The sequence below is a fragment of the Homo sapiens genome, chromosome 6 (genome assembly GCF_000001405.40).
Source record: "Homo sapiens chromosome 6, GRCh38.p14 Primary Assembly".
Lineage (NCBI taxonomy): Eukaryota > Metazoa > Chordata > Mammalia > Primates > Hominidae > Homo > Homo sapiens.
Genome location: NC_000006.12, coordinates 66,024,849 through 66,096,937, shown reverse-complemented (window position 1 = coordinate 66,096,937; position 72,089 = coordinate 66,024,849). Strand labels below are relative to the sequence as shown.

The following is a 72,089-nucleotide window of genomic DNA, read 5'->3' as shown; positions in this document are numbered from 1 at the left end:
AAGTGAGGAGCCCCTCCGCCCGGCAGCCTCACCGTCTGGGAAGTGAGGAGCGTCTCTGCCCGGCAGCCGCCCCATCCGGGAGGTGGAGGGCAGCTCCCGCCCAGCCAGCCGCCCCGTCCGGGAGGGAGGTGGGGGCCAGCCCCCCCGTCCGGGAGGTGGGGGGCACCTCCGCCCAGCCGCTGCCCCGTCCGGGAGGTTGGGGGGGCGCCTCTTCCAGGCCGCCCCTTCTGGGAAGTGAGGAGCCCCTCTGCCTGGCGGCCATCCCATCTGGGAGGTGTGCCCAACAGCTCATTGAGAATGGGCCATGATGACGATGGCGGTTTTGTCAAATAGAAAAGGGGGAAATGTGGGGAAAAGATACAGAAATCAGATTGTTGCTGTGTCTGTGTAGAAAGAAGTAGCCATAGGAGACTCCATTTTGTTCTGTACTAAGAAAAATTCTTCTGCCTTGGGATGCTGTTGATCTATGACCTTACCCCCAACCTGGTGCTCTCTGAAACATGTGCTGTGTCCACTCAGGGTTAAATGGATTAAGGGCGGTGCAAGATGTGCTTTGTTAAACAGATGCTTTAAGGCAGCATGCTCCTTGAGTCATCACCACTGCCTAATCTCAAGTACCCAGGGACACAAACACTGCGGAAGGCCGCAGGGTCCTCTGCCTAGGAAAACCAGAGACCTGTGTTCACTTGTTTATCTGCTGACCCTCCCTCCACTATTGTCCTATGACTCTGCCAAATCCCCCTCTGCGAGAAACACCTAAGAATGATCAATAAAAAAATAAAATAAAATAAAATAAAAGAGATTAACCAGTTTCTAGCAAAAAAAAAAAAGTATTAAGATGAACTTCAATTATAAAATCTTAAAAAAAAAAAAGAAAAAGAAATTGGGTATATGTACCATACTTAAGAGAGTAACTCCATTATTCTTTGGCTGTGACTTTGTGCTAGCAATATGCCTATTGCTATTCTCTCCATCAGCTGTCACTGTCAACATGCTTCTCTGTCCTTCCTTTCCCTCTGTTTTATGAATTATTTCTCTAATGCCTTCTGATATGACATAATATGACAAAATACAATGTGACATGGTAGTATATAAGATAATCTTTATTTAATTAAAATGTTCAATTAGGTCTGATTCTTATTTGAAATATTCCAATGACTTCTCATTGCCTGAATTATAAATTCCAAACCATCTATTCCATTATAGAAGACCCAAATATACCGTTAGTCAGAATTGTTTATTCTTTTTTGATACTCTCAGCAAAAAAGATCAACTGTAGTTTGATCTTTGTAGATCAACTGTAATTTGAGGCTACATGTTATTGAAGCTGAAAGTTAGGGCTTTGAAAGCTCATGTTTTGCCTCCAAACCCCATTGTTATTCCTTTTTAGGTGTGTAAACATTTCCTAGTAATGTCACTTTTATGAGTCTAATTTTGTTCATCTACAAAATGGAATAAATCATACTACTTTGACAAGATTATTAAAAAGGTTTAATGAGATAATGCATTTATTTAGCAAAGAATGAGTGACATAAGATGCTAATATCTGGTAGGAGCACATTTATAATTGGTAAGTACTAATATTAGTAACTCAATATTGTCATTCTTATCATACAATGTTGATGATGAAATTTCAAGTAGCATTCAATACTTTGTGATATATGCACGTCTCCCTTTCTATACTGTGAGTTGAGAGAAAACATGTACCATTCCCAGGAAATGTACCATTCCCAGGAAATGCTTATTTATATCAATTAGAATAGTAGTGCCTGGGGCAGATGATGTGCTCAGCAAATAAAAGTTGAATAAATGGATAAGATTAGTATCTACTTATTTCAGTGTATACACACGTATTTTACGAAAATATTTGAGGTATTTAAAACAATATAAACAACTCATCAATAACTGAACCTCTTGAATATATTTATTTGAGCTTATAAATTATCCAGATTTCATTTTGATAAGTTATCCTTTCTAAAATATTAAGACTAGACAGTTGCGTGCTAGACTCCGGACCCGGCCGGTGGTATGGCTGAGCCGACTAGTGATTTCGCGACTCCTATCGGGTGGCCTGCATCTCCCGGGCTGACTCCCACGTTAGGGCCCCTGACCGACACTGCCCCGCCGCGGGACAGCTGGATGTTCTGGGCAATTCTGCCGCCACCGCCACCACCGCTTACGTCCTCGCTTCCCGCAGCCGGGTCAAAGCCTTCCTCTGAGTCGCAGCCCCCCATAGAGGCCCAGTCTCTCCCCAGGGCTCCGCCCCTCTTTGACGCCCAGCTTCTTCCCGGGGCGCAACCCCCCTTCCACGCACAGTCCCCCCTTGATTCTCAGCCTCAACCCAGCGGCCAGCCTTGGAATTTCCATGCTTCCACATCGTGGTATTGGAGACAGTCTTCTGATAGGTTTCCTCGGCATCAGAAGTCCTTCAACCCTTCAGTTAAAAATTCTTATTATCCACGAAAGTATGATGCAAAATTCACAGACTTCAGCTTACCTCCCAGTAGAAAACAGAAAAAAAAGAAAAGAAAGGAACCAGTTTTTCACTTTTTTTGTGATACCTGTGATCGTGGTTTTAAAAATCGAGAAAAGTATGACAAACACATGTCTGAACATACAAAATGCCCTGAAGTAGATTGCTCTTTTACTGCACACAAGAAGATTGTCCAGTTCCATTGGAGAAATATGCATGCTCCTGGCATGAAGAAGATCAAGTTAGACACTCCAGAGGAAATTGCACGGTGGAGGGGAGAAAGAAGGAAAAACTAGCCAACTCTGGCCAATATTGAAAGGAAGAAGAAGTTAAAACTTGAAAAGGAGAAGAGATGAGCAGTACTGACAACAACACAATATGGCAAGATGAAGGGGATGTCCAGACATTCACAAATGGCAAATATCAGAAGTCCTGGCGAGAATCAGAAATGAAAAAACAATTATAGACAGAGAGCAGTCACTGGATCAGGCAATCACTTGTGTGATTTGAAGCCAGAAGGTCCACCTGAGGCAAATGCAGATCCTCTTGGTGTTTTGATAAACAGTGATTCTGAGTCTGATAAGGAGGCACAACATTCTGTGATACCCAAGGAAGTGACACCAGCCCTATGCTCACTAATGAGTAGCTATGGCAGTCTTTCGGGGTCAGAGAGTGAGCCAGAAGAAACTCCCATCAAGACTGAAGCAGACGTTTTGGCAGAAAACCAGGTTCTTGATAGCAGTGCTTCTAAGAGTCCAAGTCAAGATGTTAAAGCAACTGTTAGAAATTTTTCAGAAGCCAAGAGTGAGAACCGAAAGAAAAGTTTTGAAAAGACAAACCCTAAGAGGAAAAAAGATTATCACAACTATCAAACGTTATTCGAACCAAGAACACACCATCTATATCTCTTGGAAATGCTTCTAGCTCCGGACATTCGACATGAAAGAAATGTGATTTTGCAGTGTGTTCGGTACATCATCAAAGAAGACTTTTTTGGACTGGATACTAATTCTGCGAAAAGTAAAGATGTATAGGCGTCTGGTGTTTCAGCATACATAACTGAAGCATGTGAAACAGTATCATCCTCATTAGTAGAGGAAAACCAAAACCCTTTTTTCCCTCAAAACTGGATTTGTAATTAAATTGTAAGCCTCGTAGGATGTATGTTGGAATTTTAAGTCTTTCCTTTGGTTCTATGCAAATAAATACATAACTGATTTTTTAAGACTGTGTCTGTATTGTTGGGATTGAATCTAGTATTTGCTGGGAGAATTTTTTCTTTGTATTTATTTTAATGTATTGTTCTCATGTAAAAATGACTGATGTTGTGTCAGTTAAGAATTGAAGATAGGTTTAGCAGTAAAGAAAGCTTTTAAAAGGATTGATTCAGCTAAGCAAAGTTGGGCAGAGAAATACAGCCATTTTGTTTTTAATGCAGAAAAGGAAGATGTTCTGTAGCAGGGGGGAATATTTTAAAAATAAACCAGATCAAATTAATACAATCAGAAGGTTTCGAAATGTAAATATTCCTTATTTAAGACATGTTTATATTCACCTACTAGCACGAGTTACATAGCTCAAATATTGAATGTTTAAAATATTAATACAGATGGGGCCTCTGTTTTATGTTTAGATATAATTGAAGTACTTAATTGAAGCTTTTTAAAAATTGTAAAGAAAATGAAAGCTACTGAGATCTTCTTGTCTCCTATAATACCAGGGAATTTGAGCTTGTGTTCTAGTCATTGTACTAGCTGTAGCTATTGGTCTGCCCTTTTGACATACAGCTAAAAGGGACTAAATTTTTAAAAAATTAGTCTGTTATAGTTGAAGATTAACTTTTCTTAACATTGTGATTATTGAAGTTCATGAATCTTGCTGTCAAGGAAGAAAGGTAAGAAAGCTGAGAGCTCCTCCATGTTGGTAAAATCCTCTCCAGAATCTTGGAACACCTGGCATGTGACCCTAGTGACGTCACAGACCTGAGATGAAGATTCATGTTTAGCCAGTGTTTTCCAGCCTTGTACCCACCATACAGATCTGTTTATTCTGTTTCACCCTACTCCTCCAGTGAGCCCCATATTTTGGGAAATTATCTGCCTCATACATTAACTAATTCAATTCATATAACACTGTTGAGTGCTTACTCTGTGTACCTCTATTGTGCCTATATTAAAGGTATACAAATAAATAAGGCCATGTCTGACTTCAAGGAACTCAGTTTAATTTTGATATATTCAAAGATGTGATTCCCAACCAACTCAGGATGAAGTAACTAGTGTTACAACTGAGTTGATATTCTAAAATATAACACAGTTTGTACTTTTATTACTAGTTAGCATACACATTTTATAGGCTTATGGTTAATAAATGAATTCACGGACTCCTGGACTACTTTCATTGATGACCATATCTCCAGGGATGTTGTTGATCCCCACACTGCCTTAAGGTATATTATATAAACAGTTTTATTTTCCGTTTTTCTTGTTTCCTGATAATCAATGTATTTAGGACTGAAAATACTTCTGAGTACTCCCTTGGCAGTATGTCTGACAGTCTTTAGCTATGGTGACTATTGTTTATTTTTAACGGGTATTTCAGATTCCAAGTGTATTTAAAATTTCTAAGGAGATATAATATAGCCTGTATGGTTTCTATTTTATGGAATTATATGGTCAATATTTGTAAATATTCTATGAGTTTTGGGTGGGTAGAGGGGTGCTTTGCCTGTTTTGGGTACAGGTTTTTTTGGATTTAGCTTGTTAATTGTTCAAACTTTCTGCCTTCTACATTCCTATCTTATTGTTCATTTAATCAGTTCCTGAAATGTAAGCATTACATGACTATTGTTGAGTTCTGCCTTTTATAACTGAAATACTTTACTTTTTCTCATATCCTCTATAATTGACTTCTATTTTCCTTAATCAAACCAGCTCTGGGAAATTTAATACATTTATTTTAATTGAGATTATTAAAACATTTGGACTATTCAAAAAAATAAAATATTAAGACTAAATCTATAAAATGCAAATATAATTATTTAAATTATTCACTCAGGTTTAAAATCAATTCTGTGTATTGTTTTAATAAAGTGGGAATTGTATTAGTCTGTTTTCACACTGCTATAAAGTACTACCTGAGACTGGGTAATTTATAAAGAAAAGAGGTTTAGTTGACTCAGAGTTCTGCATGGTTGGGGAGGCCTCAGGAAACACAATCATAGCAGAAGGTGAAGAAGCAGCAAACACCTTCTTCACAAGGCATCAGGAGAGAGAGCAAAGGCGGAAGTACTACACGTCTTAAACCATCATGTCTTGTGATAATTCACTCACTATCATGAGAACAGCATAGGGAGAACCCACTCCCATGATCCAATTACCTCCCACCTGGTCCCTCTCCTGACGTGGGGATTACAATTTGACATGAGATTTGGACTCAAAGCCAAACCATATGAGGAATTTAGTCAAAGCAATAAACCCGTTTCAATAAGTTGTCTAACAAATGTTAAACAAATAAGCTGATTAAAGTAGATATATTATAACTTTCTTGACATTTGATCAAAGTCAAATGAAGTAATATTATGTTTTGGATCAAAAACTAATGCTTTTATTCTTCCATAAGAAATATACTCTGACAGTCTAAAATTTCTTTTTGGAGACATAATCAGTTCTATTTAATAAATTATAGTTAAGTGTTATCACTGAGAATATACATAATAAACTTACATCATAATTTCGTTTCATTACAGCCTCTTAAAAATAAAGAATCTGCTCAAGAATGAGGAGGGTAGGCATCTGTTACAGAGAGACTACAACAAATGTCTCTGTTGACCCTAATAACACAACAGGATTAAAATTACATGCACGTTACAGGATTTGCCAATTATGAAAATATTTTAGATTCAGACCCAGTGATTTATAAAATCAAAATGGAATATTATATTAGTTCCCTATTGCTCTGAATAAATTCAGAGGCTTGAAGCAATGTGAGTTTAGGTCAGAAGTCTAAAGTCTAGGTGCCAGAAGTGCTGCACTCCTTCTGGAGCTTTCAAGAGAGAATCAGTTTCCTTTCCTGTTTCATTATTTAAGATTTTAAAAATTCCTTAAAATTATAGAATGATACTTCCTCTAATCATGGCAACCAAAGGCCATAATACAGAACTTCCACAAAATACCAATAGGCCTTTCTCTGTTTTTTTTTTTTTTTTTTTTCATTTAATTTGCCCCTAAGGAAATAGAATGATTCATTTGATTTGTAAGCACAGGGAAACAACTAGGCACAAACATCTTTTGTCTTACTCTTCACCCTCTTGGGAGCAAGTCTGCCTATTAAAAGCCCAAGCTCTCTTCAGCTATTCCATGACATCTAAGCAAATGTGTAGAATTCCATTTGCAATGCTCATTATTAAAAATTTACACCCTAAAGAGAATGTCAGATTTACAAATGACGAACATAAAATGAACCAGGGAAATGGAAATATCTTTGGATGAGATACAAATAATTGATTACCCCATAGTTGCACACTATGGCTTTAGAGATGATGGCTAAAGTAAATCCATTACACATATGTTGTGATGAATAATATTAGGTGTCAACTTGATTGAATTGAGGGATACCTAGATGGCTGGTAAAGTATTGCTTCTGTGTGAGTCTATGAGGGCATTGCCTGAGATTGATAGTTGAGTTGGCAGACTGGGAGAGGAAGACCCACCCTCAATGTAGGTGGGCACCATCTAATCGGCCGCCAGTGCAGCTAGAACAAGGCAAGTGGAAGAAGGTGAGATACATTTACTTGGTGAGTATTCTGGCTCTCTTTCTTCTTTCCATGCCAGATGCTTGCTTCCACTCCTCTTGCCCTTAGACATCAGATTCCAGGCTCTTCGATCTTTGGACTCTGGGACTTGCACCAGTGACTTCTTGCGGGTTCTTGGGCCTTTGGCAGCAGACAAAGGGCTGCACTGTTAGCTTACTTGATTTTGAGGCTTTTGGACTTGGACTTAGGCACTATGGGTTTCTCTCCTTCCCCAGCTTGCAGATAGTCTATTGTGGGACTTTACCTTGTAATCTTGTGAGCCAATTCTAATAAAATACCTTTAATATATATACATATAACTTATTGGTTCTGTCCCTCTGGAGACCTCTTGCTAATACTGATTTCTAACATGAATTAATTCAACAAATATTATCAAGCATTTATTATTTTCTAGGTAATACGCCAGGTGCTAATATATGTTGGCAAATAATTTGTTACGTCAAAAATCTATTAATTTATTTAACAGCTTTTTACTAAGAGTTTAATATATAGCAAGCACTTGAGGGATTAAGGAATTATTAACTCAGTTTTGGTACAGAATTTAAAGTACCAGGTTTGTTGTAATTTTAATTAAAATGGCTGTATAATAAGAAATATGCATAATAGAAGCTTCGATGTTGCTTATATTTTCTATTTCTTCATCTTGGTCAAACATCTACAGCCATTAATTTTATTTGCACTCTATCACATCACTTGAAACAGACTGTTAAATCAGTATGATTAAAGCAAACGTATGGTTCCCAAAGACATCCCTCTTACAAAACACATATTTTGATTCATGAACAGAATTTGATTTTGAGACATTTTCTTTATTCAGAAATGCCCAATACCCATCATTTATTCCTTCCTTCCCTCCTTATTTTCTTTTTCTTCCTACCTTCATTCTTCTCTTTCTTTTTATACTGATGGATAACATTGTATGTGTTTTCCATATACATGATGTTTTGAGGATTTATTCATTGCAGAATGACTAATTATAGTTATTAACATATGAATTACCTCACACAGTTATTCTTTCATGTGATGAGGACCCTTTACAACCATTGTTTTAACATTTTTCAGTAACACATTATGACTTACAGTCACCATGCTGTGCAATATACTTTTTCAACTTATTCCTTATATTTAACTAAAATGTTGTATCCTTTGATCATCATCTCCCCAGTATTTCCCCACTCCAGCCATCCTAGCCCGTTTACCACCATTGTACTCTCTGCTTCTATGAGTTCAACATTTTTAGATTTCACATATGAGTGAGATAATGCAGTATTGTCTGTTTATGACTTTTTTCATTTAACAAAATATCCTCCAGGTTAATTCAAGCCATTACAAATAACAGAATTTCCTGCTTTTCTATGGTTGAATAGTATTTAATTATGTATATGTCTTCTGTAGGCATCTTGGTTTTCTGCCTATAATCTGTCTTGTCTTTTTGCAAACTCTTCCTTTGCCAGTTTTTCACTGGGAGTGTTTCCTGTGGCCATCCTCAGTCCCTTTTTTTCATGGTACATTCCTCCCCTCAACCTCTATATCTTCAGTTCTGCTGATAATTCTTGAATCTAACTCCCAAGTGGAGATACCTCTATGGAGGTATAAACCTGTGCAATCAAATAACTAATTTTGTGGTAATAGGTCATAAAATACTCTAGAACCTCTGCATAAAATATAGAGCTCTCCCAAATCCTATTTCTTTTTCTATCACCTCTGTCTCATTAAATGTTACCAAAGTCCACACAATTAGCAAAAGAAAAGTATAAAAGTAACTTTTACTAAAATTCCTGGGCCTAATGTTAAAGTAGGCGCACAGGAGGCTTCTCAGAATCAGGAAAATAAAGACAACATATCAGAAGTGTAAATGATCTAAGCTTTGAGAAAGCAAAGAAGTCTAGCAAATAAGTAGAAAAATACTTTTGAAAACATAGAGGAAGATGTTTAAATAAAAAGTTAAAATTGGTGAACGCTAGCATATATCTTGGCATAGGCCTATTTTAAGTTATATGGAAAGTAATAGGAACTTTAATCTCTAGTCAGGCATTTTTAATCTATTTTTCATTGGTAAGAGGGCAGAGCAAATGGAAAAATAGGACAATCCCATGATTGTTCTTCTACAGTAACATAAATTTGAACAGTTATCCACATGCAAAAGTATCTTCAGAAGAGCTAAGGAAGTGAGGGGGAAGATCATAGGCATTGTTTCGGCATAATAATAAGAAAAGATGCATTGAATAGGGGAGAAAAAATGGATTACCTTATCCACATCACTCCTCTCTCAACTTCAGGAAGCATAATGTGAAAAATATACTGTCTTATTGGAAAAAAGAGAAGAAAGTGAGCATAGGACTTTGTCTTGGTATACTGAGGCCATCATACTAAAACCCAGTACCAGGAAAAACCCTAAATCCCCTCAATCCATGCCAGTACTGTGGACTGAGCCTCCTGATCTGCCCCAGTGCCAGGCAAGAACCTGTAGCCCCCTTAAAACAAATTTGGTCTCTGGCTCAAATCACTGCTGGCTGACTACAGAAGGCTTGACTTCCGGAAAAACTTTACAGGAGGCAGCCCTCGGATGCTACTGACTTCATGTGTGCCCCATTATTGCACTAGCCTCAGTGGCTGTGGACTTCGGATGCACCCCAGCACAGCACCAGCCTTGATGTCCACAGGATTACAGCCTAACACTGCACTAACCATGGAAATCTTATGCTTAATTCATCTCTAGCATTGCAACTGCTGCAGTTGTTACAGGCTTAGTGATCACATTAGCTGACCAGCTCAGTATCTCTGGACAGACTTAATGTTGAAGAATATTTTTAGATAAATCTAGACAGCAAAGACTGGAATTTTTTCAATGTGCAGACATCAATGAATAAGCACAAGGATCAGAAACAATCAGAGAAATATGATGTCATCAAATAAACAACACAAATTGTCAGTGGCCAACCCTAAGGTGATGGAGATGTATGAACTGCCCCCCAAAATGTCAAAATAGCCATTTAAGGAAGTTCAGAAAACTTTAAGAAAACAAAGAGAAATAATACAAAAAAATGAGGAAAACCATAAAGGAACAGAATAAAGAATTTAATAGACAGAATAAAATAAAAATTAAAAGTGAAATAAAACAAATCTTAAAACTAAAAAATATAATGAATGAAGTAAGAAATTTAATAGAGATCATCATCAGCAGAATTGATCAAGCAGAAAAATGAATCTGTAAACTCAAAGATAGGTGATATGAAAATATACAGTCATGGGGAAAAAGAAAAAAATGAAGAAATCCTGCAAGATTTACAGGACAGCATGAAAAGAGCAAATTTTTGATTCATTGAAGTTTAAGAGGGAGTAGAAAAAGACAAAGGGGTAGAAAGCTTATAGTAAGAAACTTTTCAGCCCTAAAGAAAGGCATACATATTCCAGTAAAGGAAGATCAAAGGTGAACATCAGATTTGATACAATTAAGAGTACAGGAAGACATATTATTATGCAACTATCAAAGATCAAAAACAAAGAATCATAAAAGCACCAAGATAAAAATAAGCAAATAAGGAAGTTCCAATATATCTGGCAGCAGACTTTCTTTTTATAGGTTAGGAGGAGTGGGATGATGTATTCAAAGAGCTGAAGAAAAAATAAGCAAAAATCTGTCAGCAAAGAATACTGTGCCCAGTAAAACTGTTCTTCAGAAATGAGGGAAAGATACTTTCCCAGGCAAACAAAGCTGAATAAATTTATCACCAGCAGCCCTGTATTATAAGAGATAATAAAAGGAGTTATTCAAGCTAAAAGAAAAGGATGCTGATGAGTAACACAAAAACATTTGGAAGTAGAAAACTCACGGTAAAAGTAAATACAGTCAAAATTAGAATATGCCAATACCGTAATGGCAGTAGGTAAATCATTCATACCTTTAGTATGAAAGTTAAAAAGCAAAGCTATTAAAAATAATAACTCTATTTATAAAACAATATGAAATATAAAACGATGTTAATGTTGACATCAAAAATTCAACCTCTCGGGGACGAGAACTCCAGCTGGTGCAGAGCCCCTAGAGTTTGATGTGGAAGTATCTATAGTGGAGCATGGCCAGGGGCACCAATCCCCCAAGTTTCACCTTGCTCCTCTAGGAGACCTTAGCCTTAGGGAAACTACTGGGCATGAACAGAGCAGGGTGATCTTGCCCATGAGACAGGGTCAGTCTTATCTGAGAATGCTCCTGTGTGTTGGCCTTTCCTGGTGCCCTACCCTGGCAATATCTGCTTGTAGTGCAGCATTGTATGGCTAGCCAGAGTGTCTTCCAGGGGCTTGCATCATAGCTCCTGTGCTGGCAGACCATGCCTGACTGTCAGAGAGCTCCAGCAGAGCAGCTCACATTGACACACACTAGCCCACCTTTCCATACCACAGCACCCCCATGCCACTTTGCCAGCATGCACTTTCCCATGGCCACCCCAACATTGCTATGCCAGCATGTGTGCACATGGAAAAAACTTACCTCCCCTTCCCTGCCAGTGTATATGTATGTCTGCATCCCAATGCGCAACTACTGCTGTAAGAACACCCCCCCCCCCAACTGTGCCACCATTGCCAATGCAAACACAGAGAAGGAGACAAGCAGCCCCACCCTGCACTGCCATTGCAACCAATGCTTCATGGCATGGAGCCCACAAGATCCATGCCCACCTGCATCTCACTCCCATGCTGACACTGTAGCCAGACCAAACCTGCACACAAAGACTGGCAGCCCCACCCCCACACAGCACTACCAATGCCACTATCACAAAGGAATGCACAGAAAGTGCCAACCCTGTTCCTGCCAGTGCCCTGCCCCTGCACCAACAGTGTCACTGACATGAATGTGCCCACAGTCACCAATGGTCTCACCCCCAGCACATGCTATGCTATGACCACCAACACTGCAAACATGCACATGGAGACTGGCACATCTGTGCCAACCAGAACCTCACCTCAGCCAACGAGTATGCACCCCACTGTGCTGCTGCTCCTGCTGGCACATGTGAACAAGCATGGATCCTACTGCTACTGCCCAGCAAAGCACTTTGGCTGGCACCACTTATTGGAGTGTTATTATAAGCAGTCCAGGAACACTTTGGTCCCTGCAGGGCAGTAAATTCATAACCTCAAGAGGCAAGAGAACAAAGCTCAGGGCCCAATACCAGCCCCCCAGAGTTAAAGCACGCAACTCAGGAGTCTTGAGTTGAGCCTTGAGCCCCTAAAATATTTCAGGAATAAATTCAGTTGACTGAAACCACCCTATACCACAATCAAACCCCAAAAGACATCAAAGAAGATAAAAAAGAAAACATCCAAAGGACAGAAACTTCAAAAATTGAAGGAGTATCAGCCCACAAAAATGAGAAAGAACCAGTGTAAGAACTATGGCAACTCAAAAGGCCAGTGTTTTTTCTTCCAACTGGCCACAATAGTTCCATAATAGTGGTTCTTAAACAGGCTAAAATGACAGAAATAGAATTCAGAATATAGATAAAAATGAAAATCATCTAGATTCAGGAGAAAGTCCAATCCCCATCCAAGACATCTAAAAAATACAATAAAAGCATACAGAAGATGAGAGGTGAAATGCCCATTTTAATAAAGAAGCAAAGTGATCTGAAAGAGCTGAAAAACTCACTTCAAGAAGTTCAGAATGTAAACTGCAAGTATTAACAGCAGAATCAACAAAGGTGAGGAAAAATCCCAAAGCTTGAACTTGAAGACTGGATCTTTGAAATAACTCAGCCAGATAAATAAATAAATAAATAAATAAATAAATAAATAAATAAATAAAATAAAGAAGAAAATAAAGAAGAATGAATAATACCTGAAATAAATATGGGATTATGTAAAGAGATCAAGATGGCATCAAGAGGGAGAGAAAGCAAGCAACCCCATCGGGCTAACTCTAGATCTTTCATCAGAAACCTTACAAGCCAGAAGATGTTGGGTGCCTATATTTAGCATTCTTAAAGGAAAGAATTTTTAACCAAGAAACTTATGTCCTGTCAAACAAAGCTTCATAAGCAAAGGAGAAATAAGATCCTTTTCAGACAAGCAAATGCTAAGGAAATTTGTTACCACTAGACCTGCCTTACAAAAGGTCTTGAAGAAAGTGTTAAATATAGGAAGGAAAGATCATTACTAGCCACTACAAAAACACTCTTAAGTACAGGAACCAGTGACACTATGAAGCAACCACACAAAAAAAGTCTGCATAATAACCAGCTAACAAGATAAAAGGATCAAATTTACCCATATCAATACTAACCTTGAATGTAAATGAGTTAAATGCCCCAATTAAAAGGCACAGAGTGCCAAGTGGATAAAGAAGCAAGACAACTGTATGCTGTCTTCAAGAGACTCATCACATATGTAATTACACATAGAAGCTCAAAGTAAGGTGATGAAGAAAAATCTACCAAGCAAACAAAAACAGAAAAGAAAAGCAATTGTTGTTACTCTACTCTGAGGGAAAAAAATTAAAAAACACAAATGAACTTTAAACCAACAAAAGTTAAAAAACATAGGCATTGCGTAATGGTTAAGGACTCAATTCAACAAGAAGACCTAGCTATTCTAAATATAAATACTGCCAGATGCATACTGCCAGTCCTTAGAGACCTATGAAGGGACTTAGAAAACCCCAAAACAGTGGGCAATTTCAACACTCCACTTATAGTATTAAAAAAAATTATTGAGGCAGAAAACTAACAAAGATATTCAGAACCAGATCTTGACGCCTGACAAAATGGGCCTAATGTAAATCTACAGAACTTTCCACCAAAAACAACAGAATATACATTCTTCTCACCTTCATATTGTACATGCTTTAAAATCAACCACATAGTCAGGCATAAAACAATCCCCAACAATTAAATTAAAAAGGGATTATATCAACCACACTCTTGGACCACAGTGCAATAAAAATAAAAATCAATGCCAAGAAAAGTGCTCAAAACCATAAAATTACATGAAAATTAAACAACCTACTCCTATATGATTTCTGGGAAAATAATGACGTAAATCCACAAATTCTGTGAAACTAATGAGAACAAGAATAAAACATACCAGAATCTCTGGAACACAGATAAAGGAACGCTGAGAGGGAAGTTTATTGCAATAATCACCCACATCAAAAAGTTAGAAAGATCTCCATTTAACAGTCTAACATCACAACTATAGGAACTAGAGAAAGAAGAGCAAATCAACCCCAAGGCTAGCAGAAGACAAAAAATAATGAAAATCAAAGCTGAACTGAATGAAATAGAGACACAAAAACCATACAAAAGATCAACAAATGCAGGATTTTTTTTTGTTGGAAAGAACTAATAGGATAGATAGACCGTTAGCTAGATCAATTTAAAAAAGGAGAGCAAGTCCTAATAAACATAATCAGAAATGACAAAGGAGTCATTACCATTGACCCCACAGAAATACAATGAAACTTTCAAAGACTACTATGAACACCTCTTTGCACACAATCTAGAAAACCTAGGAGTTGATAAAATCCTGGAAACATACAACTTCCTAAGATTGATCCAGGAAGAAACTGAATCCTTGAACAGACTAATAATGAGTTCTAAAATTGAACCAGTAATGAAAAGTCTACCTAACAATAAAATTCCAGGACCAGATAGATTCACAGCCAAATTCTGCCAAATGTACAATGAAGACCTGGTACCATTCCCATTGAAACTATTCCACAAAATGAAGAGGAGTGACACCTACCTAACTCATTCTGTGAGGCCAGTATCATCCTAATACCCAAAACTGGCAGAGACATAACAACAACATGAAAAACTTCAGGCCAATATCCTTGATGAACATTGGTGGAAAAAATCCCCAGCAAAATACTAGCAAACAAAATCCAGCAGCACATCAAAAAGCTAGTCTACTATGTTCAAGTAGGCTTTATCCTTGGGATGCATATTTGATCAACATACACAAATCAATAAATGTGATTCATCACATAAACAGAAGTAAAAACAAAACCACATAATCATCTCAGTAAATGCATAAAAGGCTTTAGATAAAATTCAATATCACTTCATGTCAAAAATCCTCAACTAAGTAGTCAGTGAAGGAACATACTTCAAAGTAATAAGAGCCATCTATGCAAAACTCACAGCCAACATCATACTGAATGGGTGAAAGCTGGAAAGCTTTCTCTTGAAAAATCATAAGACAAGGCTGCCCTCTCTCACTACTCCTATTCAACATAGTCCTGGAAGTCCTAGCCAGAGCAATTAAGCAACAGAAAGAAACAAAAGGCATCCAAAAAGGAAGAATCAATATTATTAAAATGGCCGTATGGCCCAAGGCAAAAATAGAGTCAATGCTATTCTTATCAAAATACCAATGACATTCTTTACATAATTGGAAAGAAACTAGTCTAAAATTCATATGGAACCCAAAAAGAGCCCTAGTAGCCAAGGCAATCCTATGCAAAAAGAACAAAGTTGGAGACATCACATTATCCAACTACAAACTATACTACAAGACAATACCAAAAACAGCATGATACTTCTACAAAGTAGACACTAGATAAATGTAACAGAATGGAACCTAGAAATAATGCTGCACACCTACAATCGTCTCATCTTCAACAAGATCAACAAAAACAAGCAATGGGGAAAGGACTCCCTATTCAATAAATGGTAGTAACCATACACAGAAGATTAAACTGAACCCCTTCCTTATACCACATACAAAAATCAACTCTAGATGGATTAAAGATGTAAATGCACAACCTAAAACTATAAAATCTCTGGAAGATAACCTAGGAAATACCATTCTAGACATAGGCCCTGACAAAGATTTCATAATGAAGATGCCAAAAACAACTGCAACCAAAACAAAAACGGACAAATGGAATCTAATTAAAGAGCTTCTGCACAACAAATGAAACTATCAAGAGTAAACAGCCTACAAAATGAGAGAAAACATTTGCAAACTCTGCATCTGACAAATGTCTAATATCCAGAATCTATACAAGGAACTTAAACAAATCAACAAGCAAAAACCAAACAACCCCAATAAAAAGCGGGCAAAATATATAAACAGACATTTTTAAAACTAAGATATACACGTGGCCAACTAGCATATAAATAAATGCTCAACTTAATCACTACAAAAATGCAAATCAAAATTACAATGAGGTATTATTTCATACCAGTCAGAATGGCTATTATTCAAAAGTCAATAAATAACCAATGCTTCTGGGGCCATGGAGAAAAGGGAACATTTATACAATGCTGCTAGGAATCTCAATTAGTTCAGCCACTGTGGAAAGCAGTTTGGCAACTTCTCAAAGAACTTAAAACAGAATTATCATTCAACCCGGCAATCCTACTATGGGTATATACCCAAAGGAATATAAGTCGTTCTACCATAAAGTCACATGCACGCCTATGTTTATGGCAGCACTATTCACAATGGCAAAGACATGGACTCCTTCTAAATGCCCATGAATGTAGCCTGCATAAAGAAAATATGGTACATATTCACCATGGAATACTCTGCAGCCATAAAAAGAAGAAGATTATGTTCTTTTTAACAACATGGATGGAATTGAAGCCATTATTTTAAGCAAACTAATACAGCAACGGAAAACCAAATACTGTATGTTCTAACATAATTGGAAGCTAAATATTGGAGATATATGGACACAAAGAAGGGAACAACAGGCACTGTAGTCTACTTAAGGGTGGAGAGTGGGAGGTGGGTGAGGATTGAAAAACTATCTATTGGATACTATGCTGATATCTGGGTCATTAAATAGTCTGTATACCAAACCACCATAACACACAATTTACCTATGTAGCAAACCTCCACAGGTGCCCCCTGAATCTAAAATAAAAGTTAAAAATATGTGGGGGAAAGTTGAGTAAAAGTGTAGAGTTTTGTTTTTTTCCTCACATTCAAAGTTAAATTGCTATCAGCTTAAAATAATCTTTTATGACTATAAAATATTTTTTGTAAGGGTCACGGTAACCATAAAGAAAAAACCTATAACAGAAACACAAAAAATGAAAAGCAAAGAATAAAACGTGTTACTAAAGAAAATAACTTATCAACAAAGAAAGACAGTAAGAGATCAAGAAATAAAAGATATACAAAACAACCAAAAACAATTAACAAAATGAAAGTAGTAAGTCCTTGTATATATAGATTAAATTCTCCAATCAAAAACATAGAGGCACTGAATGGATAAAAAAAAAGTCAAGAGTGCATACCAGCTAGAAGAGATTCTCTTCACCTGTAAGGACACACATAGACTGCAAGTAAAGAAATTCAAAAAGACATTCTATGTGAATGGAACCCAAAAGAGAGCAGAAACACTTATATTTATATCAGATAGAACAGCCTTCCAATCAAAAACTGTAAAAAGAGACAAAGGTCATTATATCATGATAACAAGGCCAATTCAACAAGAAGATATAAAAGTTGCAAATATATTCAGTTGGTTCTTTGTATCCATGGGTTCTGTGCCCACAGATTTAAATAATTACAGGTCAAAAATATCAAATAAATAAATAAATAGAATAACAAAATAATATAAATAAAATATAGTATAACAACTATATATGTAGCATTTACATTGTATTACTTATTATACATAATCTAGATATGACTTAAAGTGTATGGGAACATTTACATAAATTATATGCAAATACTTCATCTTTTTTTTATGGTAGACATAGGTGTCTGCAGATTTTGGTATTCACAGAGGATCCTGAAACCAATTCTTCGTGAATACCAAAGGACAACTGTATGCATCCAACATTGGAGTGCCTAAATACATAAAACAAATAGAGAAATAGATTTTAATACAATAATAGTCGGCGACCTCAAAATACCATGCAGCAATCGACAGATCAGCCAAGCAGGAAATCAGTGAGCAAACATTGCACTTAAATTACACTTTATACCAAATGGACCAAACAGAAATACAGAGAACATTCTATCCAACAGCTGCAAAATACACATTCTTTTCAAGTGCACAGGAGACCTTACCCAAGATAGATCACGTTAGGCTGAAAAACATGTCTCAACAAACATAAGAGAATTAAAATCATATAGAATATATTTTCTGACTACAATGGCACAAAACTAGATATCAATAAAAAGAGGAACTTTGGAAAATTCACAACTACCTGAAAATTAAACAATATGCTTTTGAACAACCATTATGTCAATCAAGAAATTAAAGGGGAAATTAAAAATATGTTGAAACAACAGGTGCTGGAGAGGATGCGGAAAAATAGGAACACTTTTACACTGTTGGTGGGACTGTAAACTAGTTCAACCATTGTGGAAGTCAGTGTGGCGATTCCTCAGGGATCTAGAACTAGAAATACCATTTGACCCAGCCATCCCATTACTGGGTATATACCCAAATGAGTATAAATCATGCTGCTATAAAGACACATGCACACGTATGTTTATTGCGGCACTATTCACAATAGCAAAGACTTGGAACCAACCCAAATGTCCAACAATGATAGACTGGATTAAGAAAATGTGGCACATATACACCATGGAATACTATGCAGCCATAAAAAATGATGAGTTCATATCCTTTGTAGGGACATGGATGAAATTGGAAACCATCATTCTCAGTAAACTATCGCAAGAACAAAAAACCAAACACCGCATATTCTCACTCATAGGTGGGAATTGAACAATGAGATCACATGGACACAGGAAGGGGAATATCACACTCTGGGGACTGTGGTGGGGTTGGGGGAGGGGGGAGGGATAGTATTGGGAGATATACCTAATGCTAGATGACACATTAGTGGGTGCAGCGCACCAGCATGGCACATGTATACATATGTAACTAACCTGCACAATGTGCACATGTACCCTAAAACTTAGAGTATAATAAAAAAAATAAAATAAAATAAAAAAAAATAAATGAAAAAAAAAAAAATAAAATGAAAGTAAAATGTTATTTAAAAAAAAATAAAAATATGTTAAGATAAACAAAAATAGAAACACAGCTTACTGGAACTTGAATATGTTAAGTGAAATAAGCCAGGCACAAAGAAAAACGTCACATTTTCTCATGTATTTTTGGGATCAAAAAATTAAAATAATTGAACTGATAAACATAGAGAGTAGAAGGATGGTTAGCAGAATCTGGGAAGGTTAGTGGAGGGTTGCACAGCGGGTGGAGGGGCAGAGATGGGGATAGCTAATGGGTACAAAAAGTTGAAAGAATAAGATATACTATTTGATAGCACAATAGGGTGATTATAGTCAATAGTAACTTAATTGCACATTTCAAAATAACTTAAAGAGTGTAACTGAATTGTCTGTAACTCAAATAACAAATGCTTGACGGGATGAACACCCCATTCTCCATGATGTGCTCATTTCATTTTGGATGCCTGTGTCAAAACAGCTCCTGTACCCCATAAATATATGTACATACTATGAACCCACAAACATTTATATATATATATATATATGCAAAAAGAACAAAGCTGGAGGCATCACACTACCTGACTTCAAAATATACTACAAAGATGTACTAACCAAAATAATATGGTACTGGCATAAAAACAATCACATAGAAAAATGAAATAGAATAAAGAGTCCAGAAATAAACCTAGGCATTTACAGCCAACTGATTTTTGACAAAGTTATCAAAAACACACAATGGGTAAAAGAAAGTGTCTTCAATAAATGGTGTTGAGAAAACTGTATGTCCACATGCAGAAGAAAAAAGACCTTTATCTCTCATCATATAAACATATCAACTCAAAACGATTGAAGACTTAAATGTATGACCTGAAACTATGAATCTACTAAAATAAACATAGTGGAAAAGCTCCATGATATTTGTCTGGGCAATGATTTTCTGCATGTGACCTCAAAAGCACAAGAAACAAAAGCAAAAGCATGCAAATGAGATTGCATCAAACTAAAATGCTTCTGCACAGCAAAGGAAACAATCAACAGAGTGAAGAGACCTACAAAATAGGAGAAAATATTTGCAAACCATATATCTGATAAAGGGTTAACACGAAAAATTTGCAAGGAACTCAAAAACCTCAATAGCAAGGAAACAAATAACCTGATTTAAAAGTGAACAACTGACCGGAATAGGAATAGATGCTTCTCAAAATAATTCATATGGATGACCAACAGATTATATTTAAAAGTGTTCAAAATATCTAATCGCCAGAAAAATGCAAATCAAAACCACAATAGATATTTCTTCCCTCGTGAAAATGGCTATCATCAAAAAGTCAAAGGATAAGTTTTCAAACAATGTGGAGAAAAGGGAACCCTTGCAGTGTTGATGGGAATGAAAATTAGTATGGATATTTGGAAAAACAGTATGAAGTTTTCTCGATGAGTTAAAAATAGAATTACCACATTATCCAGCAATTCTGCTACTGGGTATATGCCCAAAGGAAATGAAATTGGTATGTCAAAGAGACAAATGCAATCTAGTATTTATTGCAGCTTTATTCACAATAACCAAAATATAGAATCAACCTAAGTGTCCAGCAACATACCATGAATAAAGAAAATGTATATTTATATAAAATGCAACATTATTTGTCCAGAAAAAAGAAAGCTGTCCTGTCATTTGTGGGTGAAGTATGGATGAACAGTATGGATGAATCTGGAGAAAATTATTTCAAGTGAAATTATCCAGGCACATAAATACAAATACTGCATGATCTCATTAATAGAGAGAAGCTATTAAAAAAAGTGGATCTCATAGAAGCAGAGAGTAGAATGGTTGCTCTCAAAGGCTGGGTTGGTTGGGGAGATGTTGGTCAGAGGATTCATATTTACAATTAAAAAGAATAAGTTCAAGGATCTATTGTATGGCATAGTGAATATAATTAATGATAATATATTTTATTCTTGAAAACGATAAGACAATTGGTATTTTCACCACAAAAATGCTAACTATGTAAGGCAATGTACATATTAATTATATTTAACATTTTACATTATGTATACATTTGAATCATGTTGTACATAATAAATACATGTAGTTTTGTCAATTAAAAATGAAATTGAAAAATAAAATTACTCCACATTTTAGTTTTTTCTGTTTTCTTTTATTTATTTATTATTTTAATTGTTAATTTTTGTGGGTACATAGTAGGTTTATGTATTTGTGGGGTACAAGAGACACTTTGATACAGGCATGCAATGCATAATAACACATCATGTCAAAACTCATCTCAAAGTTTTGTGATTTGTCTAGAAAACCCAATCCAGAAGAGAATTGGATATCATTTTAAGAATATGTACAGAATCAGAGAATATACAAATAGGTTTGCAACTGAGGAAGAACATTAGAGGGGATATAAATGTTGGTTGAGATGTATTAAGAAATCTGAAAAGATTACACAAGCATAGATAGTATCACTCGATGTAAATGTGAAACACTGCTAATTTCTATATGTTTGACAACAATACAGTGGGGTGTGTGTGTGTGTGAGTCTTTGTGTCTGTGTGCACACACACGCTACAGGAGTTTTATGGGAAATTGGGCGAGATGACTATACACACAGGAATACAAAGGGACACTTAACCACATATCTTCACTACCCTCATTGATCTCCCTCAACCATATTTTTTGCTAGCTGCTCTCTCCCATATATTCCTCTTTCTCATCTTCATAAGTCTTTACCCACCTTGTTAATCTAGATTTTTATTCTACCTGGGAATGCCAAATTGTTAATATTCTTTTAAAATACCTCTAATTTGAAAATAAATTTGATGGTATCAAATTAAGTGTCTGGAAATAGTTCAGTTCATGAAATAACTCTGTAGAAAGAATTACAGTGAAAGGAAAAAAGGTTTAGCTGTCATTTAAGAATTGTTTCAAGAGTATTTAGGAAGAACACCATAATGTGGGAATAAATTTTTCTGGTTATAAAAAACTCGATATTCCTAGAAATTGAAGGAATCGAGCAAAATTAAAACTGAAAAATTGTATATTATACCAAAAATTGCCAGTTTCTAAAGACAAATGAAAGTGATAGAGTATTACCTTAGAGTTCTAAAAGTAGAAGCCTAGTTAGTTTCAAATAGGAACACAAATATTAATGCATCTAAAACAATATTTAATTTTTTATATAACAGACTTGTTAGTATAATCTGTACTCGGAATATTTATGTGCTTTTATAAGGCACCACACCTAATGCATTTGCTATGAATAGCACAATAAAAATATTAGCATTATCAAAATCTGAAAATTATATGACAGTATATTCTGGTTTCCAGTCAAAATTTCACTTTATCTATTAGAACATAAAAAGACATAAAAAATTGAGGAAAAGAAGGACCCTAAATAGATTAAATACAATGGGTCATTGTAACATTAACTTCTATTTGAAGATAATCCAATATTGAATTTTCTATGACACTTAAAACATATAGTACTGTATAAATATTTTTTTCCTATAAGTTTGTGTAGAACTATAGTATTCAAGTATACACTGCCTATACTAATATCCACAGAAAGATCAGAGTCATCTAGAAGGTTATGAAAAGAAAGGAAAGTTTGAGAATGACGTTGATTACTAGCAAGAAAATGAGAATAAAGTTGTCTCTTGAAGGTAGACGTTATTATGACAAATTAGAACAATATAATTATTTCACAGTACTAAACATAAAGATGTAACTATTCATTTAAGATAAAATGTAAGTAGATTAAAGAACCCTTAACATTAAATCATGATTTAATTTTAAAAGGTGAAACAATTACTTTATACAATTTTAAAAATATTTCCTTGAAGGATGCTTATTGTTTTTGTTTTGTTTTTCTTCAACTTTTATTTTAAGTTCAGGGGTACATGTGCAGGATGTGCAGGTTTGTTACATTGGTAAACATCTGCCATGGTGGTTTGCTAGACAGATCATCCCATCACCTAGGTATTAAGCCCAGCATATATTAGCTTTTCTTCCTGATAGTCTCCCTTTCCCCACCCACAGGCCCCACTCTGTGTTTCTCCCATATGTCCATGTGTTCTCATCATTCAGCTCCTACTCATAAGTGAGAAAATGCAGTGTTTGGTTTTCTGTTCCTGTGCTAGTTTGCTGAGGAGAATGGCTTCAAACTCCATCCATGTCCCTGCAAAGGACATGATCTCATCCCTTTTTATGGCTGCATAGTATTTCATGGTGTATACATTTCACTTTTTTTTTTTTTAAATCTGGTCTATTATTGATGGGCATCTAGGTTGATTTCATGTCTTTGCTATTGTGAGCAGTACTTCCCTGCAGGACATTTCTATGCCTCCCGTATAATACTCCGTTCTACCATTGTGGGAGACATAATATTGGCCAAAGAGGGGGTTAATTCTGCTGTCTCATTCCTTATGTTCTTAGGATTTAATTTAAACCTTATTGAAGGCAAAAGCAGGTCTAAGTACCACTAATGGAAGTCTAATGAATGTTAAGAGTTAAGAGAAATTGAGAAGAAATTCATAATAAGCTTTCAAATCAGTTCATAGAAATAAGGGGGCAAATTATATTTTACAAGACGTTTTAGGTTACAAATACTCATGCACTGCAGAAGTACAAATTGAACTAGCTAGCCTAGGATGAGACTGAAAGACATAAGTGTTAAATATAGTCAGAAGATCAACACACTATTTTTTTACTTCAAAATTATCTGTGCGATTCTCATTCTTTAATTTCATGTTTTCTGTGTTGGTATACTCTTATTTTAAGATACACATTGTATCAGGTAACAGAAACAATGGAGTTGGAGATTTGCCTTCAGAAATAGAATTCAAAAACATTTGTGTGAAACTTGGTGTCTCCAAATGTGCAATGTATGGGACAGATGTAAATTTGGGGAGAATCAAAGCAACATTTTATAACTTAAGTCATGTAAAAGCATCTGGCAGGAGTAGAGGTAATCTACTAAATCATTAGCACTGAAAATTTCTCCTAAAAAAAAAAACATCTGGCATATACACTCAGAGAGAAATGAGGACATTACATATAGGGGAATACCTCTTGCAGAAACAAGCAATTGATTTTCATTTAATATTTAATCTTTTTGTAAAATGGAAAAAAACAGTCTTTGGTGATTTGATTATATTTGATGTTTGCCTCTACATCGTGGTAGCTTGGAGAATACAGTAATTCATTTAATGTACCTTGTATATGTTTTACTGGAGTTGTTCCTATAGAGTTTGTAGTACTGCATACTATACAAACAACATGAAAATCGGGCATTGAAAATAACTCTTTTGATTAATATGCAGAAAATCTATAGGCAATTCTGACATAAAAATATTTATTCTCGCTCCTTACTCTCCATCAGCTACCAGAAACATTTCTCACAATAATCCTAAGTGTTCTTGAAGATAGGATAGTTCTTCAAGGGATAGATGGTTATCATTTAAAATATTCACAACAACCTCAGTCATGAGGGGTTGTCAAGTACTGTATAATAAGAAGCTGGAGCAAAACAGAAAATTTAGGCTAATAGGAGATAATGGAAAAACAGTGTTAATACAAATACTTTTAAAATGACTTAATATTTAAAATGTATCAATATTGACCCTTTACTTCCTCCAGCCCTCCTTTCCCCACCACCTTCTTTCCTCCCTTTCTCCCTCCTTTCCTAGTATAGTCTTTTAATTTAAAAAATTTTATCTGTGACTATTTCTTAGAAAATATGTCCCATTCGATTTTAAAAGAAACCTTAATATTTGCATTTTTTTTCTGAGAAGGAAATGTGTTACCCACACAGTATTCTGTGATGCAAAAGAACTATGTTGATCAAGGTATCACCAGTGCTTCTAAAAGTGTTTAAGAAAAAAATCTATTTTTAGTTTATATATTTTTCATCATTTTTATTCTAATACTGCAAGCCATTTTTTATGTGGACATGGTTAAAGCAATACAATTCAAAATTTCCAATACTGCTGTACCAATAGTTGCACATTGGCTATAATACTGACTATTATCTGAGGGTGGTTTGCCTCATTCTTCCTCAATAAAAGTAATTGATTAAAAGCAATGGCTTCAGAATAATGTCAGACATGCACATATCTCATCTCAGTACATAACCATTATAATGTTTTCATGGATGTACTTCTACACCAAAACTGGACATTTGGTGAAATTCTTACTCCTCAGCTTTGATTCTCACCTCCATATGACCATGTAAATTTTCCCCATCATCCTCCAAAGGCCCTTCATTGTTCTAGGACAAAGTCTAACAATCCTTAGCATGGCTTATAAAGAGCTTTATGATCAAGCCTCTGTTGATCTACGCCACACACACACAAGCACACACACACACAGTCAACTCCTTAGTGCAATGTTCTCCAACCTCCTTATAGATGTTTAAGTCAAACAGTTAACACTATAATTTTCTTACATGATACTTACTACAGTTTGTAAATGCAAAACTGTAGCCTCTATGGAGCAGGGTCTATATTTGTTTTGCTGACCAATATATCTCTAGGAAACTGCAGAATAGAGCTGATGTCAAAATAAGTATTTCAAAATTAAGGACTGGTTTATATATTTTCATTTTTTCAAAAGCTCATATTTTTATGCTTTAATTTTTAATTATTTAATATTCCCAGTATAATTTTGTATTCATATTTGTATGTAAGCCTCTATGTATGTACATTTCAGTTATTAACTTTAATCCTGGCATTGTCAGAACTGGTCCTTTTCTTTAGAATTCTACAACCATTTTACTGCTCAGACTCTTGCAATTAAATCTAATTATTGTATCTTCATGTTTTCACTTGGAAGTGTAGTTGGCTATTATCCTGAGATTGGTTTCAGGCCAGAATTTTCAAGATTTGGCTTTACTTGATTCCTGTTTCTCATGCTGCTCATTCCATTTCTTGGTCTGCAATGACTTTGCCCATTTGCTTCGACTGCCTGAGCTCTGAACTTTTCTTTTTTTTTTAAGTGTCAGATTGTATTAAACAGGTTGGCAGGAGACAGCGTTGATTGAACAAGCTTTGATTAATAATGCAGTGACGGCCCAGCCATGAGTAGGAAGGAACTGCCTGAGCAATACTCCCCAGGTTTGCATGACCCCTGTGGTTCTTACGTCTGAGCCTATAATGCCAGAAGAGAAGCGTCTGTCCAGAGATTATTTTATTTTATTTTATTATACTTTAAGTACTGGAATACATGTGCAGAACTTTCATTTCAATACAATAAATCAGTTTTCTCACAGCACCCTTTGGAACTTGTGGGTGGTTTGGAATCTCAAATATTGACAGTCAATGATTGTCTTTTCATATATTTGATTTCTCTGTTGGTTTCCCTGTAATATGGGTCCTCTTTGACTTGACTTTTAATATTCATAGCATTATTGACTTCAGCTTATCTAATTTTGCTTCAAACTCTGTTTTTGAGTGTGTTTCTTCGAACTATATCATACACCAGTTTCCTAATATAATTTAGATTTTATGGTAAAGTGAAATTTTAGTGCCCTTAAATATGTCGCCTTTAACATATGGTGCCTCAATTTATTTTCAAATGTCAAAATGTAATTAATAAACAAAAAATAAAAAATAAGGTCTAGGTGTGGCGGCTCACGCCTGTGATCCCAGCACTTTTGGAGGCCAAGGCGGATGGATCACTTGAGGTCAGGAGTTCAAGACCAGCCTGGCCAACATGGTGAAACCCCATCTCTACTAAAAATACAAAAATCAGCTCGGGTGTGGTGGCGGGCACCTGTAATCCCAGTTATTTGGGAGGCTGAGGCAGGAGAATCGCTTGAACCCAGGAGGTGGAGGTTGCAGTGAGCCAACATCATGCCATTGCACTCCAGCCAGGAGTGAAACTCTATCTCAAAAAAAAAAAAAAAGATTCTTGACTATTAGTGAAGGATTGAATATATGCTTAAATATTTTGTAAAGCATAACTCCTACATAGAGTTGCTGGACTTAGCAAATAAAACTAAAGTACACTTAATTAAGTATGTCTTAAATTACATATTCCTATATTTACTCACATAACGTAGTATTTGTTATTTATCTGAAATTTACATTAACCTGAGAGCCCTGTATTTTACCTAGCAACCTATTACCACACATTATCTAATATTTATAATTGACACATTTATTTTTATTAATAGTTAAACCAGAATTGGCAGATATCAGAAACCTTAGATTTGAGACCTAGAAGGAAGTCTTATTTAGAATAATTATTAACTATTCAATATCTTGCATACAAAGTATTCATTTTATAGAGCTATTTTTTAAATATCAGGATTTTTTGGCTTTATCTAAACCACATCTTTAAATGGGGGCTTATTTAATTACTTTTTTTTGAGTAATTTTTGCGATCATAATTTTTGTTCTTTCCTTTTTTGCTTGTCACTATAACCTCTGCCATTTTTACCACTTTTTATTTTTTATTATACTTTTCTCTATTTCCTAAGTGGATTTTTCTTAATTCATTTTGAATTTTCAATTGCTGTCTTCTTGTTATCTATTCTTCCTGAAGAAATCCCATAAATCAACTAAACACCTGATTCAGATTAAATGCTTTATTACTTGATGACTCAACAAATATTTTAATGATATTTAATATTTAATAACATTTTAATGACTTAAGAACTTTTATCACTGACCACAAAAATCAGGTAAACATCCCCTGAAAGACACATGAGAGGCATTCAGTTTCTTAAATCAAATTATTAATATATGTATATAACACAGCTATACTTGTATGTTTTCAAAAACAAGATAATTCCTCAAGAAAATGCTTTTATAATTAAATTATCATACAGAAAAATACATAACTGAAACATTTCCAAAAATTGAATATAATAAAAATATATCACTGTGAACCATTTGAAAAGACACACAGATTCATTCAGGAGTAGGCCCATTTTAAGAATTTAAACACTTAAGGCACATCAGAAACAATTCCAGCAATAAGTCATTGGTTTGTCAAAGCCAGTATAACAATACCCTCATTAACTATTTTGTGAGTGCTTAGTGTGTATGAGCCAGGATTGCACTTACTTAGCTAGCATTTTACCTTCATTTCCACGTTCCATCTTTACTTTAACACTGTGAGATAGCAATATTCTTCTTGCTTTTCAGAAGAGAAAATGTATGGCCTTTTAGAACAGATTTTTTAAATTTCAAAAAACAAAATGTATATTAAGCAATTATATTTAAATGTGCTTTAATATTTAAGGGTAGGTAAAATAAAAATAGGTAACTTTTGTTTTTAACCATTATCACTACTTATCTTTTTCTGGGATAGAAACTCTTCATTGCTCCTCACAAGGAAATAGAATATTGCATCTGAGACAATTGCATACTAACACAGTTAAACCTCAATTTCCACCCCAGTATGCTAAATGCTAGCAGTGATTTTGGGCAAAATACCCTTAGGCTTCATTTTCTTATCTGTAAATTTAGGTTAACAGTCACTATATCATAGGGCTGCTGTGGCAATTAAATCAGACAATAGATAAGACAGACTTAGTATCTGGCTCATGGTCATTATTCAATAACTTTTGGTAATCATTAATTTAGCTTATTGTAGACTAAATTTTTCCAGGTTAGGTTTTGTCTCTCTTGTTACCACTTTTTTCTTTAGTTTATATTGAGTCAAAATTGTCTTTTGGCAGTTTTCTTTAGTGTTTATCTCACCTCAGTTATCAGAGGTCCATTTTGCCTTCCTAAATTCTTAGTTTATCTATTTTTCCTGCTTCTAATCAGCCAAACAAATAGACCATTCTATTACCAGGGGACTTTTCTAATCCAACACTCATTTTTCTATGTCACATTGCAGAAGCAGGAAAACAAAATGATCTGCTATAAAGCATGCATTTGACAAATGTTTTTTTTTTTTAAACCTTGACTCTGAAAAAAAAAATTCTCATTGCTTATTCCTTTAGCAGTAGGTTGGGGGTAAAAAGTAGGCAAGAAGGAACTTGCTTTCTTTTCCATACAAGCAACTACCTTGAATAATTGACACACTATGTGAAATTATCTAAAAACCTTAAAACATGATAAAACTTGATTAGGTTTTTAATTAAAAAGTTAAGAAATGGTCATCATGCTAAGTCAAGCAAACTGGTGTTATGCCTATGTCCCTTCTTCTTAAGATAATCATACAATAGGAATTCAATTGAGTTGTTTTCATTTTTCTTTTTTTAGAACCTTTAATGTAAAATATCTCAACAAATTACATAATTACATCTTCAGAATTTATGTGAAAAATCATGAATAGATATAATGAAATATTAGGCATAGATGCAAAACACATATATAAATGTATAACTGTATATATAGATAAATGTATTTATTTTATATATTTATATATTTATACATAAACATATATATACATATATATATGTTACTGCCTGTGTTTATAGAACTGCACACAGGTAAATATGAGAACTTGATGGAAGCTTATTAAAATATTAATCATTTTGCAGTTGAAGGCCATAATCCTAAAAGAACACAGGAATAGAAAACCAAAGCCTACATGTTCTTATTTATAAGTGGGAGCTAAACACTGAGCACACATGGACATAAACATGGGAACAATGTACACTGTAGACTGCTAGAGCGGGGAGGAGAGATGAAGTCCTGGGTTGGAAAACCACTTGTTGAGAACTATGCTTAGTGCCTGGACGCGGGATCCGTATCCCAAACCTCAACATCATGCAATATTTCCATGCAACAAACCTGCACATGTATGCTCTGTATCTAAAATAAGAGCTGAAATTTAAAAAATTAATACTTTTATCCTGTGATTTGATTTCTTTTGATATGTGTAACTTGGTAGTTTCTGAATTTTCAAACATGAACATCTAATTATACTAAAATCAGATATAAGTAGCATCAAAAGAGAAAAGGAAATATAAGACAAAGAGGGGAAGAAAAATAAAATCAGATAAAAATCATTTCTAAAATGCATTTTTAAAAAGATTAAAATGGTTTGAAAAAAGAAACTAACACAGAAAAGAGACGGTGAGCACAAAGACAGTTCAGTATTAAGCCTGCAGTAAATGGTTTTTGCACACATTTTTACTTTTTCAAAGACAAGGCTAGACAGATGACAGGAGATCCAACATATTGAGAGTGGTGAATAGTTTTTAAGGGTTGATTATGTTCCTGTTTTCTCCCCTTCTACTGCTTCCAACTTAGAGTCCGTCTTTCCAGTAGCAGAGAAAACTTGCAAGAACCAATTATATTATTTTTATTTCTAATGTTTAAAAGTAGTGGGGGTTCCTCAAAAAATAAAAAACAGAATTACCATATGACCCAGCAATTCTGCTACTAGATATGTATCAAAATGAAATGAAGTGAGTATGTTGAAGAGTTGTCTAGACTCCCATGTTCATTTCACCATTCTTCAACATGGCCGAGATGGAATTAGTCTAACTGTTCATCGACATATTAACAGATGAACCAAATGTGGCATATATACACAATAGAATACTCTTCAGCCATAAAAATGAAGGAAATCTTGTCATTTACAAAATAAATGAACCTAGAGGACATTCCATTAAGTGAAATAAGCCAAGTACAGAAAGACAAATAAATACTGCCTGATCTCAGTGATATGTGGGATGTAATAATATTGAACTCACAGAAACACAGAATTGTGGTTACCAGGAACTGGAGACAAGAGGTGGGAAATGTTGGGAAAAAATGCTGGGGGGGTTAATAGTAAAAAGGACATGCATTGAAGAGTGTGATTAAGTAAGCACAAGGGGTAGTTATATAAAAAGTCAAATCAAATAAATATTTTGGAGCATTAAAGTCACAGCCCAGACACATAGTGTCTTGCTGGCCTCTGATGCCGACATCTGCAACTGGTGAATACGTTCTTTATTTGGCTCAGGACAAATTCTAGGATGCCATGATCAGCTTTTAATTGCAAATATTTTCCCCCTCAGAGTTTACTGGCTGTAGGTCTTGGGTCCTGCCATGTACTCCCTTCAGCTTCCTGGCCCAGTGGTCCACCACTAACGTCAACTTTGTAGCTAATAAGTCTTATAATGGTAGGCTCCATAACAAATTTGCTGGCTCTCAACTTAGTGTGGCCATGCAGCCCTGAAAGAAGGAGAGGCTTCTGAATACTTGCTAGTCTGTCTGTCTTTCTCTCTCTCTAACCAGCAAGTTTCTATTCTTGATTAGGCTTTGACTTCCCCATTTTGACACAGAAGAGTGTATATGTAGAACTCCTAATCAGAGGGGTATGCATTCTGTAATACCTTCATCTTTCTACCACCTGCACCTCAAACTAAAATCCACAGAAAAGAAATGAGTATGCATGTAAACATTTGATTCTGATTCACCTATATGTTTCTCCTTTATTCACTATAAATTTCAGGAGGGAAAGGGAATTTCCATCTACTTCTCCCTATCTGAATAGTTTTATTACATACAATTCTGTTGCCCAGCCCACAAAACTAAAGTAGGAAGTATAGTTTAGAGAGTGTTTCTCCCACCCAAGTACTAACAAGACCTGACCCTGCTTAGCTTCTGAGATCAAATGAGATCAGGTGTATTTAGAGTGATATGCCTGCAGACTTAGACTATGTCACAAGAAAATAGCCTTGTGATTTTTACACCAAAATTTTGAATGTCACCAGCTAAATATTATACTTTATCTTCACATTTTTTCATGCCTAATCCTAATCTCTTACAAGGTAAAGAGACAAATTGGTTGAGACAGAATAAAAGTCATGTATTTAAAAAGGGAAGAAAGAAGTTTTTAATTATTACCCATTATGCAAGTGTGTTAGTCCATTCTCATGCTGCTAATAAAGACATATCTGAGACTGGGTAATTTATAAAGAAAGAGGTTTAGTTGACTCACAGTTCAGCATGGCTGGGGAGGCCTCAGGAAACTTACAATCATGGCAGAAGTGGAAGCAAACATGTCCTTCTTTACATGACAGCAGGAAGTGGAAGAATGAGAGAACTTCCATGCTAAGGTGGGAAAATCCCCTCACAAAACTATCACATCTCATTAGAACTCACTCACTATCACAAGGACAGCATGAGGGAATTGCCCCCATTTTTCAATCACTTCCCATGGGGTCCCTCTCCCAACATGTGGGGATTACAACTTGGATTATAATTCAAAATGAGATTTGAGTGGCTACACAGAGCCAGACCATACATTCCACCCCTGGCCCCTCCCAAATCTCATATCCCTTTCACATTTCAAAACACACTCATGCCTTTTCAACAGTCCCTCAAAGTCTTAACTAATTCCAGCAAAAGTCCAAGTTCAAAGTCTCATTTGAGACAAGACAAGCCCCTTCCACCTGTGAGCCTGTAAAATCAAAAGCAAGTTATTTACTTCCTAGATGCAATTGAGGTACAGAAATTGGTACCTCAATTAAATATACTCATTAAATACACTCATTCCAAATGGGAGAAATTGTTCAAGACAAAGGGGGTTACAGGCCCCATGCAAGTCCAAAATCCAACAAGAAAGTAATTAAATCTTAAAGTTCCAAAACATCTCCTTTGACTCCATGTCTCACATGCAGGTCATGCTGATGCAAAAAGTGGGCTCCCACAGCCTTGGGCAGCTCCCCCCTTGTGACTTTGCAGGATAAAGACCCCTCCCAGCAGTTTTCACAGGCTGGTGTTGAGTGTCTGCAGCTTTTCCAAGCACACGGTGCAAGCTGTTGGTGGATCTACCATTCTGGAGTCTGCAGAATGGTGGCCCTCTTTCCACAGCTCCACTGAGCAGTGCCCTAATGGGGACTCTGTGTGGGCTCCGACCCCACATTTCCCTTCTGCACTGCCCTAGCAGAAGTTCTTCATGAGGACCCCACCCATGCAGCAAACCTCTGCCTGGACATCTATACAACCTCTGAAATCTAGGTGGAGGTTCCTAAACATTAATTCTTGAGTTCTGTGCATCCACAAGACCTACAGCACATGGAAGCTGCCAAGGCTTGGGGCTCACATCTTCTGAAGCAATGGCCTGAGCTGTACCTTGGCCCCTTTTAGCCATGGATGGAGTGGCTAGGAAGCAGGGCACCAAATCTCTAGGCTGCACACAGCAGGGGGGCCCTGGGCCTGGCCCTGGCATGAAAGGGGCTGCTGTGAATATCTCTGAAATACCCTGGAGACATTTTCCCCATTATCTTGGTGATTAATATTCTGTTCCTTTTGTACTTATGCAAATTTCTGCAGCAGGCTTGAATTTCTCTTCAGAAAATGGGGTTTTCTTTTCTACTGCATTGTCGGGTTGCAAATTTTCCACACTTCTATGCTTTGCTTCCTCTTGAACACTTTGCCACTTAGAAATTTCTTCCACCAGATACCCTAAATCATTTCTCTCAAGATCAAAGTTCCACAGATCTCAAGGGCTAGGGTAAAATGCCACCAGGCTCTTTTCATACCAAGAGTGACCTTTACTCCAGTTCCCAACAAGTCACTCATCTCCATTTGAAGCCACTTCATCCTGGACCTTATTGTCCATATCACTACCATCATTTCATTCTGAGCCATTCAACAAGTCTCTGGGATGTTCCAAACTTTCTCACGTTTTTCTTGACTTCTGAGTCCTCCAAACTGTTCCAATGTCTGCCTATTACCTAGTTCCAAGGTTGCTTCCATATTTTTGAGTATTCTTATAGCAGCACCCCACTCTACTAGTACCAATTTACTGTATTAGTTCATTCTCACGCTGCTGATAAAGAAAGACCTAAGAATGGGTGATTTATAAGGGAAAGAGGTTTAATTGACTCACGGCTCAGCATGGCTTGGGAGGCCTCAGAAAACTTACAATCACGGTGGAAGAGGAAGCAAACACATTCTTCCTTACGTGGCAGCAGAAAGGAGAAGAATGAGAGAATTGCAGAGCAAAGAGGGGAAAAGCCCCTCACAAAACCATCATTTCTGAACTCACTTACTGTCCTGAGAACAGCATAAAGGAAGTGCCCCCATGATCCAATCACCTCCCATGAGGTCCCTCCCCCAACATGAGGGAATTACCATTCAGATTCTAATTCAAGATGAGATTTGAGTGGGGACACAGAGCCAGACCATGTCAGCATACTATCACAGACACTTTGAAAAAAACTGCTTCAATAACTATATGCTGTCCTACAAGGGGGTTGTAACATAACCCATTTAAATGGCTTCATAATATTCCAAATTTAATTAAATTTTACATTTTATATTTGTGTGTATTATCTCTTTCCAGAAATTAATATACTAATGTCATTGTCAGATAAACATTTATTCTAAAGTTGTTATTATTATTATTCATAGTTCTTAAACTTGGGGCTTCCATATTTGGAAATATCAGCATTCAGATCAGTGAGATTACCTGTCAGAAAGATGCTAGAAGACATGTCAGTTTAATTGTGCCTTTTAATTTACAGATTTTCTTTTTCCATGAACAACTGCCTTTTTTATTTGTAACTTTTTGTCTTTATGTATACTAGAAAATATCTTCAGTATCATTAATGGCTTTTCTTATTCATACCACATAATTATATTTAATTCATATGAATTAAATTCATATTTAATTAATATGAAGACAATTTACTATAATCTTTCATTTTTAGAAAAGCAATGTGTGGGCTCTTTAAATAAAAATTAATAGTTCATTGAATATGAATAATTATCTAGTATTTTATACTTTTTATATAAATTCACTAAGAAATTTTACTGCATAAATACACTCATTCCAAATGGGAGAAATCGGTCAATCCTTTTCCAAGATTCTTCATAGCTGCTAAGTATTTTAAGGTCTTTAATTTCTAATGTAAAAGTCTTAATTAGTCCAATTATTTTCTCTTAGTTATAATATCATTTTAAAAAGTGTTTTGGGGACCAGTTCTTTCTATAGTTACTAGGAATTCAAGAGTGATTATAACTTACTAAAGTGGGATCCATTTGATCTCACCCTCTGGAAGAGATTTAGCAATATACTATCTAAATAGCATTAAAGCAATCCATTTTATTCATGTAAACTCTGAGAAAAACACATTATTTATTTGTACTATTTCAGCCAAATTCCAATACAACATATAGTTTCATTACAGGAACAGAACTTAGTAGTCCTTAAGTGATAAAGGAAAGTACACTAAAACAATATATTCAGAGTTTAGGGTGGAGGCTTGGAGCTCATATTTATCATTGCCTCAGCCTCCTTTAGTGTTTCAAACTCTTGCGGCTGTACACAAAAGGACTGATAACAGAATCACAAGCCTAGTACAATTTTAACAGCTGAACATGCACACAATCTACTCAAATGCACAGTGTTCTAAATATTTAGAGAATAAATCTTAGATGATAAGTTTAAGTAAGGCTTTCTCTTCTCTCACCATTATAGATAGCTGATCACCCTAAAAAACTCTGCATCTACTTAAACCTTTGAGATTCAGGGTTGCTGAATAAGTAACGTGCTTGCAAGGAGAGATGCCGTACAGACTCTACTCTAGAAAGCAGAGGGGTGTAAAGAAGTCCACTTACGTGTCCTAACTTCAACAGAAGAGTGTCCAGGGTTTTAAGTATCCTACATACTGAGCAATAGAAATAGCAACATTTTCTCTGAAAACAAAAAGGTAAATATGGAGTAGACAGAGAAAAAGAGGTAAGGAAACAATGTTGGAAGTTCCCTCTCTGTTGTGAATTTTTCAAGCTAGAATATTAAATCTCTATTAGTCTTCCAAATTAAGGAACACCCTCAGACTCAGACTTTTTACGAGAACTAAATTGATTCATCACATCTGTTAGGTTCTTATTGATCATTCCAGTTCCTTATAATAAAACTGTTTCTTCAAGCAGCATGTTTTTAACTTTAGCAATTATATTGTAACATTGAATAAAACATAGATTTGGGAAAACTACTGTTCGCTAGCTCATTTTCTTGTTTCACATGAAAAGAAGTGTACATTTAGTTTATTAACTATTGAATTAAACATAGCAATGTTACCATCTTAGAAGGATTTTATAAAATTTAGATATTTATGAAAAGGTTTTATAAAACTCCAAAAAGAATAGAAATTTTAACTGACATAATTATTGGTAGTGTGATAAAATGTTTCAACATGTTTTGGACACATGCAAATAGGAACCAAACGTATTGTATATTTACCTCATAAATAAATATAGCAGTTATGAATATCAATCACGATATTCAGATTCAGGTATGTAAAAACTTTATTTTCAATAGCTCATATTCTGATATTTTCTTCCATGGAACTGGCAGGTAATCTTGTTTCCACACATACAACCCATCCCTAGAGATTGTGTCACAATTCTGTTTGTTACAGAATGTAAACATTTGAAGACAGCAGGGCAGATACTCAGCTCACATACGTTACTGCAAACCCATCTCTCATGACTGCCTTGAAGGTATCCATCAAGTTCAATGAGTTTTCATAGTTTTCTGAGACATTCAGAATATTTAACTATTTTTCAAAAGTTGCTTATCATCTCATCTGCCTAAATATTTTATGTGGCCCACACTCTCTCAACTTACTGCCTCCTCCTCATACTGCCAGAAGCTTAACCCTGTTCACCATTTTCTAACTGATTCTTTCGGAGATAACTGTAAATTCCATGTTTGAGCCTCATGATGACTTCCATGGAGTTTAATAGCTGACAGGTATCCCTTGATGTGCAGCTTGTCTGTTCTTCTACTCTGAAGAGCTAAGGTGTTTTCACGGTAGCGCTATAAATTTATTATTTTTAATAATATTAAGGAAAAACTTGAGGCTAGTTTCCAATGTTGATAACTCAAGGACACTTTCTGTCTAAAAGAGATGTAGCAATCTCAAAAAGAATAGCACATGCAAATTATATTGTAATTTTCTGATCATTTGTGATGCTTTAAAGAAGTTTCCATGTATAAAAAGTGAAGAGGACAATGGAAGAAGTTAGCAAAAGAAATATATATTGAATATATTAATTATAAACACATTAACTTAATATAATTTAATATGTATGTAGCAATTTTTCTACTTGCCAGGTGCCTGAACAAAGCAAAAAATAGTAAAACTTTTGTGTCTACATTCTCACCTGATACAGTGAGAATGTTTTTCTGATAACCTCTTGAAATGTATTGTCTTGCTTGATTTTAAAACAGTATATCTTCATGTTGTTAAGAAATATCACTGAATATTTCAAAAGTCAAAAGTATAATTAATACTTGGCTGTTATAGTTCAAAATAAAATACTTTTTTATTGCGTTTTTAACAAATCTTTGAAACTGGCTTCATATTTAGTATTGTATATTCCAATTTTTTAGATAAGTCTAGGTGTACATTTAGTTTGTTTTTAAATTCTAATGAAATATATTGGCAAACTTCTTGAAGAAATATGACGTATCTTGGCCAAACAAAACCATTCTAGGTGTACATTTAGTTTGTTTTTAAATTCTATGAAACATATTGACAAACTTTATGGAGAACTATGACATATCTTGGCCAAATAAAACCATTCTGAAAAGCAAATGGCTTATTCTTTTAATGTAGTTTAAAATTATGTGTGCTGATTTCTGTTAGTACGAAAAATAATAAATAGATTAAACTCGTGAGCTTTCCCATCACAAAAAAGTTCTCTGCCAAGAGGAAAATTCTGCTCAAGGCTGAGAAATGTGTCGTGTGGGAGGATGTACAGTGTAGTTTGCCTCCATTTCTAAAGCGTGCATTTCTAATATGCTGCTAAAGGGTAAAACATATCTCCCCGTAGAACATGGCATGATTCTCTTCACTCTATTTTATGCTTTCAATCTATTGTTCCACAGATTTTTACAGAATGAAACCACCTTAAAACTTATTATTTCACTAACCTGCAATTTAAATAAATTAGAAATGTGCTAAGACACATCAGAGCATGAATAAAAATAAATATCAGGGAATTCTTCACAAGCCAGTAAGAAATAAACATAAAAATGATAACACAGTAATATTACAGGAAGCTACCAACAATTGTTTCATTTTTTTCATAAAAGAATTTAAGTGTCAAAATATTGTTATCAGAAGATCGCAACTGACTTTCTTTAGATGGAAGCTATATTGCTAAAAGGCACAAGTCATTAATAAAAATGTATAGACTGTAAGGACAGATATTAAAAAGTATTATTTTACTTCTGGTTTCAAATCCAGCATGAAAAGAGTTTGCAAACAGTCACTTTCTTATGATAAAAACAATCCTAAAAAAACTGAAATTCATTTTTCTTTCACTAATCAGAAAACTAAGTTTGGAGGGCAAACTGCCATACGAAAATGTGGAAAGACAGATGAATCTGCAGAGTCAAAGACAAGATCTGCTTACCTGGAGCAGAAGCCATAAACTGAGAAACTGGACTTCAACAGAAAGGGAGAAATAAAGACTATCCCAGGCTCTGAAAGACATACGAAAGTAACTTCTTCAGGGAGAAGGAAAATCATATAGGTAAGACATTCAGATCTATATAGAAAAGGGAAGAGAAGGTATACATGAAGGTAAAATAAAACTATTTTTTATTAGTTTAGAAAACTATTTTTATGCCTAATTGATCTAAGAGACAACTGTTTGTTTAAAATAATTATAGTACATATTGACCATCCTTAATTTGAAAATCTGAAATCCAAAATGCTCTAAAATCTAAAATTTTTTGAGTTCCGACATGATGTCACAAGTGGAAAACTCCACATTCGATCCCACGTGATAGGCTGCAGTGAAAATGCAGTCAAAACATTGTTTCAGGCACAAAATTATCTAAAGTATTGAATAAAATTATCTCCAGGTTGTGTATAAGGTGTAAATGAAACATACTTTAATGTTCACACTTGGGTTCCACCCCATAGACATCTCATTATGTATATGCACATATTCCAAAATCTGAAACATTTCTGGTCTCAAGAATTTCAGATAAGGGATAGTCAACCTGTAGCAAATGTACTGGATGATTATAGCACATATTGTAAATAAAATGAATGATAGCAATATCATAAGTAACTGGAGGGAGAAATTGGAATACTCTGTTAAGAGGTCACGGCACTATATGTGAAATGACACAGTGTTATTTGAAGGTAAATTAACATTAATTGTGTATGCACACTGAAAAATCTAGGGCAAAAACTAAAAAATTTAAAAAGAATATAATCAATATGCTAAGAAGAGAGATAAAACAGAAAAGCCAGAGGCAGAAAATTAGGTAACAAAAGGAGAAAAAGAAACACAACAAATAGAAAATGACTAAAACATGAAAGTTATAAATCTGTGTCACAATCACTTTTTCAATGAATGTTCTAAATACACCAGTTAACAGGTATTATAAGGGATGATTTAAAAACAGACACAACTATATATTGCCTATAAGAAACCAAATTGAAACATAGAACCGTATTTTATAAATTTTATAAATATGGTATTTATAAATAAATGTCATACTTTTATAAACTCAGATACACCTTGCTGAGTAATCAAAAAAGTTGGACTAGTTATATTAATTTCTGCTTTCTACAGGGAAATCTGTCACTGATAAAGTTGAGCATTGTGTAATATTTAAGTGGTCAATTCTCCAAGACACAGCAACATTAAATTTGTATGTACTAACATCAGAGTGTCAAAAATTAATGAGTTTAAAACTGATAGAATTAAAAGGAAAAATACATATATTTATTATGATAGGTGGAGACTTTAACACCCCTCTGTTAGTAACTAATGTCAAGCATGCAGAAAATCAGTCAGATTGAGATAATCTCAACAGAACTATTAATCAACTTGATCTATAATACCATAAATATATGGAATACTCTATCCAACAACAGCACAATATACATCCTCCTCAAGCACATATATAACATTAACCAAAATAGACCACATTGTGTGCTATAATACATAAGTATTTTATGAAATATAAGTAATACAAAGTTTCTTCTTAGGCTACAACAGAATTAAACTGGATCTCAATAACATAAAGTTAGCTGAAAATTTTCCAAATATCTGGAAATTAAAAAATATATTTCTAAATAAATCACAAGTCGAATAAGTTATCTCAAGAAAAAATTTTAAATATTTAAAATTTTTCGTTTTAAGGTAAATGGAAATTAAAATCAACTTAACATGAAAGAGATAAATAAAAGCAGTGCATAGAGGGAAATTTATACTATTAAATGCCCATATTAGAAAATAATAAAGACCTAAAGTCAAGTTTAGATTCTACCTTATAGCAATTTAAGCATAAACCAAACAAAATCAAAGATGATAAAACTTAAATACTAATCAATTAATTTAGAAAAAGGAAAACATTTAAAAGAACCAGCAAATTCGAAGTCTGATTCCACAAAATTTAAATGAAGTTGATAAGCCTCTGGTTGGGCTTACTATGAAAAAAATTGAAGACATAAATTACTACATACATACTTCAGCTTTGACCACTGGACTTTGGAGGTCGTATTTCCAGAACCATCTACAGAATAATATGAAGGCAAAAGTCTGATTGGAGTCGATTGAAAAGACAATGATATTGAGCAATAGGAGACAAAAGTATATTCCCTTTAATATCTTGAAAAGTGTTGCTGAAAGATGGGGAGGAGAAAAAGTGACCACTATCCAAATTGGAGTCAGTGAGTATAATAAGATGGGAGTAATACAGCATGCTTATAAGCTCATAAAAATGGTCCAGAGAAAAGAAAAATTTGATGACAAATAAATAAGATGGTAAAATTGCTGGCATAGTGGCTTTTAAAAGAGTTAACAAGGATGAGATTTAGCACAGTTTAGTTAAAGAAACAGGACAGAAGACATGATTAAGGAGACTGGTGGGTATTGGATATGGTGGTGGTATTTTGAGTAAATCCTCTTCTGATTGCTTCAGGTCCACAGGAAAGTAGAAAGAATGCACTTGGGGTGATTGTTGAAATGAAATTACTGAGCATTTGAGAAGAGAAGAGAAGGCACGTGGTCATGTTTTAGAGGGGTTAGAGAATAATGGACAAGGGAAATATAGTATGATTGGCAGAGAGCATTAACTTTCCTGGTCACTACTTAATTTAACTACTTCGTTTGACTTTTAAAAAGGTTTTTATGCTATTATTAGAAGTATTATCTTACTATTTTAGTAAGTAAATAAAACCTGAACTGGTATATTGGCAAAATAGAGAGTTTAGTTTTTAATAAACTATATATTAAGAGGTTTTTAATAATATAGTATTTTACTTTAGGAAAGCAGACTTATCTTAATCGAATTCTAAATCATTGATGTAAAATCCAGATACTGTATTAGGTGGAAGTAAAATCTTGTTGCAAGTGTATGGATACATCTGCATGGAGCCAATCTAGAAAATTCAGGCAGTAGACTTCTTTTATATAGTAAGACTAGTTTATAAACAATTCATTTAAAAATGTCTGCATGAACTTCATAGATAATTTGAGACTGTTTTACTACAGAATTTTGTCTTTGACAAACTTAATAGGCAGTGCATACAAATAGGTTCTTATAAAAAGAAAGCCATAAAGTTTATATATGACCTACCTGTTGCACAGATTAATTACGTCACACTAGAAACACTGTGATTTATTTACATTCCCTTTAATATATTCTTGAGGGCTCTTTACAACTTGTATACGACAGTGCTGACCATAGAGAAGCATGCAAATTCTTTTCACCATCACTTTATGTTTCAGATAGTATATTCTGTTAGGCTCCTGGAGAGAAAATTAATTTGAATATTTTTCTTATAAAGTGTATATATATTACAATGTTTGAATGGCTTATTATGTCCTCTTTAATGTTACCTATTTATCTGCTGGCCTTTTTGTGATGTTCAATTGCCGCTTGATAATAAGGATTCACAGCAGTATGTGTTTTGGTAATAGAAAGTCGAGTTGAAATTATAGGCAACTGTGAATTAGAACTGAAAGTTAGTATCCCTCCTATTGAGATGAGTATTAAAGTTAATTTTTGTATTTTAAAATACAATCATGCAATCTACTCCAAATTAATTCTTTTCTGAATAATGGAATCATAAAATATTGCACCAGTGAGAAGTAAACAATTTATCTATTTATCCTTATTTAGCAATGAAATATCTATTTTCAGAAATATTTTTGGAAGAATAAATTCACCTGTTTTAAAAGTCACATCTTTTAGGTGTTGACTTCTGCCTTCCCTATAAATCAAAGCAGAAGGATGCAGCCAGGCTCAGTGGAATAAACAGTACAGCCATACAGGGGGAAAACTGTTCATAAACCTGAGTAGAACATCTTTGCTTGATAGAATTCCTTGGCTCTCAATATTCTTATTTAACAAACATCCACAGAAACAGCCATACAAGGTCAATCTGGAAAAAAAAAAAACAACTTCTACTAGGTATCTTCTGTGAACAAATCATTGAAAAAAGCAGACACCCACTCTCTCTCACACGATGCTTCTGTTGGATTATCTATTTTAACTTAGTAGCACTCATACGTCATTACAAGTAATTTTTTACTTTTTTCAGAATTTTATTTACCATGTGGTTCTGGATTAGAATCTAATGATAGAAATGCTTTGTAGATATCTGAAAAATGAAAAAGAAAGACATGTTATTTTCTGGAGATGGGGAGACAAGTGAACAGATGTGGAGTTTACTGAAGCTTCAAAGTGAGTCTTTCTAAACTACCAGCTTTATTTTTGCATATTGAGATAGAACCTTACAAAATCATTGGAAGGAATAGGGGAGAGACTGGTAGAGAAGCTGTCACCAATGCTTTTATTTGCAGAAACAAAATGGGCTTAATGTGAATCTCCAGATCCTTTGTAGATTTTTTGCAACACCTTGGCTTACATGCAGTCTTCCTGAACCTGAAATGAACACATGGATCCAAAGATGGTGTAGTGACAGTTTGACTCACCTTCAATGATCACTTCCACCTCTGGGGTGTGGAGCTGCCAATGCCAGAGGGTTTGTTGCATCTTTTTAAATTTGGCATGTGAGGCAGCCAGCATCATTGTCTTTTCTTGATCAAGAACAATTTTCTTTTTGAAAATATTGAGAGACAGAGACTTCCTGGATGACTCAGCCATAAATGGAAGGGGACTGTCAGCAAACCTTTGCCTTTTTGCATTTGATTTTCATTAAAAGAATGCCCCTTAGAGTCTTGGGGCATTCTTTAATGTCAGCGAAGGCAAAATAGAGCTTCTATTTAATTATATTTTAACCTTTTAAAATTTGGATTGTTGTCTATGGTTTAAAATTAACATAATAGTTCTAATATTATTTAACTTATAGAATACAATATTAATATCTATCTCTTGTAGATATAAGCCAGTAAAATGTTGCTGCTATTAGTTATAATCAACATTGTTTGAGAATAATTGAACTGCATAATGTATTATCAATTGGTAAACGAAAACTATTGGTATTTTTTTAATAGGCATCTTGGTTTATATGCAATGCTACGACTAATGGACAGTAAATTGGAAAAGGTTTATATCAAATTGTGGAAGCAACTTTGAGCTCATCATATAAATTGTGGTCATAACTTTTCAAGAAATAAATAATAGTGGAGTCAATTAATGTGAATTTTCTTGTGTCTCACTGACAACTCCTTGGTTATAACATACACTTCCCTGGCCTTTGATTGCTTTACTTTCTCCTAGCTTGTGTGCAATACCTGTGTAGTTCTGAGTATTTATCTGATCTCTTTAGTAGTAGATTAAAAAGTGATTCCTGTTCAAAGACATGAGTTCAGATTCAAGTCAAAATAATACTTCTGTGCCATATAAATTTCCCAGTGTCAAGTTACTTCTAAGTTAACAGGTAATGTCCCCTCCCACCTCCATCATAAGATGTTAGCTTTTACTGTATTCAGAGGAGCTTACATTGTGAGTGTCATGACATAGAGCTATGAATGAATGCAGCTTTTTGTTTTCCTCTTTATTAAAAATTCTTGTCCAGAAAATCAAATTAGGACCTAAGCAGAGACATCTATACCCATTTTCCCAAAGTAGAAACATTAAGAATAACTCCAAAAATTCGGCCAGCCAAACCATCCTTAGTTGTCTAAAAATACATGTTATCCTCACTACATAAGGACTCTGTCAAATAGCAAGAGGCAGTGGCATTAATGATGATATGTAGAATAAGCTGGAATTTTTTTAAAAGTGGAGACACAATACGTTAGGTTGGGAAGGAATTAATATAGATAAGCATCAGGAAGACAGAATTGGAAATCAAAGAGCAGGGACAGATGGGGAAGAGTTTACAGAATGAAAATCTGTGGGATTTGCGAATTAATTGGTTGTGGAGAAGAGGGAATGGTAAACAATTACTCTGAGTTTTCGAATCTAGTTGACTGAACAAATTGTGGTGTTATCTCTCTATATAAAGTGCTTAGGCATGTTTCCCTGAGACTCAGCTGGTCGTAGTTTTTATGATGTTTCCTAGGATTCAGCTGAGTGGGGTTTTCACTCAATCAATCCAATCAATAAACATGTCACACACCGATATCACAGAAAAAATGTAAATCTGAACCTTGGAAAATATATCTAAATATTCTGCATATGTGTAACTGTGTGTGTGTGTGTGTGTATGTGTGTGTGTGAGATGTGTGTGAAGTACAGCATATTAATAGCCTGTACCCAACCATTTATCTCTGCTAAGCACTATTTTAATATGGCTTAATATACATCGACTCATGAACTCACTCAACTTCAAACAAAAATGATGACTAGGTGCTATTATTAATTCAATATTTACAGAAAAGCAAAGTGAGGTTTAAAGAGGCTAAATGATTTTCCAAGGGGCGCAGAACGGGCAGACAGAGGCTTACGTGAAGTCAATCTCATTCTAAGCCTTACAATAATTCCTCATAATGTGCTTCACTATCCAAACCTCGGGTGGTTGGGAAGAGTAGATATATGCAGGCCATAGAATCTGGGATACTTTGGCAAAAACAGAAGGTCTTTGTTGAGATTATAAGTATGGATGAGGCTGCTTGTGGGGGAAGCACTGATACTCAGATTTCCTGAAGCATAGGATGAGAATACCCATGCTAGGAGAATAGGAGAGCAGGTTTAATTCATGCCCCATGGCTGGAACAACTCACCATTCCCATCAGAACCTTGGTGCAGAACTAGACTAAGTAAGGTTAAAGGAGCTGACCAATAAAAGGAGTTCTCAACATTGAAGGGGAATGCTAGGTAAAGAAGCCTGTATTTTAAAATGATTGTAAGATATTTCTTTCACCTTTACATTCTTCTCAAAATCCACTCATAAGGCTTTATCTATGTTCAAGAATATAGCAGTGGAAAACAGGCCCAGACAGACTAAACAATCTAGACTTAATAATAAACTGGACAGACTGACCACTGTATTTACATAGACTGACATGCTTGAAGTACTGACTATGGTAGACCCTTTGAGACCCTAAACAAAATGGACTACTGTGAACATCATTTTACTGCCCAACAGTCATTATCCTTGTTGTCCTTCAGCCTCCACCTTCTGTTTAGGCAACCTGTGTAATTCAAGGGAAGCTGCTGAATTTGAGCTTCAGGGCTTGATCCTGATTAAGAACTGTTATAGTAGCAATTCCACATTTTGCTGGTGAAAGGTTTAGGAGTGGACTTATAGCGCAATCGACTTAATGAGACAAAATATTTTCTGAAAAGTTTCTAATTTTTTTGTCTGTTTGTTTCCAGGAGTAATTCAATCCAGATTGTGAAGAAGTCTTAGTGCCAATTGCTCTGGCAGCCATGTTATGACCATGAGACAATCAGCCATAGAAAGAAATATTCTGCATGATAGTTTAGAAAGAAGCAGGACAGAAACTTCTAGAGTTACACTGATTAATGACTGAATCTGTGAATCCTGATGTCTGTCCTAACTTTGGATACATACTTATATAAGTAAATTATTTTCCTTATTAAAATCTGTCCTTATTTAAGCCAGCATGAGTCAAAGTTTCTGTTTTGGGTAAACAAATGTCTTTTACTGGTATGCTGACAATCTGATTAAACTGAGCAGTCCAGACACATAGATATGACCAGTTATGAATACCAGTTTGGTTTTATCAACAATTTGAGACCTTGACTACTCCAGAAATAATAATACTCTGGTACCTTTGAGTAATACCAGATCGGGATCTCTGACTAATCCTGATAGAGACACAGGTCAAGTACTTAAAAGGTTTCTGCGCACCTGCCCAGCCAACATCTCAGGAAATCAGTCATTCATGTGCAAAGTGAGAGCCTGATCACCCTACCTAGGCTCTGCCATGCTTCTGCATTTAGCGGGTGGGTGAGCTGAAGACCTGGCTCAGCTGGGAAAACTGGGCCTCTTTCTTTAAGTGGTCATTTATTGTAAGCTTTTTCTATTGGTCAAGCAATAATGTATAGGTCAGTCCAGATTCAAAGGGAGTAGAAATAAACCTAGATTTGATTGTTTATTTTCCCATAAAATTAAATTACAAATTACATAGCAGGGGTGCTGACAATGAATACTTGAGTAAAAAAGATTGCTCATATGAGTTACCACATAAAATGATTACATTCCTGATAGATAAATTTTTAGAGTTCCTCTTTTTTAGTCACAATTTATGTATAGTACTTTGAATAAGTTATTCCAATGATTTTTAGGTTGTTTTTCAGAAGTCCCTTGATATAAAGATGAGAGGAGAGGTTGGGAAGAAGCACATGAAGCTAACCCTCAGCCCCCACCAATTCTTCCACATTCTACTCCCTAGCAGCTCAACTTTATCTTTATGTATTGAGCATCTGGGTAATATTTTATTTGGAAAAATAATTCTATTCCTTTTTGTTTAAAGAACTTTGTACATTCTTCTATGACTTTATATGGTTTATAACATTTTAGATATTTGGGATTGTAATAGAACCCTTACTTAAAAAGTAAACCTGTTGTTCAGATCTCTCATATTCAACTACAGGTCATGTTTTCAGAATGACATTGTGCATAAAGCTATGAATCTACTTAAATTTACATAGAGACATATAGTATTATGAAATTGTTTATTACAAAACTAGGATTTTACCTGTTGCATAACTAATACCAACATTAATATTTGATATCGTCCTTGAGGTTGACTAAGAGTAACATTAAATATATTTGCTGTTTTAAAATGATAGTTTTTGTACTTATAAATTAACCTAAAATTATTTTAATCACTATATTATGTGACAAGGTGCCGTTAATTTTAAAATTGTTTGCCACATCGTTTAAAAAATGTGATGACTTCTCTATGTCAAAACAAAAGAAGGTCGAAACAAAGCAAATTTGTTTTATTAATAACATAGTACGTTGTAAGATAGTTATTTTTGTTTTAACCTCAGCTATGAACAATAAAGCAAAAGGAAAATAGACATAAATAGACATATTTAGAAGTTTGATATGAGACAAGACCACAACACTGTACTCCTTCACTAAATTTATCCTCTTCCTTCTCAAGAGTTAGACTTAGGATGGCGCACTTATCTGTTCCATAAAAGAAATTTCTACTGAAAGTAGAAAAAAATAACCTCTGTCTTTCATTATGACCCATCATATTATATCTTGTACATTGAGTAGACAGATGAGGTGAAATTTCTACTTCTTATCACAGTAAGTCAACTTTAAGAATGCCTATATTTTTAGACAAAGGTTTAGTAATTTTCAGTGCTGAAACCTTTAATCATTCATTGTGCCTGTAACAAAAACATAGAACTTATTTCAAAAATAGCAGCCTTGTCATTTGAACTAAAGAAAAAATCCACAATGTTAATAGATCACTGTGACAGTTTTTGTGGTCAGAAATAGGACAGAGGCAAAAAGAGAAAGTACTATTTTCATTTATCTTTCTTAGTAGTATGGACAGTCAGAGAGAGAGAAAGAGAGAGACACACAGAGAGAGAGAGGGCATCTGAACATGCAGATATTTTACTCTGGCTAAAAACAATAAAAAAAGTTTTATCCAGTGGTTTAAACCTTATGTTGACAGATAATAAAACTATTATTTTTTTGTCAGCTTTAAAGAATATTTATTCATCCATCTAATCATTTTATCTTTTGGTTATTCATTTAACAAGTATTTATTGAACACTTCTATTATTTTAAATACTGTGCTAGTTAATGCTTTTCTAACAGTGAAAAAGATACTATTTAACAACATACCAAAACAACATGAAAAATTAAAACATTAAACATAAAATTCAATAATTAGTTTTAGCCCAAACAAGTTTATATAAATATGTGGTAATCATTTCTGACAATGTCCATATGCAGATTCTGCTAACAGAGTTTTCTATATGTTCCATTAATTTAAAAATTAAACTACAGAATATTTCATAGAGGAAAAATTATATAATACAAAATCTTAAGAAATAGAACAGGGAAATACTCAAACAGAAATAATGTTTTACTAAAGACTCAAGTATTATTTAAAAAAAAACTTTAGATGAGTTAAATTTAGCAGAGTATATTTGAGCAAAGAAAAATTCATGAATTAGGCAGCCCTCAGAACAAGGAGACGTTCAGAGATTTCCATCCAGCAATGTGGGCAGGCAGTATTTACAGACAGAAAAAGGAAGAGACATATAGAAAGAGCTTGATAGGTTATAGCTTAATAATCACCTTATATGAATCTAGTGTGATTCGTGTGCAGCCTGTGATTGGTTGAAGTTTGGCTGCTGTGATTGGCTGAAACTCAGCTACATATTACAAAAATACAATTTTAGTTATGTTGCAGTTTGTTTACATACTAAGTTACATTACAGTTTGCTACATACAAAGGCAGCTTTAGACCAAATTTAATTTAACAGTATAATGGAGTATTATATAAACAGTCGTTTTTGTCTTGCTGTCTTGTAAGACACAAATTGCATATTTTTAAAAACTTTATTTAGGCATTAGTGAATTTTTCTATGTTATTAAATGTTGACAGACAGTATTTTAAATTTTAGATAATTCTATGCAAGTATAATTTCTTTTAACATTTACAAGGCCCAATATCTTCAAATTGCATATTAAACCAACATTTATTATGAACTTTGCATAAAATAAACCATATCTTATACAAATATGTATTACATTTTTATCTTACAATCAGGTGGTATGAAAGTATGGTGGGGAGGATTATCACCAAATTCAATTGTAAAAAGAACCAAAAAAAAAATAATAAAAAATAACCTTTCTCCTTCAGATGCAAAGATATGCCTTTTTAGGTATAATGTGTTTTCAAATAAGCAACAATACAGTTCACATTAATTAATTCCTCCAAATTCTAGAAGAAAGAAAACAGAAGAAATTAAAAATTTGGCATAAAATGTATTGAGCATGTACTAGATGACATGCATTGTGGTTAGAAGGGAAGTGAGTTTGTTATTTTCACATTTTCAAGTGAAACCTGAATTTTTAAGGTTTAGAATCTCTCTTACTTTGTTCAGGCTGCTATAACAACATATCTAAGACTGGGTAAATTACAAACAACAGAAATTTATTGCCCACAGTTGTCTGAGATCAATGCACCAGCAGACTAGATGTCTCTGGTGAAGAGCCATTTCTCATAGATAGATGGCACCTTCTTACTGTATCTTCACATAGTAGAAGAGTGAGAGCAAGGCATCTCCTTTCAACCTCTTTTATAAAGGCATTAATCCCAAACATGAAGGCAGAGTCCTCATGGCTTAATCATTTCCCCAAAGGCCTTACCTTTTAATACTACTACATTGGGTATTATGATCCAACCTATGAATTTGGGGGTTATGCCAACATTCTAACCATAGCATTCTGCCCCTGGCTCCCCCAAATTTATATCATTATCATATGCAAAATGCATTCATTTTATTACAATAGCTCCCAAAGTTTTGTTACAGCACCACTTTACATGTCTAAAGTCCAGAGTCAAATTTTCTTTTTTTTTTTTTTGAGACAGAGTCTCATGCTATTGCCCAGTCTAGAGTGCAATGGCACGATCTCAGCTCACATCAACCTCCACCTCCCGGGTTCAAGCGATTCTCCTGCCTCAGCCTCCCGAGTAGCTGGGACTACAGGCACGGGCCACCACGCCCAGCTAATTTTTGTGTTTTTACTAGAGACGAGGTTTCACCATGTTGGCAGGCTGGTCTCTAACTCCTGACCTCAGATGATCCACTCGCCTTGGCCTCCGAAAGTGTTGGGATTACAGGCGTGAGCCACCACGCCTGGCCCAGAGTCACATCTTAATACCTAAATCAGATATGGGTGAGACTCAGGGTACAGATTATCCTTAGGCAAATCACTCTTCAGGTATTAATATGCAAAACAGAAAATGTTGTGTACTTTCAAAATACAATGGTGGAACAGGAATAGAATAGATAGTCCCATTACAAAAGAGGAAAATAGGAAAGAAGAAAAAGGTAATAGGTCCCAATCAAATCCAAAACCCAACAGAGGAAACATTAAATTTTAATACTCCAGAGTAATCTTTTTTGACTGAAAGATATACCTTCCGGCACGCTGGATCAGAAGCTCAGTCTCCAAGGCTTTAGAGGATCTCACTCACATGGCTCTGTTGAGAGTACATACCTCAGTTCTCACTGGTTGGGTAGAGGCTCATGCTGAGCTGGACTGTATGTTGGTGGCTCTACCAGTCTGAGTTCATAGGGTTGGCCCTACTCTCATAGCTCCATTAAGCATCACCCTGGTGGGTACTGCCTGTGGTAGTCCTAACTCCAGGGCACTACTGAACATTGCTGTAGTAGAGGAATATTGTGGTATGTACACCATTTCAGCAGTTCTCTGCCTGAGCCCCAAGACTCTCTGGTACATCCTTTGTCATCTAGGTGGAGGGAGCCAGATCCTTACAACTTGTGTATACTGCATCGTGATAGAGATTGCACCACAAAGATGCAGCCAAGCTTTATAACTTGAACCTTTCAGAGAGGCAGCACAAACTACACTTGGGCTCACTTGAACCTCAGCTGCGGCAGCCAAGTAGCACTGCACCAGAACGGAGGCAGCAGAGCCTTGAGATTGTTCAGTTCCCAAGTCTCCAGCAGTCTGGAACTGTGATGGCTAGGAAAGTCCCAAAGATCTCTGAAACACCTTTAAGATTTCTTCTATTGTCTTGATGAATAGCACCAGGATTCTGCCCACCCATACTAATATCACCATCAGCTGGTCCCTTGGCCACACTCTTGGTGTTCTCTCCTGACCATGCTTTTTTATTTTAGAACATGGCTAGGCTAAAACATTTCCAAATTGAAGTTCTCCTTCTATTCTGTTATTAATTCTATCTTTGATTTGTTTCTCTCGTCTCACATTTTACTATAAGCAGTCAAGAAAAACCATCCCACACACTCGACACTTAGAGATTTCCTCCACCAAATATCCATTTCACTGCTCATAAGTCATAACGTTCACAAAGAACTAAGATAGCAACACTATTTAGGAAAGTTGTTTACCAATTTATAACAATGGTGGCCTTTCCTTTGGGTTTCAATAGCATGTTTCACACTTCCATCTGAGATCTCATCAGAATGGGCTTTACAGATATTTACAATTCTACCAACATTCTAATCGTAACCACTTAGGTAACCTATAAGAAGACTGAGCCTCTCTCTACAGCACTCTTCTTCCAAGCCCTCATCAAAATCAGCCTTCGTGGTTAAGGGCAATATAGGCTTTTTCTAGCGTTTGCCTTCAAACTCTTCCACCCTCTGCCCATTCCCAGTTTCAAAGCTGCCTCCTAATTTTGGGGTATTTGTTATAGCAGCAACCCATTTATCAGTACAAATTGCCATCTTAGTATTTTTCGGGTGGCAATAACAAAATACTTTTGACTGGGTAATGTATAGGTAATAAAAATAAATTGCTAACAGTCCTGGAAACTGGGGAGCCCAAAATCAAAGCAATAGTAGATTTGGTTTCTGGTGAGGAGCTTTTGCCCATAGATAAATGATGCCTTCTTGCTGTGTCCTCATATGGCAAAAGAGGGCAAGGCAGTTCTCTTCAAATTCTTTCATATGAACACAGATTTCATTCATAAGGGCAGAGCCTTCATGACTCAATAGCTTTCCCTAATGCCCCACCTCTTACTATTACCACATTGGGTATTAAGTTCCAACATATGAATTTTGGGAGACACCAATATTCAGAGAATAGCAACATCCCGATCTAGAACTGTACCTTGACCCCCAAAGCCAGACTTTGAAAAAAATTTAAAACATGTAAAATGTTTAATGCCCTACTGCTTCATTGCCATTGTATGAATGCTAATGATAACCTTTACAGATTTCCACAAAACACATTTATGTAAATGGCAGAAAAAGAATTAAAGCCAAAATCCTCCACCTTCAATTCCAATACCCGTTCACTATAACTTGTTGCCTTACTCAATGGGACAAATATTAAAAATATTATACAACATGATTATAAGAAAATGGTTAATGTCCCTAAAAGTGCTATTTTAAAAGAAAACAATGACTGGCTGCAGTGGCTCACACCGGTAATCCCAGCACTTTGGGAGGATGGGGCAGGCAGATCACTTGAGGTCAGGAGTTCAAGACTAGCCTGGCTAACACGATGAACCCCATCTCTACTAAAAATACAAAATTTAGCTGGGCGTGGTGGCGGGCGCCTCTAACGCCAGCTACTCGGGTGGTTGAGGCAGGAAAATTGCTTGAACCCAGGAGGCAGAGGTTGCAGTGAGCCTAGATCGTACCACTGCACTCCAGCCTGGGTGAAAGCATGAGACTCTGTCAAAAAAAAAAAAAAAAAAAAAGAAACAAAGAAAGCAATATCTTTCTGCGTATGTTATAGTTAATCTTAGATTATATGTGTATTATCAGTTTTCCAAATTTAGGATATTTACATAAGAATCTCTTAAACTTGGAGAAATTAAATCTGTTACCAAATTAATCTCTAAATGCCTCTCTTCATTAAGAACATTCACATGCAGCTTAGGACAGTGAAACTATTAGTCAGATTCTCTCCTAATCTATTTTAGGAGGAGAAACTTATGTATCACTTACACTTCATCATATTTATGAATCATTAGAATGGTGAGTGAAGAAGAAAGAAAAGAGGGGGAAGAAAACCTTTCCCCAGGTATTACTCCATTCTCACATTGTTAAAAAAAACTACTTGAGACTGGGTAATTTATAAAGAGAAAAGGTTTAATTGCCTCATTATTCCACAGGCTGTACAGGAGGTACAGCTGGGGAGAACTCAAGAAACTTACAATCATGGTAGAAGGTAGAGAGGAAGGAGGCATGTCATGGCCAGAGTGAGAGGAAGAGAGTGAAAGTGGAGGTGCTACACACTTTCAAACAAATAGCTATCATAAGAACTCACTCACTATCATGAGAATAGCAAGGAGGAAATCCACCCCTATGATCCAATCACCTCCCACCAAGCCCCTCCTCCAACACTGGGAATTACAATTCAACATGAGATTTGGGAAAGGATACAAATCCAAATCATATCACCCACCACTGTAAAAAATTACAAAGATTAGCTACCATAATTTTCTTGCTGGCACCTTATGGCATGTAAATATTACTTTATTTTTTTAATTTAAAAAATTCATGAAAACTCTCAAAGTTTTATATATAATTTAGGAACATTTCTATAAATCTTATGTGTATAAATAGCATCTTATATGATCACTTTAAAAATATATTTTATCATTTGCAAAAAACTAATAAAAGCAAAGATAAATGTATATTCACATTCATTTGCTTATTAGAAAGATTGAGAAATATTCAATGAAAGGACTAACTTATCACTCTCAAATTAGTCTTCATTTGTTAAGAAACATAATTTTATTTTAATGTAATGATCTTTGCTGAGAGATTTCTTAAACAGTGATGTTCTGCTTATAAAAAGAGACTCCCTAAAGTAGAGTGATATATATGGGGAAATGTCTACTAAATCAACCTCAGCATTGTTGGTACTTGCAAGGGATGTCTTTTATTGATTAATATGCAGAATAGAAATGTTATTTATTCTTAATGTCCATACTAATTCAGGAATCTCTCTGATTAAAACATATATTTTTTGTTTAATTCTTTTTATTAAATATTTTGTTGAAGGATACATTTTCCAATAATATGTGAGTTTCTTAGTTTTTGTTGATGTAACAGAATATCAGATTGGGTAATTTATAAAGAACAGAAGTTTATTTGGCTCATATTCATAAAGACTGGGAAGTCCTAGGGTATAGCACCGCATCTGGCAAGGTGAGAATGACCTCTTCATACAGAAAGAAAAGGGCACCAAACTTCCCTCTTTTATAACTAAACTACAGCAAAAATAATTTCATTAATCTATTCATAAGGATAGTGCTTTCATGACCTAATCACCTCTTGAAGTCCCCATATCTTAATACTCGTTACAATGGCAATGATATGTCACATGAGTTTTGGAGAGTGCATTCAAATAATAGTGGTGAGTTTTTATTAAAATTTGTACCAACTGTATGTATAGACACAGTGGTTAAAATAACACAAATTCCACAGGTTAGTAGTGTCAGTAAGGCATTACATGTTATTGTCATTAAAAAACACATAATATCTATCAGTTATCACCATATCACTTTGCTATGGTTTGAATGTCCCCTCAAAAATGTGTGTTGAAATTTAATTACCATTGTGACAGTATAAGTGGTGGGACCACTAACAGGTGATTAGGCCAAAATAGTTTTGCCCATATGAATATATTAATGTTATTATTGTGGGAGTGGGTTTGTTACCGTGAGAGTGAGTTTTTGTAAAGGTATGTTCAGCCTTCTCTTGCTCCTTGGCTACCTTGCCTTATCTTTATCTTCTGCCTTCAGCTATGAGATGAAACAGCAAGAAGATCCTCTCCAGATGCTGGTTCCCTGCTCTTGGAACTCCCAACTCCTTGAACCATGAGCCAAGTAAATGTCTATTGTTTATAAATCACTAAGTCTTTGTTATCCTGTTATATCAACACAAAATGGACGAAGACACACCTATACATCAGTAGATGTTAATATTTTATATGTTACAAAGTTGCTATAATTTTGAAGAAAGACATACCCACTCCTACGGCCCCTCCTCAGAAAAACTTTATAAAGATTTTATTTAATGTTAAAGAATCCATAAATAATTTATAAATTAAGTTGCCATAGATCAATATAATGATAAGCCACATATTAAACCCTAATAGCTATGAGATTGATAATTCAATAAGAATTAATCAGAAATTCAGCTATTTGAAGAAAAAGAGAAATTTTATCTCAATTCTAAACCTTAAATAAAACGTCAGTAGATTAAAAAGTGTTAGAATGTATGCTATATTTATAGAGCCCCTAGCTTCTTTATAATAAATTTTCTTCACCTTTTAAAAATCAAGCTTATTGGGGCATAATTTATGTACAACAAAATGCTCACAGTTAGATCTGTTTTGTCAAATCTATAAATCTGTGTAATCACTACTATAATAAATGTACAGAACATTTTTTTCACCCCACTGCTTTCTTTTATTACCCTTCACAGTGATTTCTTATGGTTTCTCCTCAGATTCAGGGAACTACTGCTCTCTGTCACTGCAGTTTAATTTTTCTTATATAAAATCTCATATGAATGGACTCAGACATGTACTTTTGTGTATCTGGCTTCTTTCAGTCATCATATATTTTTTAGGTTCATCCATACTCTTTCCCATATGAGTAATTTACCTTCTTTTAAAATATAAAATTAATTTTTAAAGAAATATATAAATATATAAATTTAACCAAACAGTAAATATATTTATTTATGTAAGAAATAATTAATATTAATTAAAAGGCACATAAAAATATATAAATATTTATATAGACAAAAAATTATAATTTGGGGTATATATAAATCCATTAGGTAAATATTTACTATTACATTAGTAAAACGGATAAAGAAAATTAATAGAAAATTAGTAGAAAGTAATAAAAGCAATCAACTGACATATGAAATATCCAAGCGTATTAATTATTGAAGTAATCTTAAAACTAAGACGCTTATTTTTTTCACTATACAATTATTAATGGGAAACAATGAGCATGTAATAAATATGAAGACTCAGTTACACAGGCATCTTCATATATGTAGAAAGCTCTATAAAATAAATTTGTAATTGAAAAACCCCCCAAAACATAATTTTTTTTTTTTTTGAGACGGAGTCTCACTCTGTCGCCCAGGCTGGAGTGCAGTGGCACATCTTGGCTCACTGCAAGCTCCACCTCCCAGGTTCACGCCATTCTCCTGCCTCAGCCTCCAGAGTAGCTGGGACTACAGGTACCCGCTGCCATGCTCAGCTAATTTTTTTGTATTTTTAGTAGAGACGGGGTTTCACCGTGTTAGCCAGGATGGTTTTGATCTCCTGACCTCGTGATCCGCCTGCCTCGGCCTCTCAAAGTGCTGGGATTACAGGTGTGAGCCACTGCGCCTGGCCATAAATTTTTATACTTAGACAACTTTACTGGAGAATTCTACCAATCATTTCATGAAGAGTTTGACACAATCTTTTTTAGAAAATAGAAGTGATAACACAATTCTACATAATAGTTTTCTGAAAATAGAAGAGGAGATAACTCTTCCATTTTATTAAGATAGTATATTACCTGAAAGCAAAACCAGTCAAAGAAAGTACAAGACACTATAGATCAATATTCTACATGACTATAAATGTAAAAATTCTTGACAAAATATTAGCAAATACAATTTGCAATATGTATAAAAATGAGTGTTTTCATAGATAAAGGAGGAGGTAGGTCCTGAAAAGCAGTGAGTGCTGCAACTAAAGAACAATATGAAAGATTCTTGTGGCAATGGAAATTTTTTGTTTGTGATATTATACTACATTTTGACAAGATATTACCATTGCTCAAAGCTGGTTAAAATGTACTTGAGATTCCTCTATGTAGTTTTTTCATAATTGTATGTAAAATTTATATGAAAGAAAAAGTAAAGAAGAAAAAACAAAAACACGATCTTGAATTTAGCTGATATTTTATGATAATTTCAAATGCTATTTTAAAATTAACCAGTGAGTTTACAGGTTAGTCCAATTGAATAATTTTATTTATAGTTTACATTGACCGGGAGCTAATGCCTGAAATGGGGGCCTCATGACTCTGTCCTATCATATTCTAGTGTGGCTGATCTGACATCCAAGAGGTAAAACAAATTCTCTTTACTCTTTGCTCTCTTCTCCTCAAGCAGAAGGAAAGAGTCACTTTTATTGTTGCAAGTTGTACTATTGGAAGCTGGGAGAGAGGTGACAGAAGTACTCCCTTAGCCACCCTGACTGGTGTCTTACTAGGTCATGTGCCGCCCACGTCTACTGCTCCCCAGCCCAGAACAGCACTACGACTTGCCTTTTGGACTAGACTTGGTTGCCTTTCAAGTTTGTTTGGACTCCAGAGTACGTTAGCCTGCAGTAGTGAGGCTTATTGAAGCTCATATTCTGACCACTGGGATGGGTGAGTCCTCTTTGGCTAGGGCATGTCTATACACTCTCTCAGTGTGTGGGAATCAGCTGAGTTTAGCCTGGGTTTGCTTTCCACTGTGACAGGGCAGCACTGAGTTCAAAGCAGGGTCTTACAATCATGGCACTTCCCTCTCCCAAGTGAACAGATTCTCCACACTATATGGCTGCTGCCAGGAGATGGGAGAGGGGTGGTATTGATAATTCAAGATTGTCCTTCCCATCTTCTGCAGTGCTTCTTTCAGTAATATGCAGTTAAAATCAGGTGCTGTGATTGCTCACCTGATTTTTGGTTCTTATGAAGTGCTTGTGTGTATAGAAAGTTGTTAAATTTGGTGTTCCTTCCCATGTGGCAAAAAAAAAGAAAAAAAAGCCAGTTTTCAAGGGAGAAATTTTAAAAGGTTGCATAAATTTGCATAAACAGAAAGGAGCCAAGTGCAAGTCACCAAGACAAGGGGGAGAAGGCCTTGAAGGCATTTCAGAGACCATCAAGGCAGCCTCTCTCATCATAGGCCCGGAAGCCTAGGAGGACTGAATGGTTTCATGAGCCAGGCCCAGGACCTCACTCTACAGCACAGCCTTGGGAAACTACTTCCAGCCACTCTAGCTCAAGCTGTGACTCCAAAGGTCCCAGGTACAGCTCAGGCCACTGCTCCAGAGGATGCGAGCCATAGACTTAGCAGATTCCAAGTGGTGGTAAGCCTGAGGATGTGCCGAATGCAAGAGTTGAGGCTTGGAAGCCTCTGCCTAGATTTCAGAGGATGCATAGAAAAGCCTGGATGTCGAGGCTGAAGCCTGATGCAGGGGTAAAACCCTCACAGAGAACCTCTACTAAAGCGGTTCAGAAAGGAAATGTGGGGTTGGAGCCCCCATACAGAGTCCCCACTGAGGCAATGCCTAATGAAGCTTTGAGAAGAGGGCCATTATCTTCCAGATCCCAGAATGGTAGAGCCACTTACAGCTTGCACTATGTGCCTGGAAAAGCTGTAGGCACTCAATGCCAGTCCAAGAAAAGCAACTGTGGGAGCTGAACCATGTAAAGCCACAGGAGTGGAGCTGCCCAAGGCCTTGGTAGCCCAACCCCTTGCAGCAGTGTGCCCTTGATGTGGGATACAGGGTCAGAGTAGATTATTTTAAAGTTTTAAGATGTAATAATTGCCCTGCTGAGTTTCACATTTACATGAGGTTTGGAATTCCTTTGTTATGGCCTATTTCTCCCTTTAGGAATGGGAGTATTTACCCAATGGCTATACCCAAATTTTATCTTGGGAGTAACTAAGTTATATTCTATTTTACAGGCTGATAGATAGAAGGGACTTGCCTTTTCTCCAGTAAGCCTTTGGTCTTTTGACAGTTGAGTTAATGCTGGAATGAATTATGACTTTGAAAGACTGTTGGGAAGGCATGGCTGTATTCTGAAATGTAAGAAGCACATGAGATTTGGAAGGCACCAGGAATAAAATGATATGGCTTAGATCTGTGTCCTCACTCAAATATCAAATTATAATTCCCGAAATGTTGGAGGTGATGCTTGTTGGAGGTGACTGGATCATGAGGGTGGATTTCTCATGAGTGGTTTAGCACCATCTCCTTGCTCCTGTTCTTGCAACAGTGAGTTCTCATGAGTTCTGGTTATTTTAAAGTGTATAACACTCCCCCACTTCTCTCTTTTGCAACTGATCTCAACATGTGAGATGCCCCACTCTTCTTCTGATATCTACCATGATTGTAAGTTTCCTGAGGCCTCCCCAGAAGCTTAGCAGATGCCAGGATAATGCATCCTGTACAAGTCTATGGAGCCATGAGCCAATTAAGCCTCTTCTTTACTAACTACCCAGTCTCAGGTATTTCTCTATAGCAATGCAAGAATGAACTAATACAGAACCTATTAGATAATTACAGAATATTTTATCCCATGGCTATAGAATACACATTCTTCTCCTCAGCAAATGAATTGTTCTCAAGTATAGAGCATATTTTAGGTCACAAAACAAGTCTTAAAACACTTCAAAAAATTAAAATAGTATCAAGCATTTTCTCTGACCAAAATGGAATAAAACTAGAAATCTATAACAAGAAGAATTTTGGAAACCATACAAACACATAAAAATTAAACAATGTGCACCTGTATGACCAATGGGTCAATGAAGAAATAAAGAAGGAAAATGAAAAATTTCTGAAAACAAATAATAATACAAACAAACATACCAAAACCTATGAGATAGAGTGAAAGCAGTTCTAAGAGGGAAATTTACAGCCATAAGAGCCAACATCAAAAAAAAAAAAAAAAAAAACTTCAAATAAACAACCTAATGATTCACTTGAAGGGAATGGAAAAGCAAGAGCAAACTAAAGCAACAATTAATGGAAGTAAATATATTAAAAATATTACAGCAGAAATAAAAATAAAATTGAAATGAAGAAAATACAAAAATTGAATAAAATGAAATGTTTGTTACTTGAAAAGATAAACAAAATTGACAAACTTGAGCCAGACTAAGAGAAAAAGAGAGAATACACAAATAAATAAAATCAGAGTTGAAAAAAAAAATACTACAACCAATATCAGAGAAATTCAAAGGATCTTTAGTGGTTCCTGTGAGCAAATATTACAATAAATTGAAAAATCCAAAAGAAATAGATAAACTCATAGATATATACAACCTATCAAGTTTGAACCATGAAGAAATCCAAAACCTAAAAGAACCAATAACAAGTAACAATATTGAAATCATAATCAAGGTGTAGTAAAAAAAAAAAAAATCTCAGATCCTGATGGCTTCACTACTGAATTCTACCACACATTTAAAGAACATTTAATACAAATCTTACTTAAACTATTCTAAAAAATAGAGAAGGGAATACTTCCAAACTCATTTTTCAAAGCCAACATTATGTCGATACCATAACTAGACAAAGAAACACCAACAAAAGAAAACCAAAGGCCAATATCCCTGATAAATATTAATGTGAAAATCCTCAACAAAATGCTAGCAAACCAAATTCAACAACATATTATTATAAAAAGATCATTTGTCATGGCCAAGTGGGATTTATTCCTGGGATGCCAGGATAATTTAATACATGCAAATCAATCAATGTGATACATCATATCAGCAGAACAAAGGCCAAAATCCATGTAATAAATTTAATTGATGCTGAAAAATCATTTCATAAAATTCACCATGCCTTTATGATAAAAAATATCCTCCAAAAGCTGAGTATAGAGGGAACATACCTTAACATAGTAAGTATCATACTAAACAGCTAAATACTGAAAGTCTTTCCTCTAAGGTTGACAATACAACAGGGATGCCCACTGTCACCAGTTATTCAACATAGTACTGGAAGTCTTAGCTAGAGCAATCAGATGAAAGAAAGCCATCCAAACTGGAAAGAAATAAATCAAATAATTTTTATTTGCAGATGATATAATCTTGTATTTGCAAAAACCTAAAGACTCCACCAAAAAACTCTTAGAACTGATAACCAAATTTAGTAAAGTTTCAGGATACAAAATTAACACACAAACATCAGTAACATTTCTACATGCCAACAGTGAACAATCTGATAAAGAAATCAAGAAAACAATCCCATTTACAATAGCTGTAAATAAAATAAAATACCTAGGAATTAACTCAACCAAAGAAGTGAAAGGCCTCTATAATGAAAACTATGAAACACTGATAAAAGAAACTGAAAAGGACACCAAGAAATGGAAAAATATTCCTTGTCCCTGGATTGGAAGAATCAATATCACTAAAATGTCCATACTATTCAAAGTTATCGGCAGATTCAATGGAATCTCTCAAAATACCAATATTTTCATAGAAATAGAAAAAAAAATTCTAAAATCTATATGGAACCACAAAAGACACAGAATAGCAAAAGATATTCTAAGCAAAGCAAACAAAACAGAAAGCATCACTTTACCTGACTTCAGATTATATTACATAGCTAGAGTAACCAAAACAGCATGGTACTGGCATAAAAACAGGCACACAAACCAATAAAACAGAATAAAGAAACAGGAAACAAATTACATTAAAAGTGACCTCATTTTCAGCAACAGTGCCAAGAACATATATTGGTGACAGGATAGTCTCTCCAATTAATGTTTCTGGGAAAACTGGATAATTATGTACAGAAGAATGAAACTCGACCTCTATCTCCATATAAAAACTCAAATCAAAATGGGTTAAAGATTTAAACCTAAGACCTCAAGCTATGAAACTTCTAAAATAAAACTTTTGGGGAAACTCTCCAAGACATTAAAGTGGGTAAATATTTCTTGAGTAATACCCCACAAGTCCAGGCAACCAAAACAAAAATAGACAAATAGCATCACCTCAAGTTAAAAAGTTTCTGCACAGCAAAGGAAACCATCAACAAATTTAAGAGATAACCCACAGAATGTAAGAATATATTTCCAAACTACCAATCTGTGTTAGGTTGTTCTCGCATTGCTATAATAAAACTGAAACTGCGGAAGGAGGTTTAATTGGCTAATGTTTCTGCAGGTTGTACAGGAAGCATGATCCTGGCATCTGATCAGCTTCTGGGGTGGCCTCAGAAATCTTACAATCATGATGGAAGACTAACAGGGTGCAGGCATCTCACATAGTGGGAGCAGGATGGAAAGAGGGAGGAGAGGTGCCACACACTTTTAAACAACCAAATCACACAAGAACTCACTGTTGTAAGGACAGTACCAAGAGGTGGTACTAAACCATTTATGAGACATGTCCCCATGATCCAATCACCTCCCACCAGGCCCCACCTCTGACATTGAGGTTTACATATCAACATGAGATTTGGGCAGGACACCATCCAAAATGTATCATCATCTGCGGAAGGATTAATATCCAGAATATATAAGGAGCTCAAACAGCTTTATAGGAAAAAAATCTAATAGTCCAATTTTAAAATGAGCAGAAGATTTGAATACACATTTTTCAAAAGAAGATACATAAAAATGCCAAACAGGTATATGACAAGGTACTCAACATCACTGATTATCAAAGACATCCCAATCAAAACTACAATAATATATGATCTCACCCAAGTTATAATGACTTTTATCCAAAACACAGGCAATAACAAATGCTGGCAAGGATGTGAAGAGAGGGGAACTCACACACTGTTGGTGGGAATGAAAGTTAATACAACCACTATGGAGAACAGTTTGGAGGTTCCTCAAAAAACTAAGAATTGAGCCACCATATGATCCAGCAATTTTACTGGTAGGTGTATATTCAAAAGAAAGAATATCAGTACATCAGAGAAATATCTGCACTCCCATGTTTTTTTTCAGCACTATTCACAATCGCCAAGATTTGGAAGCAACCTAATTGTCCATCAACGGATGAATAAAGAAAATGTGGAACATATACACAATTAAGTACTATTTAACCATTAAAAAATAATGAGATCCTGTCATTTGCAACCACATGGATGGAAGTGGAGATGATTATGTTAAGTGAAGTAAGCCAGGCACAGAAAGACCAATATTGCATGTTCTCGCTTATTTGTGAGAGCTAAAAACTGCAACAAATGCACTCAGAGAGAGAGAGTGTAGAAGGAAGGTTACCAAAGTCTGGGAAATGTATTAGAGGGGTTGGACCAAACTGGGACTGTTATATGGATACCAAAAAATAATTAAAAAGAAAGAATAAGAACTAGTAGCTGATAACAGCACAGGGTGACTATAGTAAATATGATTTAATTGCACATTTTAAAATAACTAAAAGAATATAATTGGATTGTTTGTAACACAAAGGGTAAATGTTTGAGGTGATGGATACCTCCTTTATCCTGATATGATTATTACACATCATATGCCTATATCAAAATATGTACCTCATAAATACATATACCTACTATGTACCCATAAAACTTTAAAAAATAAAAGTTACAAAATGAAAAAATTATTTTAATTTCAAAATGAAATTTACTTGTGTTACATCTTAATTTAAACTCATTTCTTCTTTTATAAGTTTCTTTCAACTTAGGCAAAATGATTTTAATTTTTTATTTAATAGATGTTTCCTTTGCATTTTCTGAGCAACACATTTAAAGCAAATAATAGAATATCACAATATATTGTGTCACTTATCAAATTAGAAATTTAAATAAGGCATCACTTTTCAGAGGTAGTGCTGTGCTTGGGCATTTTGAGTCACTGATCAAATATATCAACAGTTAAGTCTAGGCCCTTAAGAACTATATACTCTTAAGAACTTCTATACTCTAATACTGCCAGCTGGAAATATTCAAGAAAAAAGAACTTTAGTAGAGAAACTTTATACCAATCACTAATATTTATTTTTGGCCTATTTTTCTTAGGCTCAGGAAGATGGAAAAAGAAAAACAATGAAAGGATGTGGACTTCCACATCCTGTATTCTAAAGTATAGTAACTTTTCAGTTAAAGTTGCATTTTGTTATTCTGAGTCAGCAATTTAAAATAGTAATACATATAGGGATTCTTTGGGAATCTTCTTAAAAACATATTTAACAGGTGGTTAAAGAGAAAGTGTGCAGAACTATATTTTATTTTACATTTTAATTCATTCTAAACAGATACTCATCTTATACCTAACTTTATATTAAGAATTATGGGCCAAGCAGGGTGGCTCACGCCTATCCCAGCACTTTGGGAGGCCAAGGCAGGCGAATCACGAGATCAGGAGATCGAGACCATCTCGGCTAACACGGTGAAACCCCGTCTCTACTAAAAAATACAAAAAATTAGCCGAGCGTGCCTGTAGTCCCAGCTACTCAGGAGGCTGAGGCAGGAGAAGGCATGAACCCGGGAAGTGGAGCTTGCAGTGAGCCAAGATCGCACCACTGCACTCCAGCCTGGGCAACAGAGTGAGATTCTGTCTCAAAAATAATAATCACAATAATTATTTAATATTTTTATTAAAATGGGTTTCCCCAATTATATAAACTTCAAGCACCCAAAAGACAAGTTGAGGTCCATACTGCCAGTCTGAAGCATTGTCATCTAATGCAGTGTTTCCTCCACTCCCCATGGATAACTGCAGGCTTTTTCATGGCTTCTTTTGCAGGGTGCTCAGAGGTTCTCTGTTGGTATCTGTGATGGGAATTCCCTTGATGTGAGCAACGCATTTCTGCCATATGGCTGCCTGACCTGTCACCCTCAGCCCCTGTGTTTCCAATTATCTTCATTTCTTTTGGGATCTTATCTCTTTTGAGATGACCCATCCTTTGAGTTTTGTTTTGTTTTGTTTGTTTGTTTTTCAAGAAGGAGTCTGGCTCTGTCACCCAGGCTAGAATGCAGTGGCACGATCTCAGCTCACTGCAACCTCCGCCTCCTGGGTTAGAGTCACTCTCCTGCCTCAGCCTTCCCGAGTAGCTGGGATTAAAGGCACGTGCCACCACACCCAGCTTTTTGTATTTTTTAGTAGAGACAGGGTTTCGTGATGTTAGCCAGGCTGGTCTTGAACTCCTGACCTCAAGAGATCTGCCCGCCTCAGCCTCCCAAAGTGCTGGGATTACAGGTGTGAGCCACCGCGCCTGGCCTCCTTGAGGTTCTTATCTAATTGTCTGAATTACATGTCTTTGCCCCACAATCAGTGCAAGTATACCTGCTTTAAAATGCCACAATGTCTCTCTCTGCTCTACCACATTAGCTCATATCTAGACATGCTGTTAGATTTCAGATGGGTACAACTCATTCTGTTCATTTTGAGGGGGTAATCGTGTGAGTAGTCCCAGTGGCGCTCCCTCACACATTCTAAGGATAAAAAAATAGTTTTGCCTTTTCTGTGTGGAGACTATGCTCTCCAACACAGTCCCCTCCACAGTTCTTGGCAATTCTTTTCTCACAGAGCATAGCTATGTAGAACAAATTGGTCCCTGCCAACCTGTTTCCTCATCTCATTCTAGCCACTGCATGTTCTGGGCTAATTATCTTGAATGTTTACAATATATTAAGCCAGCATTTGGAGCCTTAGACAAAATCCCACAAAACCACCTGTTACATGTGTTTTTACCAAGATATTTTCAGTGTATTTTTACACACAATGCAATTTTAAAATTACTGGCTCAAAATTGGAAAACCCATTTTAAATTGAAAAATCACTCTGCTTTGAACATCTACAGTGGAAGATCATATGCTTTCATCATCTGTCACAGGTTCTATGAATACTATTTTTTAAATTATAGTTTCTCATATACAGTTTCCTTTCTCAAACAGTTAAGGTAGTTAAGTATTTGAGTCTAGTAGTTAGTACCTCAGTGAGTCTTAGGTAAGTGGTTAGCCTTAAAGTAGTTTAACTTTTTAATTTTTGTTTTCAGAGAAGTGGCCCAAAGGTATCAGCAAAGCTACAAGAATGACTTTCTATTTTATACAATTGCAAAGAGAAATAACTTGTGCAGAACAAATTGAGAGGTGATGGACAAAACTAATTATTTACAGCTGTCCTCTGAACTCTCCCACTCTGTCCCACTGAAATGATTACATTAACAAATCTGTCAGGAGGTTTGGTGTGCAGGGACATTGCTAAATCATCTTTGAAATCCTTTACTAGATCTGAGAAAATTTTGCAATAAAACATACATAGACCCCAGCATTTGTAAAGTGCTATCGTGCTGCCTGAAAGTAACAGTTATGAGTCATATTGTGCATATTTTGTAAAAAAAAATGAATCCTGCATAAATGCACTTAGCATAAAATCAATAGATATATAAGAGAAAAATTAATTTGCTTTGGAAACCTAAAATAAATAAATACTATTTATATTTATTATGGAACTATGTATTAAGTGTTAGAAATTTGCAATTAGTGGACGAGCGCGGTGGCTCACGCATGTAATCCCAGCACTTTGGGAGGCCGAGGCGGGCGGATCACAAGGTCAGGAGATCGAGACCATCCTGGCTAACACGGTGAAACCCGGTCTCTACTAAAAATACAAAAAACTAGCCGAGAGTGGTGGCGGGCGCCTGTAGTCCCAGGTACTCGGGAGACTGAGGCAGGAGAATGGCGTGAACCCAGGAGGCGGAGGTAGCAGTGAGCCGAGATCGCGCCACTGCACTCCAGCCTGGGCGAGAGAGCAAGATTCTGTCTCAAAAAAAAAAATAAATAAATAAATAAAAAGAAATTTGCAATTAGTTTAAAATGGCAAGTTAAAATAAGTAAATAAAAGAAAATGACTGCTTTCTGAATATGACAATCAATGAAGGAGCTGTATTGCAAGATTATATATTACTAAAGCAGATTTCCCCAAGCTCATCCAATCAAGGGTGATTAGCTTATTTGCTCTGAGACCTCATTAACTTGGAGCTTCAAAACTCTTCTCTGTAAAATAGACATAATGACAGTACTCTTTCTTTGGTTTGTTGTGTTAAATGAGATGATCCACGTCAGGACTCAGCACAATGACCATTACTAGTGTCCCATAAAGTTGGAATGATAATAATAACAATCATGCTAGTGATAAAGATAATTGCTTCAAGGTTTTAATGGCAATATTGAATTTATCAAAAAATAAAATGATGAATTCTCAGTAAAAAGCAAAAGAAATATAAATCATTTGCCTGAAGTGAATGCTGTATTGAGCAAAAAACTTTTATTCCATAAAATAACACATTTAGCTTTGTAATGTTCTGCTTGATATATGTTGTGAAATAAAACTGGATGCTGCTACTATTATTGCTAAATCATCATATTTTGAGCTTTTAAGGCAGTTAAGTGGATATTTGGTTTGAATATAGGGCAACAGATAAAGGAGCATTTTTTTTCACTAAAGGCCATTTCTATACTCCAGCCAACAACAAAAAGAATTGAAAAGAATATTATACTCAGAAACTGGAAGGTTGAATATTTCATTTTGAAGAAAGCACTGAATGGATTCTGAGTCTACTCTCTCTTTGTATTTATTTATTTATTACTTGCTTTTGATTGAAAAATAGTAATTGTATGTATTTATGGGGCACAATGTGATATTTTGATACATGTATGTATTGTGGAATGATCAAGTCAGGCTAGTTAACATATCCCTTAACACAAATATTTATCATTTCTTTGTGGTGAGAACATTTGAAATCCTCTCCTTCAGCTATTTTGAAATATACAATAAATATTAACTATAGTACTGTGCTTTGCAGCACAAAACTAGACTGTATTTCTCCTGTCTAACTGAAATTTTGTACTCCTTGACCAACGTCTTCCCTTTGCCAGCCCGTACTCATCCCTTCAGCCTCTGGTAACCACCATTCAACTCTCTGCTCCCTCAAGTTTGACTTTCTTAGATTCCACATATAAGTGAGATCGTAGAGTATCTGTCACATTTGCCTCCAGTAAGTATTCCATCATGTTTTGATATAGCATTTGGATATGTTTTAAAATATGCATAATATTCATTTACTTATTTACTTATTTTGTAGTCAGAGTCTCACTCTGTCACCCAGGCTGGAGTGCAGTGGCACGATCTCCGCTCACTGCAACCTCCGCCTGCCAGGTCCAAGCAATTCACCTGCCTCAGCCTCCCAGCTAGCTGGGATTACAGGCACCTGCCACCACACCCAGCTAATTTTTTTGTATTTTTAGTAGAGAGGAGGTTTCACCATGTTGGCCAGGCTGGTCTTGAACTCCTGACCTATAGTGATCTGCCTGCCTTGGCCTCCCAAAGTGCTGGGATTACAGGCGTGAGCCACTGTACCTGGCCTAAAATACACATAATAATGTACCTTTATTTTGTGAAAATTAAATAAAATTATTAAATGTTGAAAAATAATCCCTTGCCTATGGAGCCATTTTAAAGAATCTTCATATAGTTTCCTATATATGAAAAGTCAGGAATTTAAGCTCTGGATCAATGGTTTTGGCTATTAAAGAAACGAATATATTGACAAGATTTCCCAGGGAGATTATTTGAAATCACAAAAACCTTTTTTATTGGCTTTGTCACATCATAAAAATAAAATATATATCTATTTTATAATTTAATTCCTCATTTCAGAAATTCACAATACCACATTTAGTCATTTCTAGCAGCATTTGGCAATGAGAGAAGGCAGCCTTCTCTTTATTAAATAGTTCTTCTCAGAGTCTGTGGAGAAGAAATAAACTGAGGGAACTGAGGGACAATGACTGGATGATAAATGATAGTTTCACCATTTTTTATATTAATTAAGCAAAATCAGGAGGCAGTATTGCCCTCAGCTGTTGAAGTGATACCATGTGGTTTGGCATGAGAAACAATTCATCTTATTCATATAGCAACATAATTCCTTTCATAAATATAGGTGATAGTCCCTCAATACTTCCCAATGCATCTTTTCACTCTATTTCTAGACTCAAATATAATCATAATGTACAATACCTTTCCTTGGTATTTCAAGAGATTTTAGTAATTCTCTCTAATGTCACTTACAGTTCTGTTTGCTAGCAGTGCTAGCAGTAGGGGTAACAACTTGTCTTTCTTATAGAACTCATAATTTTATACATAATTTTCTTTTTTAGCTAATTCTCCAAAATCATCACACATACCCATTTTTTGAGGTAAATACAGGCTCACCATTCTTTATTCATACGCACATTGCTTTTTTTGCTTATTTAAATAATATCCTAAATTGAAATAATTATATTTTTGAATTAGTGAAATACTGTTCTATTTTTTGAAGTGAAAATGTCATCATAAGCAAATACACACATTACCTAAAAATATGCTGTAAATTATGCAATATTACATAATGTTAACAAAGATTGACTTATGCAGATATCTTTTTAATATATAGTTTTTAGATTTGAGAAGAAGCCACAAATGTCTCCATAAAAAATTGCAAAGAACAGGGACAGAGACAGAAATTTCACAAAGGTAAAGCTATAATACAAGAGAAAAACAAATATGAAAAGATGTGTATCACCATTAATAAAATTTAACTAAAAATTAAAATGAAAACCAAATACTTAATGCACCACATTGAAATCTTTTTTAAATTATCACTCATATTTAGAATTACTGTTGAAAATATATAATGATACAAATAGTTGAAAGGCTATTTGGCTGTGTTATCAAAAGCCAAACATCTGTACTTGCCCTTTGAAAGTTATATTCTAGGAGTCTAATTTAAAGAAAAAGATAGGAGCAATGATTTAGATACAGTAATCCTGACAGCAATGGAACAAAGTAATGGTCAATTCAGAATTCTGAATATAATTTATAACACAAACATGCAATGGGTATTATCAGACAAGTGAAATCATCTTGGAAATAAGTAATCTTATCAAAATTACATGAATAATGCCAATTATAAAAATGTGCAAAAACATTATTATATAATAAGATAAAATAAAAATGGCCAGAATTTACAGATAATCAAATATCTGTATTTCTATCTCTGCATCAAAAAAAGTATTAAACAGAAAATATACTTTTAAATAAATATATAGCAAATTGTCTCTGGGAGGAATATTATTGATAGATTGTGTATGCATATGCAGTGTTTTCTCATATGTCTTTGCATAACTGGTACATTTCCAGGTAAAATAAATATTAAAAAATGCAACCTTTATTTTGTCTTTATTAAAATATGTGCTGAGATTTTTTATGTTAATATTATTTGGTAACGGACAGAAGGAACCCCCACATTCCCATTCCAAATATATTTAAAAGAGAAACATTTACCTTCACCTGGGGAAAAAAAACAAGGAAATAAATTAAAAAAGAAAATAGATATTTAAATAAATTAGGGGACAAATTGTTTATGATGAGTCTTTCATGGTAGAAAGTAGGTTAGATTGAAAAAAATCTCTGACATGATTTGTCATTATGTCGGGTTAAGAAATCTGGTGAGCTAGTGGTTAACCCAGTTGAACAAACTGTTGCCCTAATAGGAAAGTTTTTAGCCAAGATGAGCAAATTGTTTGCCCAGGTAAATTGGTTTCCCAGAAATTTTAGAAACAAGCAGCAGTTATTTATTGTTTAAAAATCTTATTTACCTGGCAAGAATTGTACAGAACAAAGTCTTGCTGACACAGGTGGTCTCATATTCTCAGTCCCAATAGTGAGTAATGTTGACATAGGTCATTTCAATTTTCAGGACGTTAGTTTCAAGGAAGTAAAACTTCCTCCTCCGAGTGGTGCCAAAGTTTATTGTAGCATAGCTTTTGAAATTGGATAGAGAAAATAGGTTTTCTGGTGTTGGAGTTTAGGAGAGATGTAGAGGTTGAATGATAGTATTCATAAATTATTTTCTTCACTGACCTTCCACTATTGGGGGAAGGGGTCACCTATTTTCTTGTTACTTTCATGTTTCAATTTGGAAGTTTAACAAGAGTAATGCTCCTGACTGATGACTACCTCTTCACTCATTCTTACATGTGAAAGGGGAAAAATAATTGTGGTAAATTTTCTTTAATAATCATGTTCTAGTTTTCTGAGTTAAAGATTAAAGATTTTAGAAAATAGTCATGAAATTGAGTTGGATAAAAGCTTAATATATAAAAATAGATAAGTAGGTTAAAAATAAAATTATTCTTCAAAATTTCATCTCACATTAAATGATGTTTTGTTGATTATGAGTTTGTAATCCTTTATTACTGTCCATTTTCTTTTACTTTTCTCCTTTAAAAACCTTGGTAATATTTTTACAGTTGTTAAAATAAATAATTACTAATTCATATATATTTTTAAACCTTTGTAATTTAATCCTATTTAATATTTTCAGTTTACTGCTCAGAATAAAATATTTTGGGTTGATTTTTGCATATGTACAGTCAAAGGTGATGTAGAGTTAAGCTTTGTGTGCATGTGCGTATATTTTTATATCTGATACGAAGATATATAGACAAACTGGTTTATTATATAAAGACTCAAAACTGTAAATATAATCATTAGAATGTTATCCTCAAGAATAGTTATAAGAATGTTCTGGACATAACAGAAAAATATTTTCAGTCTATGCAACTCAAAATGGCTATGTTTGCTTCGTTTTGAAAACATTTTAATTCCAGAACGTGAGAATATGAGTTAGACGCAATTTTATTTTTATTTTTTGAGGTAGAGTCTCACTCTGTTGCCCAGGCTGGAGTGCGGTCGTGAGATCTCGGTTCACTACCACCTCCACCTCCTGGGTTCAGGAGATTCCCCTGCCTCAGCTCTCTCAGTAGCTGGGATTACAGGTGTGTGCCACCACATCCAGCTAATTTTTGTATTTTCAGTAGAGACGGGGTTTCATCATGTTAGCCAGGCTGGTCTCAAACTCCCAACCTCAGGTGATCCGCTCTCCTTGGCCTCCCAAAGTGCTGGGATTACAGGTGTGAGCGACCGTGCCCGGCCTGAGTTAGTGGTAATTATTAAGTGTTAATCATTTGAGAGAATTGTTACTCGTGCCTGTGGATTCAAATCTGGAGGGAAGAATTTTCTGGTTAGTTGAAATTAAAATTTAACTGATAA

General features: G+C 35.1%; 2 long non-coding RNA genes and 1 pseudogene across 3 annotated transcripts, besides 2 other annotated features; 2 read left to right on the top strand and 1 right to left on the bottom strand.

The window, feature by feature from the left end:
* NUFIP1P1 (NUFIP1 pseudogene 1) lies at window positions 1,993-5,463 on the top strand (annotated as a pseudogene).
* On the top strand, window positions 36,583-46,018 carry LOC105377840 (uncharacterized). Of its 2 annotated transcripts, none has more exons than XR_942654.2 (4): window positions 36,583-36,644; window positions 38,484-38,687; window positions 42,778-42,864; window positions 45,907-46,018. It is a non-coding gene; the product is annotated as an uncharacterized LOC105377840 (long non-coding RNA). The 2 variants fall into 2 exon arrangements; XR_942656.2 differs by lacking the exon at window positions 36,583-36,644 and adding an exon at window positions 36,656-36,897.
* Window positions 36,892-37,061: an enhancer, noted in NCBI's record as "experimental_93910 CRE fragment used in MPRA reporter constructs". NCBI's record gives its function as "activates a minimal promoter by MPRAs in K562 erythroleukemia cells, with activity observed for both the introgressed and non-introgressed 6:66769855 variant alleles {active_cell/tissue: K562}" and the evidence as "EXISTENCE:reporter gene assay evidence [ECO:0000049][PMID:34662402]".
* On the bottom strand, window positions 41,761-42,526 carry LOC105377839 (uncharacterized). The gene is made up of 3 exons (XR_942653.1): window positions 42,348-42,526; window positions 42,018-42,123; window positions 41,761-41,927 (listed from the first exon to the last, which is right to left on the bottom strand). It is a non-coding gene; the product is annotated as an uncharacterized LOC105377839 (long non-coding RNA).
* Window positions 56,269-56,438: an enhancer, noted in NCBI's record as "experimental_93892 CRE fragment used in MPRA reporter constructs". NCBI's record gives its function as "activates a minimal promoter by MPRAs in K562 erythroleukemia cells, with activity observed for the introgressed 6:66750478 variant allele {active_cell/tissue: K562}" and the evidence as "EXISTENCE:reporter gene assay evidence [ECO:0000049][PMID:34662402]".